Genomic DNA, 72089 nt, shown 5'->3' on the forward strand with positions numbered 1-72089 from the left:
CATCATTTTCAATCACTGTGGACTACACCAAACACCTTTGGCTGTAAAGAGATCATGTGAGAAGTGATGCAAAAGCACAGATGTAGGAGCCAGGAAATGAGTGAAAATGAGACGTGTAAACTAAACTAAGTGCTTATTGTATTTGTGGTTAAATTTTTGTACGTTACGGAAATTTTGTAATATATGATTGTGCATCGCACAGAGGACAAAATTATCATACAAATACAATAATTATCGTACATCTGACAACGCTGAGAAGGTGAAGATTTTCTGGTGGTCTCAGTCCTGTTCCCCTCTGTGTTCTGCCACTTCCTACCTCTTCAGTACATATTGTTTTTAAAAACATGTTTAAATTCATTAAATGTTCCACATGTTTTCAGTTTAACCCCTTCTATGATTCCATTGTGTAAAATAAATCAAAATATCACCTCTAATGAATCATGAATCAATTGTGTATACGCCCAAACAGATTAATATGAATAAACAAACAGCTGTTTGATTAACACTTCCTGGAGTTCACACACGAAAAACATGATTTCAATTTTAGATGCATTCATGAAAACTGTTCATTTGAAAGAAATCAAACTACTAAACACATCTGAGCAATAGTGTTATTATGACTTGTTAATTTGAGTTGGGAAAACCACATTTATTTTTGGCTTGTATTTAAGTGTGTACTTATTCCTACTGTTTTTGGAACATGTGATATTGAAGTTTTAGTAGTTTGAGTATTTGTTTATTGAGACTGGAATATAGGTTTTGTATGGGCCTCTTTTTTTTTTTGTTTTATCTTCATTGCAGTCAGCCGTAAGGCTCATTGCTTTTGTCTGAGTTTGTTTTTTGTTTGTTTGTTTATTTTGCTTGGTTTGGTTTATATGTTTGAAATACAGATTAATTACTATAATTTACAAACCAACAGATAAGTTACTTATTATCATTAAAACCAGAAATCACAATCCAAAAAACTGGAGACCAACTTTGATTGTTTCTGTTTCAGCTTTATTATAGACAATTGATTACTGGTTGATATAGATATAGAGTATAATAACAATCACGTAAAAATGATGTCATGAAAGATAACTCAAACTCCTTCAAATTGAAAAAAAAAACCTCCTCAACTCCTTCGGCCAATAGATGAAGCAAGATTAAGGGTGAACTTTAATTTCATTTCTTCTTAAACTACGTTTTTAAAAGAGACAAACAAATTTACCTTGTACCTTGTATTGTCACCAATATGTAAGAACAATGCCAATGATTGTCACGGTTGTGCTTTTCTTCATAGTTTACAGAGGACATCATTAACGTGTTGATGACGCACATCACGGCGCAGACAAACCACAGGAGGAGAATGCCAGACAGCATCTTGCCCGTGTCTGGAACTGGTTAATATTCGTGGCCGATGGCAGAGTTCCTGCTGTGGCCCTGCCTTTATCACCGTACATTCCGAGTTCCGGAACTTTCATCTGAAATGAAGCAGTTGAAAGTTCCGGAACTCGGAATGTATGGTGATGTCATCTGGCTTTGTTGTGAGTGTGATGTCACGGAGAAAACATTCGGCCACAGTCTCAGAGGTTCTAGCTGACCTAAATATCACAAGATATCGCACACTTCTCACGAAGCCTCGTAACAAATGTTCGATTGTTATTTAAAGTGGATTTTTGATGACATCATGTCATAGCTTAAACTCACTGAACTCATTTGAGGCCGAAAAACTTCGGCTTCCGAAAGGCGTGTGTTTTCAATTCCAGTTTAAGTGTGTTTATGTAAATAGGTGGAGGCCAATTAGTGGGCATCCAGCTGAATAAATGTTTGTCATCACAAATTCATTGACTTCATCAGCTAACCTGCCATCATTTTCAATCACTGTGGACTACACCAAACACGTTTGGCTGTAAGGAGATCATGTGAGAAGTGATGGAAAAGCACAGATGTAGGAGCCAGGAAATGAGTGAAAATGAGACGTGTAAACTAAACTAAGTGCTTATTGTATTTGTGGTTAAATTATTGTACGTTACGGAAATTTTGTACTAATTGATTGTGCATCGCACAGAGGACAAAATTATCATACAAATACAATAATTATCGTACATCTGACAACGCTGAGAAGGTGAAGATTTTCTGGTGGTCTCAGTCCTGTTCCCCTCTGTGTTCTGCCACTTCCTACCTCTTCAGTACATATTGTTTTTAAAAACATGTTTAAATTCATTAAATGTTCCACGTTTTCAGTTTAACCCCTTCTATGATTCCATTGTGTAAAATAAATCAAAATATCACCTCTAATGAATCATGAATCAATTGTGTATACGCCCAAACAGATTAATATGAATAAACAAACAGCTGTTTGATTAACACTTCCTGGAGTTCACACACGAAAAAACATGATTTCAATTTTAGATGCATTCATGAAAACTGTTCATTTGAAAGAAATCAAACTACTAAACACATCTGAGCAATAGTGTTATTATGACTTGTTAATTTGAGTTGGGAAAACCACATTTATTTTTGGCTTGTATTTAAGTGTGTACTTATTCCTACTGTTTTTGGAACATGTGATATTGAAGTTTTAGTAGTTTGAGTATTTGTTTATTGAGACTGGAATATAGGTTTTGTATGGGCCTCTTTTTTTTTTTATTTTCATTGCAGTCAGCCGTAAGGCTCATTTGCTTTTGTCTGAGTTTGTTTTTTGTTTGTTTGTTTATTTTGCTTGCTTTGGTTTATATGTTTGAAATACAGATTAATTACTATAATTTACAAACCAACAGATAAGTTACTTATTATCATTAAAACCAGAAATCACAATCCAAAAAACTGGAGACCAACTTTGATTGTTTCTGTTTCAGCTTTATTATAGACAATTGATTACTGGTTGATATAGATATAGAGTATAATAACAATTACGTAAAAATGATGTCATGAAAGATAACTCAAACTCCTTCAAATTGAAAAAAAAAACCTCCTCAACTCTTTCGACGCCAAAAGATGAAGCAAGATTAAGGGTGAACTTTAATTTCATTTCTTCTTCAACTACGTTTTTAAAAGAGACAAACAAATTTACCTTGTACCTTGTATTGTCACCAATATGTAAGAACAATGCCAATGATTGTCACAGTTGTGCTTTTCTTCATAGTTTACAGAGGACATCATTAACGTGTTGATGACGCACATCACGGCGCGCAGACAAACCACAGGAGGAGAATGCCAGACAGCATCTTGCCCTTGTCTGGAACTGGTTAATATTCGTGGCCGATGGCAGAGTTCCTGCTGTGGCCCTGCCTTTATCATCAGACATTCAGAGTTCCGGAACTTTCATCTGAAATGAAGCAGTTGAAAGTTCCGGAACTCGGAATGTATGGTGATGTCATCTAACTTTGTTGTGAGTGTGATGTCATGGAGAAAACATTCCGCCACAGTCTCAGAGGTTCTAGCTGATCTAAATATCACAAGAATATCGCACACTTCTCACGAAGCCTCGTAACAAATGTTCGATTGTTATTTAAAGTGGATTTTTGATGACATCATGTCATAGCTTAAACTCACTGAACTCATTTGAGGCCGAAAAACTTCGGCTTACGAAAGGCGTGTGTTTTCAATTCCAGTTTAAGTGTGTTTATGTAAATAGGTGGAGGCCAATTAGTGGGCATCCAGCTGAATAAATTCTTGTCATCACAAATTCATTGACTTCATCAGCTAACCTGCCATCATTTTCAATCACTGTGGACTACACCAAACACCTTTGGCTGTAAGGAGATCATGTGAGAAGTGATGCAAAAGCACAGATGTAGGAGCCAGGAAATGAGCGAAAATGAGACGTGTAAACTAAACTAAGTGCTTATTGTATTTGTGGTTAAATTATTGTACGTTCACGGAAATTTTGTACTAATTGATTGTGCATCGCACAGAGGACAAAATTATCATACAAATACAATAATTATCGTACATCTGACAACGCTGAGAAGGTGAAGATTTTCTGGTGGTCTCAGTCCTGTTCCCCTCTGTGTTCTGCCACTTCCTACCTCTTCAGTACATATTGTTTTTAAAAACATGTTTAAATTCATTAAATGTTCCACATGTTTTCAGCTTAACCCTTCTATGATTCCATTGTGTAAAATAAATCAAAATATCACCTCTAATGAATCATGAATCAATTGTGTATACGCCCAAACAGATTAATATGAATAAACAAACAGCTGTTTGATTAACACTTCCTGGAGTTCACACACGAAAAACATGATTTCAATTTTAGATGCATTCATGAAAACTGTTCATTTGAAAGAAATCAAACTACTAAACACATCTGAGCAATAGTGTTGTTATGACTTGTTAATTTGAGTTGGGAAAACCACATTTATTTTTGGCTTGTATTTAAGTGTGTACTTATTCCTACTGTTTTTGGAACATGTGATATTGAAGTTTTAGTAGTTTGAGTATTTGTTTATTGAGACTGGAATATAGGTTTTGTATGGGCCTCTTTTTTTTTTTTTTAATCTTCATTGCAGTCAGCCGTAAGGCTCATTTGCTTTTGTCTGAGTTTGTTTTTTGTTTGTTTGTTTATTTTGCTTGGTTTGGTTTATATGTTTGAAATACAGATTAATTACTATAATTTACAAACCAACAGATAAGTTACTTATTATCATTAAAACCAGAAATCACAATCCAAAAAACTGGAGACCAACTTTGATTGTTTCTGTTTCAGCTTTATTATAGACAATTGATTACTGGTTGATATAGATATAGAGTATAATAACAATCACGTAAAAATGATGTCATGAAAGATAACTCAAACTCCTTCAAATTGAAAAAAAAAAACCTCCTCAACTCCTTCGACGCCAATAGATGAAGCAAGATTAAGGGTGAACTTTAATTTCATTTCTTCTTCAACTACGTTTTTAAAAGAGACAAACAAATTTACCTTGTACCTTGTATTGTCACCAATATGTAAGAACAATGCCAATGATTGTCACGGTTGTGCTTTTCTTCATAGTTTACAGAGGACATCATTAACGTGTTGATGACGCACATCACGGGCGCAGACAAACCACAGGAGGAGAATGCCAGACAGCATCTTGCCCGTGTCTGGAACTGGTTAATATTCGTGGCCGATGGCAGAGTTCCTGCTGTGGCCCTGCCTTTATCACCGTACATTCCGAGTTCCGGAACTTTCATCTGAAATGAAGCAGTTGAAAGTTCCGGAACTCGGAATGTATGGTGATGTCATCTGGCTTTGTTGTGAGTGTGATGTCACGGAGAAAACATTCCGCCACAGTCTCAGAGGTTCTAGCTGACCTAAATATCACAAGATATCGCACACTTCTCACGAAGCCTCGTAACAAATGTTCGATTGTTATTTAAAGTGGATTTTTGATGACATCATGTCATAGCTTAAACTCACTGAACTCATTTGAGGCCGAAAACCTTCGACCACGAAAGGCGTGTGTTTTCAATTCCAGTTTAAGTGTGTTTATGTAAATAGGTGGAGGCCAATTAGTGGGCATCCAGCTGAATAAATGTTTGTCATCACAAATTCATTGACTTCATCAGCTAACCTGCCATCATTTTCAATCACTGTGGACTACACCAAACACCTTTGGCTGTAAAGAGATCATGTGAGAAGTGATGCGAAAGCACAGATGTAGGAGCCAGGAAATGAGTGAAAATGAGACGTGTAAACTAAACTAAGTGCTTATTGTATTTGTGGTTAAATTATTGTACGTTACGGAAATTTTGTAATAATTGATTGTGCATCGCACAGAGGACAAAATTATCATACAAATACAATAATTATCGTACATCTGACAACGCTGAGAAGGTGAAGATTTTCTGGTGGTCTCAGTCCTGTTCCCCTCTGTGTTCTGCCACTTCCTACCTCTTCAGTACATATTGTTTTTAAAAACATGTTTAAATTCATTAAATGTTCCACATGTTTTCAGTTTAACCCCTTCTATGATTCCATTGTGTAAAATAAATCAAAATATCACCTCTAATGAATCATGAATCAATTGTGTATACGCCCAAACAGATTAATATGAATAAACAAACAGCTGTTTGATTAACACTTCCTGGAGTTCACACATGAAAAAACATGATTTAAATTTAAGATGCATTCATGAAAACTGTTCATTTGAAAGAAATCAAACTACTAAACACATCTGAGCAATAGTGTTATTATGACTTGTTAATTTGGTTGGGAAAACCACATTTATTTTTGGCTTGTATTTAAGTGTGTACTTATTCCTACTGTTTTTGGAACATGTGATATTGAAGTTTTAGTAGTTTGAGTATTTGTTTATTGAGATTGGAATATAGGTTTTGTATGGGCCTCTTTCTTTTTTTTTTTTATCTTCATTGCAGTCTGAGTTTGTTTTTTGTTTGTTTGTTTATTTTGCTTGGTTTGGTTTATATGTTTGAAATACAGATTAATTACTATAATTTACAAACCAACAGATAAGTTACTTATTATCGTTAAAACCAGAAATCACAATCCAAAAAACTGGAGACCAACTTTGATTGTTTCTGTTTCAGCTTTATTATAGACAATTGATTACTGGTTGATATAGATATAGACTATAATAACAATCACGTAAAAATGATGTCATGAAAGATAACTCAAACTCCTTCAAATTGAAAAAAAACCCTCCTCAACTCCTTCGACGCCAAAAGATGAAGCAAGATTAAGGGTGAACTTTAATTTAATTTCTTCTTCAACTACGTTTTTAAAAGAGACAAACAAATTTACCTTGTACCTTGTATTGTCACCAATATGTAAGAACAATGCCAATGTTTGTTACGGTTGTGCTTTTCTTCATGGTTTACAGAAGACATCATTAACGTGTTGATGACGCACATCACGGCGCAGACAAACCACAGGAGGAGAATGCCAGACAGCATCTTGCCCGTGTCTGGAACTGGTTAATATTCGTGGCCGATGGCAGAGTTCCTGCTGTGGCCCTGCCTTTATCACCGTACATTCAGAGTTCCGGAACTTTCATCTGAAATGAAGCAGTTGAAAGTTCCGGAACTCGGAATGTATGGTGATGTCATCTGGCTTTGTTGTGAGTGTGATGTCACGGAGAAAACATTCGGCCACAGTCTCAGAGGTTCTAGCTGACCTAAATATCACAAGATATCGCACACTTCTCACGAAGCCTCGTAACAAATGTTCGATTGTTATTTAAAGTGGATTTTTGATGACATCATGTCATAGCTTAAACTCACTGAACTCATTTGAGGCCGAAAAACTTCGGCTTACGAAAGGCGTGTGTTTTCAATTCCAGTTTAAGTGTGTTTATGTAAATAGGTGGAGGCCCATTAGTGGGCATCCAGCTGAATAAATGTTTGTCATCACAAATTCATTGACTTCATCAGCTAACCTGCCATCATTTTCATTCACTGTGGACTACACCAAACACCTTTGGCTGTAAGGAGATCATGTGAGAAGTGATGCAAAAGCACAGATGTAGGAGCCAGGAAATGAGTGAAAATGAGACGTGTAAACTAAACTAAGTGCTTATTGTATTTGTGGTTAAATTATTGTACATTACGGAAATTTTGTAATAATTATTATTAATTATGCATTGCACAGAGGACAAAATTATCATACAAATACAATAATTATCCTACATCTGACAACACTGAGAAGGTGAAGATTTTCTGGTGGTCTCAGTCCTGTTCCCCTCTCTGTTCTACCACTTCCTATCCCCTTCAGTACATATTGTTTTTAAAAACATGTTTAAATTCATTAAATGTTCCACGTTTTCAGCTTAACCCCTTCTATGATTCCATTGTGTAAAATAAATCAAAATATCACCTCTAATGAATCATGAATCAATTGTGTATACGCGGAAACTAATATGAATAAACAAAAAGCTGTTTTATTAAAACTTCCTGGAGTTCACGCACGAAAAAACATGATTTAAATTTAAGATGCATTCATGAAAACTGTTCATTTGAAAGAAATCAAACTACTAAACACATCTGAGCAATAGTGTAATTATGACTTGTTAATTTGAGTTGGGAAAACCACATTTATTTTTGGCTTGTATTTAAGTGTGTACTTATTTCTACTGTTTTTGGAACATGTGATATTGAAGTTTTAGCAGTTTAAGTATTTGTTTACTGAGACTGGAATACAGGTTTTGTATGGGCCTCTTTTTTTTTTAAACTTCATTGCAGTCGGCCGTAAGGCTCGTTTGCTTTTGTCTGTGTTTTTGTTTGTTTGTTTGTTTCATATGTTTGAAATAGAGATTCATTCATTCAATTAACAACAGATTTGTTGCTTATTATCATTAAAACCAGAAATCACAATCCAAACAGTAAAAACTGGAGACCAACTTTGATTGCTTCTGTTTCAGCTTTATTATAGAGACAATTGATTACTGGTTGATATAGAGTATAATAACAATCACGTAAAAATGATATCATGAAAGATAACTCAAACTCCTTCAAAAAAAAAAGAATCACATCATCATGATTTCAAATCAAATATCAGTTCAATACAACAAGATAAAAGTCAGTGACATGATCCAAAAGAAAAGCTGAGGTGAGAGCAGCGTTCACAGGTGAAGAACTGAAATGTTAAAGATGATGAACAACAGTGTGAGAGTGCAGAGCGCCCCCTGCTGTGTGTCAGGCTGCAGCCCAAAACTCTGATCCCTGAAGCCACACGGACCCACAACAGCACAAAGAAAATACACACACAATATGTACAATATATACAGATATATCTGCACGCTGTCAGGTCAAAGGTCGACTTCTGACCTGAGAAACTTTGTCTCTCACTATTCTTATTTTTCTCTCTTTCTAAACATCAAGGTATAACATTTAAAATAAAACAAAAAGTATCATCCAGAAAAATTTCAGACTGAAGCTTCAGCTGATTGTACTACTTAATATATTCTCACGAGGAACTCATTTTCTACTAAACATAACTATTAACAAAACAAAGTGTAAAAACAAACACAAAATTCATAAGTTTTCTGAAATTTCATTCAAATTAAACCATATTCCAGCTCTATATTTATTAACCACATTTTAAATCTTTTTTTTTAAAATAAGTTTTCATTGTTAACCAGACTTTACACATTTTAATTCACTGTCACAACCGTTCCACCTGTGAGCCCTGTGACAGACACACATGTGCTTTGCATGTTTTTTTCCAGCTTTATCCTGACATTTGATTTTCATGAACTCGTTCTATTTCAGCATCTTGAAACATCATTCTTATGTCGTCACTGATTTGCCAGTTTTTAAATATGAAAAACTGTGTTTTAGGTCATTTCAATGATAGCTGGTCCTGGTCCTCCGGTTCACAGCGACCACGATGACACAGAGCGTCAGCAGCAGAAGGCTGAGCACTGACCATCTCACTTTGTAGAAGGTGGAGTGAACCCCAAACGGATCTCTGTACTGTAACACTGTTTTGCTTGATGACCGACATTGAAAAGGTTTACCCCAAACTGCACACCAATACTCTCCTGTGTCTCTCAGTGAGACATTAGAGATAACCAAAGTACCACCATCCCTGTACCTTATTCTTCTCATCCCCCTTAAAGGCCATATATTAACAGCTCTGCCTTCTGTTTGGTTCGACTTAATGAACCAAAAATACCACCGCCCCCTTTCCTGATCTTTGCATCTGAGAGTGACGTTTTCTCCCTCTGAGAAGAGCTCTACATCAGGAGGACCAAAGTTAGGACACACCACCAGATAGTACTTTTTCTCACTGACAGGAGTTTTACAGACGTACTCACCTGAGTGGTTTAACGTCAGTGATGAAACCACCAGAGAGTAGTTTTGGTCCACAGTCTTGTTTGGTTGTTCTATGGTATTTACAGCCCAGCGTGGGGGCTGGTCATCACTGAAATCAGTGAGAGCGCACGGTAACACGGCCGTCTCTCCCACTGAGCGATAGATCGCCTCTGTGTACACCTTTAACACTACAGAGTCACTGCTGACACACTGCTGCTGCTCCATCAGCAGACAGGTGAACTCTGTCTTGGCTGTTGTTGTGAAATTAAACACGTGAAGAGCTGATGTGTTTTTATTCAGTTGGTATCTTCCTCCAACATCATCCATCACTGATGTCTCATTGTCCCCAAAAACTCTGCTCCATATTTCCTGTTTAAATCCAAAGTCACGTCTGAGCCACAGGACGTTCAGATTGTCAGCCGCTCCCTCACATGGCAGAACCTCTGTTGCCCCAGCTGTCACTCCAAAACCTCTTCCATGAACCACTCTCCTGCAGACGATGACAGAGCTGTTCTTGTCATGTGTGACTCTGCCGTCGTTCCAACACTCCTCTCGGTACGGGCCGGAGTCTGAGTGGGTCAGGTTGTGGATCTTGTAAGAAGAGATATTGTTTGTGCTGATGACTGAGAGTCGTTGTTTCAGGTCTTCAGGTGCTGTGGAGTTGTGGGACCAGAGGTCAGAGGTGTTCCACAGGACGAGCTTCTCCTCACCAACAGACCTGGAGATCAGGCAGGAGTCGGCCTCCTCGGGGAGCTCGAAGGTGTAAGAGTCCCGTTCCTTCTTGATGCTGATGAGTTCTTGTGCATGAATGTTGTTGATGAGAGCAAACAGCAGGAACCAGAGCTCTGTGACTGCAGCCATTCTGCTCCGAGGTCTCCGTCTGAGAGTCTGTCAAACACTGACAGCTCATGAACTCTGTGTCAACCCTCTTCATCAGCTTCTCTCTGCGGTCTCAACAACCTGTCACATGTCTTTATCTCTTCATCAGCGGAAACTTCGATGCACCCGGCTCTCTATCCAGTCATCTCTGTCAGTGAGGCTGTCGTGTCTTAAAACACACATTACTGAGGAACTGAAATGATTTTACAGAACTGGGTTGGTTTGGATTTAGTTTGTTCATGCCTCAAACAGACAGGGTCTCGCATGCAACTAAACACCTCTTTTACTAACCAAGGCAGGTGCCTGATTTGCACCTGATTGTCAGCACCTGTGAGGATGGGCCCTGCTACAGTGGTCAGTTGGTGTCGCTCCAAGAATCGTGCCAGAGTGACCAACACAACCACGTTGGCTGACATACGGCAAATGCTGGTTGAAGAAAGGGATGCCATCCCACTGCAGTGTGTGACCAGGCTGGTGACCAGCATGAGGAGGAGGTGCCAGGCTGTTGTGGCTGTGTATGGTTCCTCCACACGCTACTGAGGCTCCTTTTTGTTAAATGAATAAATTAATAAATTGACAATATGTCTTGTTTCTTCAGACGTCAATCATCCAATCCAACAAACAAGAGTCAATAGCAGAATAAGCTGCTTGGCATTGGCAGAGAAGTTTTGCTGTTTTTTTGGATAAATGTATTTTTGGAATACTTGTTGTCTGCTTAATATTGTACAAAGTGAGTAAATTGCCAACTACTGTGTCAAGAGCTCCGAAATCCTTCACCTTTACTATTAACATGGTCGTTTTGGTTATAATTATTAATTTAATTATTAATCAGAGTCCCAAACTGATAGTTTAGTGTAATTTATGAGACAACTGGTTACCCTTGCATGAGGCCTAATCATTAAATGGTTGCCTCATTTTTTAGCCAAATCCCTACACAGTTTATGTTTTTGAGTCACAAATCTGAGTTATGAAATATGTCTACATATTTTGATATTAATTAATTGATGAATATCACTCATTTTCAAATACATGAACTAAGGTATCTAGTCTTTCACAATTTTTTTGCTTCGTTTTTGATTTCCTGTTAATATTACTTTTATTTTATTTTTTTACGTTTGAAATAAATCAAATCAAAGACAAATATACATATATACATCCAGAAGATGCAAACACAATACAACAATGTGTTGAGATTTTTTACGAAGTACTTTGAATATTTAAGTAGTTTTTTTTAAAGCATTACTCCAGTACTTCTTCCTCAAGTTATATTTTGACTCAAGTAATAGAGTACTGTCTGCCCCTTCCCACAATGCAGCTGGACAGTGTCCAGCCCAGAGTTGGATTTGTCCCTCAGACGTCACAGCATGAGATGGATGTGTGGAGCTTCACTGTGTCTGAAAGATATTCCCCGCAGTAACTGTGGGGACAGAGAGGGACAGGTTGTCCTGTCCTCTCTGCACGTCCCCTCTACATGTCCCCTCTATTCGTCCTCTCTGCTGGAGTCGAGCAAACACTGAAACCACTCAGCTTATCAGCTCTCTCTGCGCTCGCCACATCCTCACTGCATCAGGGGAAACTTTGGAGGTGTCCCAACCCACTGAGGATGTGATGTGTTCAGATTACTGAGAGACGCGCAGGAAGCAGCAGTGAGACGTGACAGAGACACATCCTGTGTGTTTGTATCTGCATCTGTGAGGGAGAGAAAGGAGCATATATCAATATAATACATATGTTAAAAAATAAAAAGTGAGGCAGAGAAGACTTCAGTGTGGAGCTTCTTGGATTTTCACCTCTTGTCATTCGAACACCGTGGCACCTGACTACCATCACCATAGCAACGACGCAGCAGGAACTTTTACAATCTCTCAAGAAATGTTCTACATCATCAGTGATTATGATATATGATAACATGATGATCATTTTTAGAGAAAAAATACTTTTGCTCTGGTTAGGCAGCAGTGTTGTGTGATGACTGTCAGGCGGCAGATATTAAGTCAAGTCAAGTCAATTTTATTTATAGAGCCCATTATCACAAAACATGGTTTGCCTCAGAGGGCTTTACAGTGTACAACATCCCTCTACCCTTAGACCCTCACATCACTCAAGGAAAAACTCCTGAAAAAGAACCTCTGTAACGGGGGGAAAAAAAAGGAAGAAAAACAAGGTGCAAAATTATCAAATGCACTCTCTGATGATATTGTGGGTCATTGTGGGTTTATGATGATATTGGTAAGAGTCTCATGCATATATTGATACGTAGGTGTCCAAAGGCATGATCACAGCATCAAGCGCAACCAGGACCAAGAGAACGATCAGGGCGGCGGGGTACAGTAGATACATTTGTGTATCATCAGCATAACAATGAAAATTTATTTCTGAGTGTTTTTCTAATAATGTTGCCTAGAGGAAGCATATATAAAGTAAAAAGGATTGGTCCAAGCACAGAAGCAGACCTTAGTATGAGACCTTAGTATTACTGACGTCACAGTTTATATAATGCAGCACAGTGAGGATACAGACATTTTTAGCAGACCTCCCACTGCTTCTGTAATCGCTTATAATAGGAGCTGCTGTTCCCGCCACATTGACTCTTTGATGTTTTCCTTGTGTCCACCGTGTCACGCTGGAGAACACATTCTACTCATGTTCCTGGATATGAATTATGGATCACAGCATGTAAATATCATCTTAAACTGTCTTACAAGGCTTACTTCTTGTTGCCAGTAGGTGGCGCAGTACTATGACACCTAACTGGCATGTTGATGCTTTCGAAATTATGTTTTTATATTATCCATAAAGTGCGTTACTTGGAATGACCTTCACCACACACTTACCAAACAGAAACATATTGCTATTCATAACTCTAGAATGATTGTGTAGAATGGCTTTATCATTGCAGAATAAGTCACAGCATATCCAAGCCGGACTTAGAAGGAAATGTGTCGTGAGCGAGCAAAAGATGAGCTGCTATCGGTCTTTTTCAGTCATTTGATGCTGATGACACGTGAAAGTCAGATGGTTGTCAGGAAGTGAAGAACAGCAGTTTGGAATCATTGGAAATGGAGGAAAGTGAATACAAGGACCTGCACACAGCAGCAATCTTCAGAACATTTTTAGACGCATTAGATATGATCCCATCATTAAAAGTGATTTTTCCCACCGGTTGACTGATTTTCCTGAGATGGAGGTGATCCATATCACAAAGAATTCACTTCCACATCTGTGTTTCATGTGGTAAATGCTCACTGTATATGCAATGTCTATATTTTACTCAAATTTACTGACAAACATTACAGTACATTTCCATGTACATTTCAGTGGCGCGACAGTGTAGCTCGATTAGGCCATTTAATTGGATGGCTGTCCTTGTCTCAGTATACAGGTGGAGATATGCCCCCTTTCAGCTAAATGCAAAACATGTATATTATTTATAGTCTATGACATAGACCTATATCACAAAAAGTGTGAGAATTTTCAACTGCCTCTGCACAGAAGCAGTTGAAAGTTCCGGAACTCGGAATGTATGATGTGAGTGTGATGTCACGGAGAAAACGTTCGGCCACAGTCTCAGAGGTTCTAGTTTACCTAAATATCACAAGATATTACACACTTCTCACAAAGCCACGCAACAAATGTTCTATTGTTAATCAAAGAGGATTTTTCAGTTATATTTTATGAGGTGTGAAGAAATGTTCAGTTCCAAAGCTGATATTGGTCTTGTTTAGTTTAAGGTCCCTCAAAGTTTAGCATATCTGGCGTTTAATTTTCACTTACATTTGAATGTGAAATCTGCGGTCCGATCTCCGCTCTGTGCTGCCATGATGACAAAAGAGTTTTGAGAATAACCGGTGTGCAAGGAATCTTGGGAAATGGAAGGCCGCGAAGGATAGTAGCGATGTGTCCTCCAAAAAGAGGGAAAATAAGGCCGCATTTGTGGGCTGCTCAAGGAGGGGCCTTCGAATTGTGACCAAATGGGACAGCCTTCGCGCAGCACTAGGACATAATCGGCCTTCAATGCAGCCTCCGAAGAATGCAGACCCTGAACTGGGACACAGCTATAGACTGCAGCACAAACAACAGCTGCAACTTGATGACATCATAGACTGAAGCCCAGTCATCAGCTGATGACGTGATGACATCATAGACTGCAGCCCAAACAACAGCTGATGACTTGATGAAATCATACACTTCAGCCAGTAACACAGCTGATGACTTGATGACATCATAGACTGTAGCCCAAACAACACTTGATGACACTGTACACTGCAGTCCGAATAACAATGGATGAATTGATGACATCACAGACTGCAGCCTGTACATTACTTAATGACTTGATGACATCATAGACTTCAGCACATACAACAGCTGATGACATAATGACATCATAGACTACAGCCCAACCAACAGGTTATGACTTGATGACATCTTAAGCGATAGTAGCAGTTTACTGACCCTAGTTTCGTTAGTGTGTATATTCCTGAAGCACACGTTTCTTGTGCTCAGTTGAAATCGCCGTCCGTGTGACGGGGAGGAGGGAGAGGTGGCAGAGCTTTCTGCCCGATCCGGTGGGGGTGGTTTTGAGTCCGTTCAGACCTGCCACTCTGGCTCTGCTTCCTCTCTCTGGAATTCATATTTAAGTCGTAATTTCTGATCAATGACTCTAGGATCCTCATTGAGTGCTTATCCTTTTTACTGTTCACCACCTTGGTTCTGTTGAACTGCACTACGCCAATCCCGTTGCCTCTTCGGAGCATTCCTGCTCCCTTGTTTCCTAGCTTTCCCGGATCCTGGCCACAACCTTGGCTGTGCCTGATCATTGTGAAATCTGTGCTGATGCTGTGATCCTGCCTTTGGTTGTGCTCGTGCTGTGGCTGCACTGATTCTGTACCCCCCGCTCGCCCTGATCGTGCTCTTAGTCCCGGTTGCTCCGATGCTGCGATCATACCTTTGGACACCTCCGTATCAATATATGCATGAGACTCATGCACTCATCATCCTATGCTGCTCTTCCTGAGGTTTCTTCCCTTTTTTTCCCCGTTACAGGGGTTCTTTTTTCGGGAGTTTTTCCTTGGGTGATGTGAGGGTCTAAGGGCAGAGGGATGTCGTACACTGTAAAGCCCTCTGAGGCAAACCTTGTTTTGTGATAATGGGCTCTACAAATAAAATTGACTTGACTTGACTTTACTTGTACTTTAACTCAAGTAATAACTCAATAACTTTCACTTGGATTAACATTTGGCCAGGAGTATCTATACTCTCACTCAACGAATAGAGTACCTTGTCCACTACTACCCACAATGCAGCTGGACAGTGTGTTTGTGTCCAGCTCAGAGTTGCATTTTTCCCTCAGATGTCACGGCATGAGATGGATGTGTGGAGCTGCACTATGTCTGAAAGATATTCCCAGCAGTAACTGTGGGGACAGAAAAGGACAGTGTGAATGTCGTCCTGTCCACTCTGCATGTCCTCTCTGCTGGAGTCGAGCAAACACTGACACCACTCAGCTTATCAGCTCTCTCCGCGCTCACCACATCCTCATGTCTTTATCTCATCATCAAGGGAAACTTTCAGCAGTGAGACGTGACAGAGACACATCGTGCGTGTTTGTATCTACATCCGTAGAACATCCCCGGCATGGACTCTGCCTTGTCGTGGTGCTGGGGTTTGTGTGCCTCAGTGATCCAGACTTTCAAAGATGTTCCAACAGAGCAGAGCATACTCCTGACTTCACAAACAGGAGTATGCTCTGCTCTATTGGAGTGTCTTTGAATGTCTTCTGTGGAGAGGCCAGACCAAAGAGTCTGACGGAAAAAAAACTTGCCCCTACCACTTTGCGCCCCCTTGATGCTCTTAGCTGAGTGTCCCCTGGGGTCCAAGCATTTACTTTTAGAGTGTTCAAATCAGGCCTGGTCGCCTGAATACCGCAGCTAGGAATAGAATAGGACTCCGGTTCTATTTTGTGGGTTTTCTCTCTGAATTGGGGCTGTGATTAAGAGGGACGGCCAGGGGTATTCGTATTGTTGGCTAGAGGTGAAATTTTTTGACCAGCATCAGACAGACGATCGCGAAAGCATTTGCTAAGAATGTTTTCATTTATCAAAAAAGTTGGAGGTTTGAAGATGATCGGACACCATCGTAGTTCCGAACATAAACGATGCCAACTAGCGATCTGGCAGCGTTATTCCCATGACCCATCAGAACAGCGTCCGGGAAACCAAAGTCTTTGGGTTCCGGGGGGAGTATGGTTGCAAAGCTGAAACTTAAAGGAATTGACGGAAGGGGACCACCAGGAGTGGAGCCTGCGGCTAAATTTGACTCAACACGAGAAACCTCACCTGGTCCGAACGCGGAAAAGATCCACAGATTGATAGCTCTTTCTCGATTCGGAGCGATTTGTCTGGTTATTTCTGATAAAAAATAAGACTGCAGCATGTTAACTAGTTACACGGCCCCATGGACAAGGTCAACAAAGACAAGGCTCTCCCAGTCACAAGGGTTTATGCAACAAAAAGCCCCACATCAGAGCCAGCTGTGAATTCCTCTGATCAGCTAACGCTAAGATGCGGGGTTGACTGGAACACCCCGAAAAAGCTTCTTTTTTTTTTTTAAAAAAAAGTAAATAGTTCATTGTTAATTGTTGCTTTTGCTTTGTTGTTGTTTTTTCCTTCACTCCCTGTAAATAGTTCCCTCTGTGTCATAATTTGACTTTCTTCACAGGGCTGTCTAAATAATTCATTTTTGTAAATAGTTTTCTGAATTGTGTGTAGAAAGTTTAGTTTGTCTGTGTTTGCTTGTATATAATATTTGTGAAAATTTGTGCAATTTATCACTAAAGACTTGTAAAATTCGATTTCTGTTTTGTTTTTTGTTTTGTCTTTATGGTCTCTTAACTATTTGTACATTCAAGTTACGGCACTGCAGCCTAAATATCCCGATAGCCCAGGCTGTGCTGAAAAGAAAAAGGTGAGGATATACGAACCAAAACTTGGAGAAACAGCTCAGTGTTCAGAGGGTTAAAATCTCTTCTTTGCTTTGTTTTACATGTTTAAAAAAAAGATCCATGCATTCAATTTACAACAGATATGTTGCTTATTATCATTAAAACCAGAAATCACGATCCAAACAGTAAAAAGTGGAGACCGACTTTGATTGTTTCTATTTCAGCTTTATTATAGAGACGATTGATTACTGGTTGATATAGATTTAGAGTATAACAATCACATAAAAATGATTTCATGAATGACAACTCACACTCCTTCAAATTAAAAAAAAAATCACATCATCATCTGATTTCAAATCAACCATCAGTTCAATAAAACAAGATAAAAGTCCGTCACACGGACCCACAACAGCACAAAGAAAATACGCACACAAAATGTACAATATATGCAGATATATCTGCACGCTGTCAGGTCAAAGGTCGACTTCTGAGCTGAGAAACGATTACAGCTGATTGTAGCTTCTCTTTTTACTGAATGTATAAACTACATTCAGTACTACTAAACATAACTATTAACACAAAAAAAAATGTAAAAACAAAAACAGAATTCATAAAAGAAAAAGAATAGAATCAAAATTCTGAAACATTTCATTCAAAGTATATATATCCCAGCTGTATATTTAAAAACCACATTTTTTAAACATTTTTATTTTAATTTTCATCGTGAACTCAACAGTTTTAATTTGTAACAACTGTTCCACCTGTGACAGACACACATGCTCTGTATGTTTGTCCGGGTTTGTCCTGATATTTGATTTTCATGCACTCTTTCTATTTCAGCATCGTTAAACATCATTTTTACATAACCACTAATTTGCCAGTTTTTGAAGATTTTAGGTCTTTTCGGTCATTTCAGTGATAGCTGGTCCTGGTCCTCCGGTTCACAGCGACCACGATGACACAGAGCGTCAGCAGCAGAAGGCTGAGCACTGACCATCTCACTTTGTAGAAGGTGGAGTGAACCCCAAACGGATCTCTGTACTGTAACACTGTTTTGCTTGCTGACAGACACTGAAAATGTTCACCCACAACTGCACACCAATACTCTCCTGTGTCTCTCAGTGAGACATTAGCGATAACCAAAGAACCACCTTCACCGTACCTTATTCTACTTATCCCCCTTAAAGGCCATATATTAACAGCTCTGCCTTCTGTTTGGTTCGACTTAATGAACCAAAAATACCACCACCCCCTTTCCTGATCTTTGCATCTGAGAGTGACGTTTTCTCCCTCTGAGAAGAGCTCTACATCAGGAGGACCAAAGTTAAGACACACCACCAGATAGTACTTTTTCTCACTGACAGGAGTTTTACAGACGTACTCACCTGAGTGGTTTAACGTCAGTGATGAAACCACCAGAGAGTAGTTTTGGTCCACAGTCTGGTTTGGTTGTTCTATGGTATTTACAGCCCAGCGTGGGAGCTGGTCATCACTGAAATCAGTGAGAGTGCACGGTAACACGGCCGTCTCTCCCACTGAGCGATAGATCATCTCTGTGTACACCTCTAACTCTACAGAGTCACTGCTGACACACTGCTGCTGCTCCATCAGCAGACAGCTGAACTCTGTCTTGGCTGTTGTTGTGAAATTAAACACGTGAAGAGCTGATGTGTTTTTATTCAGTTGGTATCTTCCTCCAACATCGTCCATCATTGATGTCTCATTGTCCCCAAAAACTCTGCTCCATATTTCCTGTTCATATCCAAAGTCACGTTTGAGCCACAGGACGTTCAGATTGTCAACCACTCTGTTACATGACAGAACCCCTGTTCCTTCAGGTGTGATTTCAAAAACTCTTCCTCGACGCACTCTCCTGCAGACGATGACAGAGCTGTTCTTGTCATGTGTGACTCTGCCGTCGGTCCAACACTCCTCTCGGTACGGGCCAGAGTCTGAGTGGGTCAGGCTGTGGATCTTGTAAGAAGAGATATTGTTTGTGCTGATGACTGAGAGTCGTTGTTTCAGGTCTTCAGGTGCTGTGGAGTTGTGGGACCAGAGGTCAGAGGTGTTCCACAGGACGAGCTTCTCCTCACCAACAGACCTGGAGATCAGGCAGGAGTCGGCCTCCTCGGGGAGCTCGAAGGTGTAAGAGTCCCGTTCCTCCTTGATGCTGATGAGTTCTTGTGCATGAATGTTGTTGATGAGAGCAAACAGCAGGAACCAGAGCTCTGTGACTGCAGCCATTCTGCTCCGAGGTCTCCGTCTGAGAGTCCGTCAAACACTGACACCTCACAAACTCAACCCTCATCACCAGCGTCTCTCTGCGGTCCCAACAACGTGACGTCTTTATCTCTTCATCAGCGGATACTTTGACACATCCGGCTCTTTATCAAGTCATCTCTGCCAGTGAGGCTGTCGTGTCTTCAAACACACATTACTGATGAACTGAAATGATTTTACAGAACCGGGCTGGTTTAAATTTTGTTTGTTTTTGCCTCACACAGACAGGGTTTCGCATGCATCTTAATTCCCCTTTTACTATCCAAAGCACCTTATTTACATATTAGATCCAACACTTATAAATTGACTCTCAGCAGAAGCACAGAGAGGGAACATAAAGCTCCTGCTTTTCTTTGTTCCTTTGACCAACCACATGGTCAGCTAAGGCCTTCCTCGCTCTGCAGCCATCTTTGATCCAGCATCTTGGACCTGGCGTCTTGTTGTAGCCTCTGTTATTGTTCTGTTCTTTTTGTCTCTCTCTCCCACACACAAACACACACATTTACACATCCACACTTGTATATACTTACATAAACTAAACACAAAAAGTAAGGAAATTTGTGTTTGGTTGATTATTTCTTTGTTGTAGTAATGTTCCTTGGCAATAAATCTTTTACTGTTGGAAAGCCTGTTTATTTCCCTTTTAAATACTATACTTGTTTTGGAAGTTATTATCACAAATTCTTAATGTGTACTATACCTATGAACCATTTTTAGATACTTAAATATTTCCATTTCATGCAACCCAAATAAAAAAATATACTTTTTTAACAGATAGAACTTTCTAATGTAAGTCATTTTCCAAGCATACAAAAGAATTATTTCACTGACATTTATATTAATTTATCATTTCTACACGGTCTTGAACTAAATAATTCCACTCCAACACATTTCAAATGTACAGCACACAACCGGATATTTTAATTACATCCTAGGCACTAACTGTCTGGTATCTATAACGGCCATGAGGAATCACGACGATCGTGTTATCTTGTAATCAATCATGTCAAAGACCTATGACAAGAAAATACAGCCAGCTGGTCAGTTAAATAGTCTGTTTATATTTAATACATCCATGACATATATCACAATTCAATGTACACAAATGCTAAAGCGTTTGTGTGGGTTTACAATAATTAACATTCACCCAACCCATAAAGCGTAACATTACATAATAATAGCCCAACTGCAATTCAACTTTGCAATATAAAGCTTTAATATCAATGTTTACTTACCTCCGCTGCACAGACATTAGTAATACATCAGACGTAAAGCTAGTGCTTAATGGCTGATTATCAATTAAATATGAAAACTGACCAGCACCGCTGTCGTTATATTGCTGAGTAGCTGCTGTTGCTAATAATCTAACCCACTACGAGCAGACTACGAGAGGAATACTCATGAACGAGCGCTGCTCACTTCGTGCACTCGTGTGCCATTTCTGTGAGCGAACCTGGAGCGAGCCAGTGAGTCAGCGTTAGTGCTCGGGTACAGTCGGTCGCACTCAGCCGTGTTCGGTTGTCATTCATCACTTCTACGCACACTCTATGGGTCAGTAGATCCGGGTATTATACACTTTTCATGTCATTTCATTCACAACCAACTGAGCAGAAACAATCTCAAGCAGCTGAAAGTTCCGGAACTCGGAATGTATGGTGATGTCATCTGTCTTTGATGTGAGTGTGATGTCACAGAGGAAACATTCGGCCACAGTCTCAGAGGTTCTAGTTTACCGAAATATCACAAGATATTGCACACTTCTCACGAAGCCTCGTGACGAATGTTCGATTGTTATTTAAAGTTGATTTTTCTGTTATATTTTGTGATATATTAGGGGTGTGCGGCAGGAGGTGTGGCTGACCCCCTCTCTCTCCTGAGTTGGTAGCGAGAATGGATGTATTATAGTGAAATCTGGATACAGCCGTTGGGGCGGGGCCTCATTCATTCCTATGAGAGCTGCTCAGAGGCGCATAAGGCAGAGAAAACTCTTTTTCTGGGTTTAGAAAAGTGTAAAATCCGACAGTAAATACAATAACGACATTCGAACGCAGCCGACTGTACCCGAGCACTAACGCCGACTCACTGGCTCGCTCCAGGTTCGCTCACAGAAATGGCGCAAGAGTGCAGGAAGTGAGCAGCGCTCGTTCACGAGTATTCCTCTCGTAGTCTGCTCGTAGTAGGTTAGCTTATTAACAACAGCAGCTAATCAGCAATATAACGACAGCGGTGCTGGTCAGTTTTCATATTTAATTGATAATCAGCCATTAAGCACTAGCTTTACATCTGATGTATTACTAATGTCTGTGCAGCGGAGGTAAGTAAACATTGATATTAAAGCTTTATATTGCAAACTTGAATTGCAGTTGGGCTATTATTATGTAATATTTGGCTTTATTACAAGGTCAGGTTAACGTTAATTATTGTACACATTTGTGTGGGTGTACAATGCTTAACACAAACTAATTCACAAATTAGTGGTGTATGAATGCAGTGTATAATGTCTCAAGCACCATGAGAGGGAAGAAAGGGTGTAGTGAGAGAAAGAGCACAGAATGTAGGTGAATAGAGTGATGAACAAAAGGCATTTAAATAGTAAAATATTCTGTTTATAATTTAACTATATAAAAAAGCTGGAGACTTATCCTTACACAAAGATGTCTGCCCTGTCATATTTACAAGTATGTTTTTCATACAGTAGAAATACAGATCCTGTTGAGAATAAAATCCAAAACGGAGTCAATGGGGTCCAAAATTCGATCAAGAAACTGTTTGTTTAAAGTTTACCCACGTTTGATTGTAGCCTCAAGAGACTGTGTAATGCTACTTAAAAAAATATCATTCCCCACATTGGTGAAATGAACTCCATCTCTTCTAAATATACCAGGGCAGTCAAACTTTATGCAAGGATGTTTTACGCTGTTTCCGCCCAAATCGGTGACAAATGTGCCCATCACTCTGTTCACCCACATTCGGGTCTCGTTGATCTTCTGGATCTGCTTTCCTCCAGTGACCTCTCTCATTGATTGATGACAGGATGATCTTCATCCCTGGAAAGTTGTCACGGAGGTTCAGCAGGTACTGCTTCATTGTGGCGACGAGCTCCACATCTGTGATTTTTCCCAGATCGTTGCCGCCACAGTGGATGAGCAGGACATTACTTGTTAAAAAAAGAGCAGGAGGTCCCTCCACCCCAGCCAAACCACCACGCACGACCATCCATGCCGAGGTTGCTCCCTGTGGTGCGTCTGGTTCGTTCTTCCCCACGTTGGTTGTAGATGTCCCCAATAAGCCAGATTCTTCTTTCTACATAGAGTCAAATATATTAAAAAACATAGTGTTCTTCTTTGAAGATAATGGTACATTTTGTTTAAGTAGTATCAAGTTGTAAGTTAATACGTGACTCATGATAATTCAAGTCATAGTGACTTGAGCAGAGAATTCATGATACATTCTGGATGAGTTACTTTACTACAACATAAGACATGCAACATGTAAACATTACTTATGTAGCTATATGATTTGCTTACATTGTTATAAAGTGTTATATTAACACCAGCCAGACAAACCAGACAAATGTTAATCAGCTGTGCAAGTATTATTATTGGAAGCAAAAATGGACGTGGACAACGTTTAGATGAATAATAATATTTGTGAAGAACATAGGACACCTTGTCCAAGTATGGCTGGGACCTCCCTCTTCTTGTCCAACTCCATGAATGACTTATCCATCTCTAATTAAATAAAGTAAAAACAGTTACGTTCTGCGTGTTTTTTGTTTTCTTTAAGAAGGTGTACTTAAAGAGTTTGTAAGACATACAACAACATGCATTCTCTTTTGCAAAGCAAAGTAACAGATTTAGGAAAGAATGGTGAGTACATTTCATGTTATATTAATTGTGCTTATGTACATTTATTTTAATAAAGAGAAAATGTATGACTGCAGAAAAGTACTGATAGAAGACTGGTGTCAGGCAAGTAAGCAAATGTAGACTCAGCTTCTTATTATGTCTGATAGTGTGTGCAAAAATGTCCCTTCAAAAGTTAAAACAAAACCTACGCCAGTTCATGTTTGCATACATCTGATATTAATTATCAAAGAAACAACTTTGTGTTTGACAGCGGTTAATATTAGCTTAGCCATAACTTTTTTTGCTGATAGCATAGACGAGGTTGAGCTTCAGAGCATCATATACTGTATGTACTGTATGTATACCAGAGGCTGTTTTATTGGCAGTCAGAGATTTATTATGTATTACTGTTTGTAATCTTACCTTCTTGTGGAGCGATGATATGATGTCTTTTGTCTCTTCTCAGATGCAGAGGGCTATGCCTTTTGGTGTGTGTGTTGTTATAGCCTGGATCCTGAAGACAAAGAGATCAGATCGAATTTGTTGCGTCCACACATCGGTGCTCTGTACCGAACTATCTGCATGGGTTGCTGGGGTAACCACGTAGGCATCAATACATGCGATGGTGACGCGGATTACCAACATGGAAGTATGAGCAGCAGAAAAATGGAGAAACAACATTTCCCCATCCAAATACTGGTGTCAATTGAAGTCGCCGTGCTGAATTCCTCCACCGGGAAGCGTCCACGACACATTTGATGATGGCAGGTGGTGTGCCAATTTTCGAATGTGTTGCGGGACGTTTGACAGGATCTCTAATATTCGATTTGAATGACTAGAGCATCCGGACTGAAGACGCATTTGTAGAAATCTGATTTGAATTGTATTTCAAACCACCTCAGCATTTTGAAAAAAACCCTTAGATACAAGCAAATATTTGTATGATTTCTTCACCAAGGCTGACACAATCTAATGTTGGCGAACAGCACCACAGGCCAGCACCTCGTCTTCCGCCGGCAGCTGTAGGTTCTGAGAAGCTGCAAAAAAATAAAAAAACAGGAAGAAAATGAATAAATTTGTCCTATAATTTTTTTTTTACATCATATATCATTCATTCTGTATCCCGTCCCGTGTGTTCACCCCACAGGCTGCGGGTCGATTTACCGTGTGAGCGAAACAAACCAGCCAGGATGAGGAGCCCGATGTAGCCCCTGATTTCGGTGGCATCCATATCCCTCCAGTCACCGTGGACACGCTGCCCCTCCAGGTTGGTCATCGGATGATCTCATCCGTGACAAAAAAATCCAAACTGGTCTCTGCTGGGTCTACATCTCCGTCATTATACTCCCATACTTGTACTTCAATACTGTCCCTGCCAGTACTTTGATGGTCACTGTCGGGTACTTCTGGTAAGGTGTAGCTGACATATCGAGTATTTCAACAGAAAAGCCAGTGCACACCTTCAAAAACTGTGTGGACAGGTGCGTAGGAGAAAAAACACTTGCGGGTAAAAGAAGATGGGACCCGCAAACTGTCCTGTACTTGCAAAAAAACAGTTTTATTAAATACTCAATACAACGTTTTGGTCCAATGGACCTTCATCAGGTAAACAGTCAGATACAGTCAATACAAGCAAATAGACACTTCCTTGTGGGCAGCCAGTCAAAGAGCAGAAAAATCCCGGCCCCAAAGTTTGTTTTCATTTAGATAATCTGAAGGACTGCATGTCCTACCCAGTGTCACATAAGTAATCTGTAAATACATTTTTAAGTGTCAATTTTTTTAAGATACATAATAGAAATAGATACATTTAAACCCCCCCATGGGACATTGGGAGTATTGAAGACCATGTGAACATCATTCAACAAAAAGTAGTAATAATAAAAGTACCAAATAAATCATCCACACAAGGCTTCAAAGACAAGAATCATTAGCAGATAAATAAGTAGATCAACAGATAGTGATCAAACTTTGTAATTTAGCCACAGAGCGGCTCTTACTTAAGTGGGCCTTGGGAAGGCAAAGGATTCTCGTCCAATCCAGAAGCCCGGGTAAACAGGCTCAGTGAATGTGGTGCGAAAGGTGTACAAATGAGTCAGAGTGTCAGATGAGACTTTGTAGAAGGACAGAGTGCCATCATACCAGTCCAGATACACCCCAATTCTGTCACACGTAGCAGCGATGAAAGACTTGTTCCACACGTTGTAAATATGATGGGCCTCAAGAACGTGTTCTCCGGTTGATGAATATTTGCCGAAAGTCCATGACGTGGTATTTTTACCAAACTTGCTGTCTGAATTGTCTCTTGCTCTGTCAATTCTCTTGTACGCAACAGCAACATAAACAATTTCTTTGGAACTGGTACCCCAGTCTACCTCCCAGTAATGGCACCCAGACAAGCCCTCTTTGCACAACACCTGAGGATACTTCATAAACCTCTCTGGGTGATCAGGATATGACTGTGATTGTCCATACTTTGCCTTCTTGTTTCCCTCAGACAGAGAGAGTTTTTTATTTGCAGTGTTTGGGTCCAGGGTGAGATCACAGGCATCTGATGGAGAGACCAAAAAAATGTCTTATTAGTGTTATTCGTGGGGCTGTCAGCGTTAGCATCGTTAACCATAAAGCAGTTGAGGTCCATACATAATACCTTATTTGAAAACAAAAAAAAACAAAAACGTTAGTCACCAGCAATCCCAACTGACATTTCTATCTGTAAGAGGCTGTTAGTATGTATTTTTATGATTATGCATCCTCCATAATTAGTTCGAGACTCGATGTCTACCTCAAGAAAATACCTACCGAAATACGGTGAAGTTTTAGTGCCTATAAGTGGATACCTGAGCTGGACCAGTGCCAGTAAATTTAGCAACACAAATACATGCCTCATTCCTCAAAAGAAGTCTAGTACCTGACATGTTAGTAATTGATACCTACTTACAGCATTGTATAAATACTACTGCCTTTCCATGTGATCGGGGTCAGCCAGCGTTCTATGTTCTGTGTCAGTTAGTCTGCGCTTAGTCTTGTCTCTCGCCTTGTCTTTGTTGTACTTGTCCTCATTTGTAGTCTTCGTTTTAGTTTATCTTTGTACTCATCTTTATTTATGTTGTACTGGTTTGTTGTACTCATGTTTGTTGGAATTGTAATTTTAATTGTATACAACAGAGCAGGGGATACATTTTGGCAAGAAAAGGTAGCATGGCCAGTTCACGGGGGTCCTTGGACTTCTGACCTCGAGATATGTGACTGAAAATGGGTTATTGGGTACCCATGAGTCTCCCTTTTTTTGGACATGCCCACTTTATGCTAGTCACATGCATTTTTGACCAAAACCATGCTGTTTTTTGTTATTTTTTCCTGTTGCATTTGAATATTTCTGCATATTGTGGTGCCTTAACAGTCCTGAAATTGCCCCCACTTACAAGCTGAGTAGCGCACAGATGCTCCTAACCAGACTGGTCAGTGGGCATCTCCAAAGATAATACCAGTTGCCACAAGCCTATGCTGAAACTAAATGGAGGAAGTTTACTGGAAGCGCTGCTAAGTGGGTGGAAACTGTGCAGTCAAAATGGTGGAAGGCTCGGGTCTAGGTGACGTCCTCAGGTTGGCAATTTGTATGTGTATATGTATATTTTATATATATATATATATATATATATATATATATATATCTATTTTCTATAGCTGTAAGTTTTTGCTAGAAAAGCCAAAAAAACTGTTTCCATTGAAGTTTTGCCTAATACAGCTTTTTTGAATGCCTGAAACCTGAAATACCACCTCATGTGAGCGTAAATCTTTTTTCCGATAAATGGGAGTTTTTTCAAAACTGCCATATGTCTTGGGGAACAGTAGTTTCTCAAATCCAAGACCTGTACGAATCAGAAAAAGACATTAAACTGGAGCTGCTGAAAAGTGACATTTGATTTCCGAAAAAGAGAACCTGGTAAGAATTGCTTCGCCTTATCATTTTGGATGTCATGATGGCACCATGGCAGCCCTCCTCTTCCCTTGTGTGGTTATTGTTTGTTCCAAATTAAATCACTTAAACTTCAGATACTTGTGTTGTGTCTTACATTTTGGTCCTGTGTTCCTCGAAGTTCCTTAACATTGGATTTCCTAACTGTTTTCAAATGCAAGGACAAATTTTAATTTCATTTTTTAGACCATGTTTAAGAAATAACTAATAAAACCACCTTGTACCTTGTATCTTACCTGTTTAAATTCAGCCATTAATTAGTTTAACGTTAATCATTTAACAGCCCTGAGGTATTAATTATTGTGATGGTCAAACAGGTTTCTGGAGAACAGGTATTAGTACAACATTTTTCACTTAAACAAACAAAATGCACCATAAAAAATGACTTACAAATGATCAAATCTTTTCTTTTTGTGATGGTCTCGACATCGGGGACTTCAGGCTTTGAATAGTTTTCACAGGCCAGAATGCCGTTATTGTAAAGGTATACAGTCGCTCCTGCGTATTTCTCATTTTCAATGGCTGCTATAAAGAAATGCACCCTGTTGTTGTTCTTCTGGGCTTTGGCATAATGACTTAAAGTTTTGGCTTTTTCTCTCATTTTGGTGAAAACTTCAGCTGAGACGTACCATGGATCTTCTTTGGTTACTTCTAATTCACTGCCTGAGTCCAGGTAGTTAGCTAACTCATCAAGGCCAGGGTCAGCACTCGTCAGGGAGGTGAAAACAAAGCACAGAGCATGCTCTACACCTGGAGTAAGAACCTCTCTGTCTAGCTCAGACTTATTTGGGACGACTTTTATGCCCTCCATGGTATCGACACAGGACTTGATGATGTTGATTTCTCTCTCTTTGTGACTCAGCCACTTGTTCAGGTTTTCATGACTGAATGGTGACTTGTTCCTGTCATTGAAGAGTTCTTCTGCTGCACTTTCATTTTCCTGACCTTCGCGGATGGAGGGAAGTTTCTTCGCAAAGGTCCTCTGGAGTTTAGTTGTGTAATGATCACACAATTTTTGGAAAGTGCCTAACTGTTTTTCAATCTGTGGAAAATTTTCTACCACTCCATCTAACAGAGAATCATTGCATCTCATAACTACTTCCCCTAAATCTTCCAGAGCATCCTCCATCTTCCTCACTAGCCCAATGCTGATCCTCTTCGTCAGCTCAGGAGCTTCAGTATCCATATTTTTCAGGGGCATCAGCCAGACCTTCACTGGAACAGCATTCTCTCCTTTTTCTCCCAGCAGCTTTGGAAGTTTTTCATAGGTTTGCACTGCCTCTTCAAACGTTGTAGGGTTGCTTTCAAGAATGAAGTCTCCGTAGAACTTGCAGGAGAATTCCTTGGTCAGGGCTTTTTCATCATCATTCAGCTTGATTTCAGTTTTCCCCTCACTGTTAACAAACGTGGGGATCTTCTGTATCATAGCTTCCATGCCATACTGGAGGTCCTGAACCTTGCTGGCTTCCAACTTCCTACTGTCAAACACAAAGAAAGCATTTGCCCCGAAAAGGATGGCGGTGACCACATGTGTTGCCGAGCTGTTCTTAATGATGTTGGCCTGTTCTTGGCTCATTTTGAGAAGGTGAAGCATCGACAACTCTCTGAAGTAGGTGGTGGCTTTGTACTGACAAGTCACTCTGCTCTGATTCTTGAATCTCTTCTTATCATTTAAATACTTGGCAGACCCTCCAACTTCAATCATTCCACTCAGGAAACTGGCCTTCAGAGAAGATTCAACCTCCAGCTGAGAGGCCTTGGAATCGATGGAGTCAGATGCAGAAATGTCCAATTTACTGCTGTGCTGAGAGTTTTCAACTGTGTTCTCTTCTAGGGTTTTCTTATCCCACAATGTCAAACCTGTAGAGAACAGAAAACAGTTATCTTGTAAAACAGATGATAAAACAGATTAATCAGTTTGTCAATGTAAAGCCACAGGATGGTAATCCTAGTTATAGGTGCTACGCAGCAATGGGTTTGTGACGGGTAATTTTTAGCAGCAAGCGGCACATGAATTGGGAGACAATTAACAACTCTGCATTAGAATGAGCATTCTTCATCATATGAGGCTTGAGCTCACAACCTCAGACACAAGGACAAGTCACTATCTCAATGAGCTCCATGCCAAGAAAGAAACCAGAGATGGCTTCACACTATGACTGAGCTGACCAGCAGGGGGCATGATATCAGCTGTCTGTGCATGGAAAGACAGATTTCAACTGCTGCCAAAAATTCACTTCAAGACTAAATTCTAAGAAGTTGCAGACTTTATTTAGGAAGCAGAGAGATGTTTATCATTTCTGTTCACAGATTGAATTGCTCCATAAGTGAAAAACTGGTGTTTAAGGATGCCATTTTCCCACATACTGCAGAAGTTTACATGAGGGCAGAATTCATAATGCTGTCAAAATATTAGTTTTTGAGATAATAAACAGCACATTTTTTATCATTTCGTTATGAACCTTGAATATTTATTCAGCAAGAATTTACGGTATATGTTTACAGCAGCGTTTACAGTCAAACATTTCAATGCACTGTAGGCTCAGTTTTTGATGAATCAAAAATCTGTGTAGATTGTTTGTGTCAGACAGTCTGAAGATGTCCTGCAGCAAATTTGGTTTCAACTGAGCAAAAAACGTGGGGGGACATAGGTTTAACTATTTTTAAAATTTTTGATAAAAATATTGTGATCGACCTCATAATTTGTACCACAGTGTAGTGTACAAAAGTTTCTTTACAGTCAGGCCTACATTTTTTTGGTGTAATTAGGGCTTGAGCACCGAATGGTGCGAGGACCCTCTCGGAATGCAAGGATTTTTTTTTTCTCCCAAGAATCGCATTTTTGGAGGTCTGAACATGCTCAGAAACTCATGAAAGTTGGTATGCTAGTCCGGCCTGGCGAAAAATTTCGTATTTTGGTGGTTTCAGAAACAGGCATGGCAAAATGGCTCCACAGCACCTGTGTATCCGCAATGGCTGGTTTTAGCTACAATCACATAATACGGCACACGTATGTATCATGTCCAGACACACAAAAAACTCGTTTGGACCCACGCCCCCAAACCCAAGAGGAAGTCACCATTTTGAATTTTGTGCTGATTTTTGGTGATTTCCAGCCTCGTACTTTTGCTATCTTGTCCTACAGGATTCATCCGATCAACTTCAGAATTGGTGTTTCCATTCTCAACCCCTTGGTGATAAAAAATTATAAATTGTCTGTGGAAAACTTTTACGGTTTTCCTGTTATGTGGCATACAATTTTGATGTCTCACCATAAAACAGGAAATTATTGTAACTTTGGTGTACATTTCCGATCTGCCTAAAACTTCATAGGTTTGATAAGGGTCCCTCTCTGAACACATGTATATAACAGTATTCACTAGTCGTAATTGCGCATTGGATTTACATGATATTTAGATGGTTTGTATAACAAACGATGTACACAAAGATTACATGGAATTTGCCTCTATTTGACTGCCACCTGGAGGCCACTGGAAGCACTACACCAAATAGTTCACTCCAGGTTCCAAACACTGCATATATTATCCAACTTTCACAGAAACGAACGACCTCTTTAGGTGGAGTCCAACCAGTACCCCGACATACATGGGGGTGCGAGGGCCCGTTCATTGCTGCTTCCAGCTTTAATTATTAATGATTTGTTATGGATTTTTGGTGATGGCTTTAGCACCACCATCAGGATTTCTGGCTTAACTAAACTTTTCCTGATATTGATGAGTGCTTCTCTATTGCAGGAAAGTCTTGCTTCAGCAGAAGAGGCCATGGAGTTGAAAACATATAGCAATGTAATCTTATCTTACTTATAAACAATCAAAAGTGGAAACAATTCATTGCTAGTTCCATGGGAAAGTCTTTAAAAACTTATTTTTATTTTAAAGACTTATTTACATTACACAATGAACTCTCATGGACTATGTGTTTGTATGTCCAGATTGTTCTTGTGACCAAATGTATGCAGCAGGTCAAATTATGGAGGGGTTTTCAGTTTGATAAAATGAGCATTCATTTGTGTCTATGAAAATTTTAATAATTTTGTAAATGACTTTTCAAGTCTGTAAATTAAAATTCAATAAACGTATTTTTTTTTTAAATGCCTCCAGCAAAACTCCCGTCACTGTGAGATCATAGTGGAAAGACCTGTTGTTTCAGCAGTTATTCATAAGCAATTAACAGTGGAAACAATTCAAGTTCAGTTCCACAGAAACGCTCTGATCATGGGAACCTGTTTAACCTTACCCAGCATGTTTTTTTTTCTATGCTCTATTTATTTTTTTTGCATATTTTGGTTGTTATTTCTCATAAACTTTATAGCTTTTCATGGCTTTTATTTTTTTGACTACTGTTTTTTTTAATATCTCTTTTATATTTCTTTTATTTGTTTAAAATCTCTGGCTTATCTGCAATTTTTTCCAGTTATGGTGTCCATGTACTGTATAATGAATGTTTTTAAGAAATGTATTATGTTTTTTGTATTTATGAATAAATAAAGAAATAAAGAAACATAGTATAGACTTTAAAATGTATCATATTTTTATATTTATAAATATGTATATTTCAGCACTGTCCTGTCAGATGTCATCTATTACAGAGCATTTGATTCTCAACGTATTCATGTTAAATAGATGAGGTTAAAAAAGTGACTGACCCGGGATCGGTTCATCTTTCCGAGCATTGTAGAGCATTCCCAGGGCGAAGGGCCGACCCAGGGCAGCAACAACCATTCTATCTGAGGCCATTTCTCCAACCTGTTGAGAAATGTCAAGAACATGGCGTTCAACGCTTCATTTACTGTAAATGAAGTACAAATGTTGATAGTTTAAAACTTTGCAAGTCAACTCTCAGACACAGCAACACTGACAGTCTCAATGCAGTATTTCTCAGTAGAAACTATTCTGAGTTGAGTAAAAGTCTAACTGTGGTTTTGTCTCTGTCTCCGTCCCTCCAGTTTGTCCTCACTTGTTACAGTTGCGCAGATCAGCTGAGTTGTGTGCCAGTCTTCTTGACTTCCAGCCGGAGCTTCCAGTCTGATGATCTGTGATTGTGTGAGACAACTTAAATCCTGCCAAAAAATCTCCTCAACTGACTCCTCCCATCGCCTGCCTCAACATGACTGACAACAACCGTCTCCAAATGTACCGGGGCCGAGGTCCAAGGGCCCAGGCCTGGCATCAGAATATTATTTTGCTCCATGAAGAAAAAAATTAATGAGACAAGCAGCAAGTCAAACTTGCTGACGTGCTGACTCCACTCCTTATGCCAACATCCTGCTTTTTAAAGCCAGGCGTGTTATAACAAAACAACATTAAATCAAATAATTCAAGTTACTACCATTGGATGCCTCCGTGCACCAGTAAAGTATCTGTTACAGGTTATCACAATGACTGCGAAAACACGGACGCTTCAAACACAGAAGACGTCCATATTCAGCACAGTTTGCAGATAAGGTCACATTAAGACGAAAACAGCCCGACTAAAAACAATAGCCCTGCCTTTGCTTTTTTTTTTTTTTTAAAAAAACCAGCATTAATATGATAACATTGTTTTATGAGGTGACATGACCTTGACCTATGAGCACCAGTTCATTCTTGAGTCCAAGTGGACGTTTGTGCCAAAGTTGTGGAAATTCCCTCAACACGAGTGAGCATCACCTTTGAACACAAAAAAAATGCCAAATTTGTAAAACTTTCCTCAAGGTTTTCTTGAGGTATTGAGTTCACGAGAATGAGACAGACAAGGTCACGGGTACTTGACTTTAAAACCATGACCACCAAAATTAGTTCACTATTTTGAGTCTAAGTGGACGTTTGTGCCACATTTGAGATTCCGTTACGGCCATTATCAGATATTGTGTTCACAAGAATTAGATGGATTTATAATAATAAACACTTATAATTATAGTTATAAAAAGGTTCCCATGATCAGAGTGTTTCTGTGGAACTGAACTTGAATTGTTCCCACGGTTAATTGCTTATGAATAACTGCTGAAAAAACAGGTCTTTCCACTATGATCTCACAGTGACGGGACAGATTTGCTGGAGGCATTTCACAGAAAGAACTTTACTCGGGCCAGCTACTTAAATTATAGGTGTTGAAGAAGTTCAAATTTCTAAGCTACAGTCGTCACAACACAATATTGTGAGCACACAGCGAAGCAAGCAATAGCGACCGCCTTTTTAAAACAACATTCAGTCAGCAGCTAGTTCGACAGATAAAGATTAAGAAATATGTAAATAAATAAACAATACACAGACAAATTAATTTTTGTACCTTAAAGCTGGACACAATTGTGAGCAAAGGCATTAATTGCTCACATGTAGACTTACTCAGTTTGTGTCTAAACGCCTGGTCCAGGTGGCTTCACGAGGCTAACTGCGCTAGCAGCTAGGCTAGCTCGGACCGCCAGGTTTCGCTTGTACACGAATTGCGTTGATGTTATATTTCAGAGCTTGAAATACTGCGATGGTACAGTATATCCTCACGGCAAAAATGACAGAGAACGATGATCCTATCAACAGTTCCATCTTAGCGTTTTAAATTTACACAGTTCAATATCGATTACGCCTGACGTTTTTACTGCTTATTTCCTTTGTCACATAGAAACACTGTCCTTCTAGCGACCCCTTGCGCTTTTGTATTACTTGACTTTAGCCGTTCTGGTTCAAATGCACCTGTGGTGAAATACAAAAACTGAAAACTAAGTACACCTAATAACAACAGACAAACAGAAATACACACATACCTGCTGTAACATTAATCTATCTAAAGGGCACATGTGAAACCTCTTAGTGCCAAAAATCTTTCTCTTCTTTTTCAACATCATATGAACATTTGTCGGATGAGATAGACCTCACCAGACCTTTTGGTATCTATGAATATTTCTCAGGGATAGGAAACAGTCCATGTATGTCACCAACCATAATGTTTCAGTTCCTGTTGTTGTGTTATGACCTATGTTCTTTCTATGTATTTAGCAGACACATTAAGCAGTGACATATATTGACAAATGAGGAGTTTGCCACAAAAATCTATAATAACTGATGAACTTTCACCAGTTGGCCTATCCCAACATTGATGTAGAAGTAAACAAGAATAAATTGAATTTTACAGATATGGGCAATAAGCCATTATCTGATGCCATACTTTGATAGAACACTACAGACGATCTATTGAGAAAAAAAAGAAATCAAAAAACAATGCGTTCCATGTTTCATCAATACATTAAGGACGTCCCCTGTGAACCATGAAGACAAGCACAACAGTAACTAACATTAACAGTAATTGGATTTATTTGTCTCTTTTAAAAACATAGTTTAAGAAAAAATGAAAATAAAATTAACCCCTTAATCCTGCTTCATCTATTGGTGTCGAAGGAGTTTAGGAGTCTCACTGCAGGCTTAGCATAAGGAGTATCAGGGCGAGTTAACATTAATTTTCTCAGTGCCATCTGAAAAAAAGAAACAAACAAAACAATATATATATATATATATACATATATAAATGTATATATAGAGAGAGATATTACAGATTCGTCGTAATACTATTGATTTGTAGTAATAACTGTACTACCTAATACCCAACCACTAATTTCAAAACATGTTTTTCAACAACTAAACTGTATTTTAAAGACATTATGAAATAGCCATTTTAGTTTAGTTTATGAAACACATTCAGAGTTCCGGAACTTTCATCTCAAGAGAAGCAGCTGAAAGTTCCGGAACTCGGAATGTATGGTGATGTCATCTGGCTTTGTTGTGAGTGTGATGTCACAGAGGAAACATTCGGCCACAGTCTCAGAGGTTCTAGTTTACCGAAATATCACAAGATATTGAACACTTCTCACGAAGCCTCGTAACAAATGTTCGATTGTTAATCAAAGTGGATTCTTTTAGTTATATTTTATGAGATGTGAAGAAATGTTCAGTTCAGTTCAGTTGTTTAGTTTAAGAAAAAATAACCTGCTTATCTTGTGAATACTTATTGTTATCTTAATTGGTCAAAGTCATTGTTTGATATAGGTGGCCAGAGGACTGCCTGTAAATGTACTGAAGTAAAAGTTTTGTCATTCAGTATAACAGAATTTTCTCTGTTACACCACAGTGTCATCCATTTCACTAAATGACAAATTTCACTATTATTACATGAAATAATATTACCTTACCACAAACACATGATCCATAAAGTCAAGAAAAGAAAATCACCTTAATCAAAATAAAGACTTACATTGACGATATAATGTGCACTGTATCCATGAGAACACTGGAAAAGAAAAAAATACAAATATGATTATTTTTGTTCTTTTGAACTTTCACTAGTAGTGCTGAGCAAGTAACTTCCAAAATATAATGCAGTACAATATTACTAGAAACTGTCATTTTAAAGGAAAGTTTTGTCACAATATCACTTCCTGTGCAGAGTAATGCGTAACACTACTTTTGCATTACTTTCACCGAAAAAACTGCATAAGTCAAAAAATGTCAAAGGGTCAAAAAATGCTGCGAACATATCAACGCTTTATATCAGGTGGTAACGTTAGTTTCTCCAACATCAGGTCACTGACATACTCTGATAAATATGTTTATATTGTTACTTTTATTCTTTGTTTTACTGTTGATTTTAGAACGAGACTACAATGTTGAATGACAGAAGTGCAATTCTATTTTTTATAATATTACACTTGTTTTTTCATGTCTTTATACTTGAATATTTATAATAAAAGCTTTGTTAATTGCTTACTGAATGTTGGCTTCGTTTCCACAGGATTTGCAGTGCATTGTCCCTTCTTGTTTTTTGTGAAGCTTTGCAGTTGAAGTCATATGTTGTGATGTACTGAAATTAGAAAAACACAATTACAACAATAATTTTGGTTACAAACATAATACTGTGTATGCTTTAAAAAACACTTTGCTCCACATGAAAATGTTTTTACTGGTAAAGAAAGCTGAACCACATATATGTTAATTTTCTGCTTCATTACCTGCAGTGTATTTTAGCAAGACTTTTCAAATAAAGTAAACGCTGATCTTGTTTTAAATAATTTAATTCCTACCTGAAATATCATTAAGAACACTGGAATATTACAAGTATTACTCTTCATCTTTCCCTGCTCGCTATACTCTATTGTTTTCTGTTTGAAAGTTAGCACAGAAGTAGCACAGATTTATCACTGAATAACATGTAATATGTGTGCAGTCAGGTAATTTTGAGGAATGATCACATAAGCTCAGCAGCTGAGGAAACAATGCTGCACTTTTCAGGAGACATTGTTTAAAAAAAAACAGCTCAATACACGTTATGTGTCTGTATAATAATGTGGAAATTAATCCACATCTGTGTTATCTGAATGGGACTACGGTGTTTGTCAGGGATGTTAGGCATCATCACAGCAGACACAGTAAACTCAATTGTCCACCTTTACAGCTGTTCAGAGTTGCACTCGAACTGGTAGATTTATGTTCATAATATTTCTCAATCGTGTTTTTTACGTGGTTTTACAGTGTTTTCACTCTGCTGGATAAAAGTGAGATCTAATACTACAAAATAGCATTATGAGGCTAAATCCAACAAACGTGTGTTATACTATGAGTGTATGAGTTAAATGTTTCCGATGCCTTGTAACCAAATTACACGGTTAAAGTCTGCTTTGGTCTAATGTCCCAAAGCTCTGGGGCACACTGCCTATGAATATCTGAGAAGCCACCTCGCCAAATATTTTTGAAAGAAAACTAATGTATATATATATATATATATATATATATATATATATATATATATATATATATATATATAACACTTTTATTTGTACATTCATTTTAATGTTTTGCTCATAAATACTGCTTTACAGCGAAGTTAGATATGTTAGTTATATGTTAATTTACAAACTAGACAGATAGGATAAAAAAATCTCTGTGTTTCACATTTTAAAAGTAATCTAACACTGTGTTTGCAAATAAACCCTGATCTTACATGCAGACATTAAAATAGACATATACTAAAATATTCACCCACTAAAAATGAATGAAATTGCCCACAAGACAACTGTGACAAAATACACGACAACGAATCAACTTTAAAAAAACGAAGGGACAAAAAGCTCCATTCTTACAGCAGGCCTAACTTTAGATACACGATAAATGATTTGAAAAAGCACGATTTTATATCAGTCTTAGCAAGAGAGAAATTGAGAACTCCAACTGACAGCTCTTCCACAGTCACATGTGACGGTACATACAGTATATAGCCCAAATTAACATTATGAAAGTTAGCGGTCATTTCGTATTGCCTAGCAAAAACAACCAGAGCCTATTCTTATCAATATTATACAGTTTACACACAAATACATCAAAATTTTAGTACTTAAAAAACAGCTCACTTACATTCGTCGAGTTTGACTTTTCGTTTGATACCACAGTCATGAAAAAAACAATGTCAATGGAAAATCCCCACTGAAATCATTGCTGCTTCAGTCGTCTGTCACTCAAAGGACAAAGATAAACTCACCTCCTTAAAAAAGTGGGGGAAATAGCGCCACCACAATTCCACTTGTGGCCAAAAATATATTGCATCTGTAATGATGATCTATATCCGGCTCCCGCTCGAAAGGTCTGTGGTTCGAAACCAGGCGGAGACCTATGACATGTTTTGGAATGACTCCTTCAAACTGTACAACTTGACCATAGGTCGCTTTCAGCACTTATTAACCAAGCATGGACGACTAATATCTGATTGTGGCTTGACGCAGCACAGAATTTTATATTGAGTTTACGTGGTGTAGTGGTTATCATGTTTGCCTAAGTGAGGTGAGAACTCCGATTGACAGCTCTTCCACAGTGACATGTGACAGTGCATACACTATAAAGCCCGAATTAACATTATAAGCGTTACCTAAAGGTCATTTCGTATTGCCAGGAAACAAAGTGTCAGACGCCTAAACAACACTGCTGAATTGAGGCGAGAGCATAAGAGCATGAGCACTGTAATAGTTGTTTCCTGATGACGAAGCAAAGGACAACTGCATTGGCCGGAAATCGAACCCAGGCCTACCGCGTAGCAGGGGATAATTCTACCACTGAAACACCAGTGCCCATGAACTCCAATACCACTTTGGCGATGGCACGTGCATACATCTGGTGGTTTGATGCGCTGCCTACTGCGCCAAACAGGCACAACATGCAGCTAAATTTAAGATAGCAGCAAGCCTTTTCTGCCCCTAGAAAAGTAGTGGGAAAAGAGTCACAAGTCTCACTTGTGGTGTGGTGTATGACGTGTCACCAATGCCAGCATCTTCTAATGCTCCTCTCCGGGGTATTAACTGCAAGAGGACAAAGAAGTTGTGCAACCACTGAGTCCTAACAACAGTAAAGACACAGTGCATTGGCTGGGAATCAGACCCAGGTCTCCCACGTGGCAGGCGAGAATTCTACCACTGAACCACCAATGCTCACATGGCAGTGACAGCCACAGCCACCACTGCTTTTTTGACGCAATCTTGTCTTCATATTCTTCCTAGGCCGAATCAGGCGGCACACAACCGATCCATTTTGTGCACATCAAGACTGTAACGGTGCGCCAAATGTCTTTCTTTCATGGGGACCTGCACAGAGCCTGAGGGAGAGAAAGCCTGGGTAAACAAAGCTAGTTGATCGCCACCGTCGTGGTGCCAAGTTATTATGATCATATGACTACTGTAACTCACATTCATATGGTCAAATAGTTATGAAAATTAATAATAATATGGCAACTAAACTAACAGAAATATAAAGCAGGACTATTTAAAATCCAAAGCCAAACTAAGGAACTTATATAATGAATAAAATAAGTCGAATAAAACAAACGATATAAGCGCCGATTGGCCAGTTCTCGGCAGGATTCTTGGTACCAGACTGCAAGGTGATTGGCCGTCACTACAAAAAGGGAGCTGGACTTACGGGTGGCAGGAGCGCCAAATAGGTAAGCAGAAGCACTCTCTGTTGGCGAAAAGCCAGAACTTACAGCACCAGGTATTTCCAGGTCGTCTCCAATCTCCCATCGTCTCCCAATTTCCAATTTGTGAGCTCTGTGGCCAAAGTTTTTTAATATATGTTTTGAACTGTAAACAAATACTACAAAATAGCATTAGAAGTCTAAATCCAACCAACGCGTGTTATGGACTGGAACCTGACAAGGCTTTTTTTAAACGATTACGATGACTACTAGCCAAACTACGCAGTCAAAGTCCACTCTGGTCTAAGGTCCCAAAGCTCTGGGACATATTGCCTATGAATATCCGAGAAGCCACTTCGCCAAATATTTTCGAAAGCAAACTAAAAACGTATTTCCTCTGATGATGAGACTTTTTTTCAGGTTTCCAAGGGTTAAATAAAACTTTATTTGAGCATAATTTTAATATTTTGCTTATAGAGCTGCTTTACAGCAAACTTAGATGTTAGTTATATGTTAATTTACAAACATGCATTCATTTATTCGCCTGAATGCATGACTTACATTTTCAATTTTATTTATTTATTTTATTTTTAACATTTTTGAATTCACTACTGTATATCAGAATTCATTGATTGATTGAGTTTTTCAGTGGTCATTTTGTAGCCCCCTCACCACATTGTTTGCTCTCTGCTCTGTGTCCATTAGGTAAACAGCAGCACCCTCTGCTGGTGAAAATTGAAAACTAAACACTTACAGCACCAGGTATTCCCAGGCGGTCTCCCATTCAAGTATTCAAGTATCATGGAATGACCAAGGAGAGATTATTAACAAACGACCAATCAGAGGCTGGCATGTGTACGATTTGATAAAAAGCGTCACAGCGATGCTCACTGTTTGTGATGGTCCTGTTTGTGAGGTCAGGATACAATTAGTGAACTGAGTTTTGTCACATCTTAAATCTGCAGGTGAGAGGAGGACCCAGGTCAAAGGTCAGAAAAACCAGACGCTGATAATGACTGCTTAGATTATTGATTTGTCTGTGACAAAGGGACTGTTTTATTCAGTTTTCTTTTTTAATCTAATGTTGTATATATCAGGTCTGGTGAACAAATGTATATTTCTTTACTTAAGTCAAATATTGTAACAGTGACAGAATGAATGTATTTGGGGTTTTTTTTGTTGTTTTTTTTTTTACTCCAGATAAATAATAGAAATAGAAATATGTAATGTAGTCCAATAAAATGTAAATAAATGTCTTTGAATCAATGTCATGTTCTTGAAACATGTCTTTATTGGGAATTATTACTGTTACAGAACATTTATCACACTGTACACATGTAAAATTAGCAGAACACACAGTAGTAGGTTTTTATTTGGTTAACAAATGGACAAATCAGAGCATCATTACAAATCAGACTGGTCTCGTACATGTTTATCAGTTGTGTATAAGTTATCACTTTTTGTACATAATACAGAAAAAACACACAATGCTGACCACACGTCATAGCATCGTCACTTTGAACCTGTCCTATTGAATAAGATCCATCCGAACAGTCAGCAGAGTTGCCAAAACTGTCAAAGAAATATCTTCTTTTTTTTTTCCACCCAGTGCTCACCAGGCATCGCAGAGGGATGGGTGTCAGCAATGAACATGCAGGAAAGGTACTGACATGGTGTTTTGGGAGCTGGTCACATGCTAGTGCTACTACAACAATGCTAGTTAACACTATAGTATTCATATGGCACTTAGTAGTCCAGAAGTACTTGTCTTGTGTTTGAGATTTCGGTAACTTTATCAAAAACAGAATCGAGTATCAGATTAACGGTGGATTAATGCTGCATTATACACCTGGTTGGCATGGCAGGCAGTGCATCACTGTCGCAATTGGCAGGTGTTGAACAAACTAGAACTACTTTGTAAGTTAGAGAGCGCAGGACTTTGTTTGCCCTAGCTGGCTCCACAAAGACTGCAACTCAACATGGGTACCACGACAGTGGCGATCAACTAGCTTTGTTTCCCCAGGCTTTCTCTCCCTCAGGCTCTGCGCAGGTCCCCATGAAAGAAGACGTTTGGCATGCTGTTGCACTCTTGATGTGCACAAAATGGATCGGTTGTGAAGAAAAGATTGCATCAAAAAACCAGTGGTGGTGGCTGTGGGTAACACAACCGTGTGAGCATTGGTGGTTCACTGGTAGAATTCTCACCTGCCATGCATTTACATTTGATTCCCATCCAATGCAGTTGTCAGTTGCTTCACTGACACTGTGAGCTCAGACATGTTTGTCAGTGGGCCATGACTGTAGTGCTCTTGCTATTGATGGCACTTTTCCAGCCATTCAGTAACATTGTTTCACCATTTGACACAGACAAGGTGAGGTGATGCAGTGGGTTCAAATAGGAAACTACCCGCCCCGTCGGGGAATTGAACCCCGGTCTCCCGCGTGACAGGCGGGGATACTCACCACTATACTAACGAGGAGATGATGTTGGGAATAGCCCTCCACGGAGTGGAGGCAGGTTCGATCCCCGGTCAGTGCAACACCTTTTGGCAAGACTGAAACTGCAGTGTCAGGTTTGTTATGTAGCAAATAATTGCTTTCAAAATATCAGTAGGAGAAAACAGCCCAAATTTCCTTGCAGTTCCCATGTCTAGGCTGCTCATTTTGACAGGTAAGACACACTTTGGGCCCTGACACACCGAGCCCACGGTCGTCCGACGCTCAATGTCGGACCATTGGTGAGCATTTGACGACCTAGGTTTGGCTATGTGTCTTGCACCGTTGGCGCCAGTCAGCCATTGATGGACCTTGTCCTTGTACAGGGAAAATGAATAAAATCATGGTCAGGCTGAGTCTTGCACACACATATAACTCTTACCTGGGAGGGAATAAATCTCGCAGAGTGGTGCGCAGAGAAGTACCTCCTGCTCAACATCAGCTGAACCACTGAGGCGACTGTTGATTGTAGAAAGAAGGAGTCAAATACACGACCCTGTCTACATCAGTTGAGCTGAGGTGCAGCAGGTGAACAGCTGTTGGTTTCTTGCGATCACAATCACTGAGAGCATATGTTGGTCATCACACATCACCATCCAGGCTAAAAGAAAAGGACAGAATAGGCTCTACATCCTACAGAAACTTGGCAAGGCTACATTCTGGAGCAAGATCCTGGTTAACTTCTACAGAGGAGCAATAGAGATTATTCTGTCTTAAACCCCATCACGAGTTGACATCGTTTGTGCGCTGCCCACGACAGGAAGGATCTGCAGCGGGTGATTGAAACTGCCCAGAACATCACTTATTCCCATTGACAGAGCTTCAGTGACGTGGTTGACGTGAGATGGCTGCACGGGGCCCAAAGGATGCTGAGAGACAACACCCACCCCAGCCACCTTGCTGTTCACCCTGCTGCCATCTGGCAAAAGACTCAGAAGTATCCGCTGTCGTACCGCCAGACTTGGGAGGAGCTTCATTCCCGAGGATGCGGAACTCCTCTTTAATCTTCAAAAGACGTAGACGGATTAGGGACAACTTTCAGCACTGTCACATGAGCATTGGTGACAACCATTCATTTCTGTCTTTGTTCATGTATGAACAAGCATGGGTTTCACTCTTTCCTGTTTTCCTGTGTTTTGTGGCTCGTTGGCGCTCCCTGCCATCCATAAGTCGAGCTCATTCTTGGTAGTGATGGCCAAATCACCTTGCTGTCTGCTACCAAGAATCCTGAAAGAAATGGCCAATTGGCGCTCGTATCGCTACCAAGAACTGAATGTGAGAGCCCTCCTCCTCCAGCGGTGCAGAACACCAGTAAATGGAGACAGGGGAGACCGACCACCATACTTTTAACCATCATTTGGAAAGTAGGTCAAACTTTTACAGCCTGGCTGTTGTCATTACCAAATAGCAATAGTTTTTACGTATGTATATTTGTTTTTTTAATGAATGAATCAGTGAATCAATGAATGAATCAGCGATGTTGTTGACAACTTGTTTGCTAATGTTATCCCTCCCGTTAACTTACTTCACTACCCAGAATGTTTATTTGTTTGTCCTGCTTTTTAATTTATTATTTTTTTTATTTAGCTCTTGTACGGAGACAGACATTTTTCTAAGTGTATTTTAAAAAAAATAAAACAGGTTGCAACGTTTCTGTTTTGATTACTGCTTTGTCTTTTTTCCATTTATTGTGACTTAATCAAATTATTAAAACCACATAAAAATCTACAACTTTTATTATCTCACAAGACAGAATTATCTGAACTATTTTTTTTTTTAAATAAATGACAGTAATCCTAATATTTATCAGAATTGTTTTATTCATTATATAAGTTCGTTAGTTTGGCTCTGGATTTTAAATAGTTCTACTTTATATTTCTGTTATTTTAGTTGCCAAATTATTATTAATTTTCATAACTGTATATTTTTTGTGACCATATGAATGTGAGTTACAGTAGTCATATGATCATAATAACTTGACTCCATGATGGTGGTGATCAACTAGCTTTGTTTACCCAGGCTTTCTCTCCCTCAGGCTCTGTGCAGATCCCCATGAAAGAAGACGTTTGGCGCACCGTTACAGTCTTGATGTGCACAAAATGGATCGGTTGTGTGCCGCCTGATTCGGCCTAGGAAGAATATGAAGACAAGATTGCGTCAAAAAAGCAGTGGTGGCTGTGGCTGTCACTGCCATGTGAGCATTGGTGGTTCAGTGGTAGAATTCTCGCCTGCCACGTGGGAGACCTGGGTCTGATTCCCAGCCAATGCACTGTGTCTTTACTGTTGTTAGGACTCAGTGGTTGCACAACTTCTTTGTCCTCTTGCAGTTAATACCCCGGAGAGGAGCATTAGAAGATGCTGGCATTGGTGACACGTCATACACCACACCACAAGCAACACTTGTGACTCTTTTCCCCCTGTTTTTCTTGGGTAAAAAAAGGCTTGCTGCTATCTTAAATTTAGCTGCATTTTGTACCTGTTTGGCACAGAAGGCGGAGAGTCAAAGTTCCAGGTGTATGCACGTGCCATCACCAAAGTGGTATTGGAGTCAGTGAGCATTGGTGGTTCAGTGGGAGAATTCTCACCTGCTATGCGGGAGGCCTGGGTTTGATTTCCAGCCAATTGTCCTTTATAGTATTTAGCAGAGACGGGCTACACAGGAGCACATGTGTACTCTGGCAAAGTTTTGTGTAGTCGTAGCAATGCATGTCATTGTCTGACTTTTTTTCGAAAAAGAAATATGCCTCGGACTTTGTAATTATTTTGGTAAAGTCACAAAGCTTCTCCATCACAGAGTATGTCAGCAACACAGATCTAACTTTTCCTTCCCTTCCAGTGAACCGACATTGGGAATGAGCCTGTGCCTTTCAAATACCTTACCTTGTGGTGGATGAGACTCCCTGTCCCTGCAGAGGACGTCCATGTGCTTCTTTTGTCCTTCAGAGAAGCTGAAGACGTCATCTCCTGTTACTGTGTCACTGCGACATCTTCTCAGTCTGTCAGAAAACACAATATATGGACTTAGAGTTGGTTAACAGCAGTTTCTAACCTTAAATCCTTTCAATATCAAAGCTGTGGGACCACCTGACCAGATTTATACCAGCAGCACATTTCCATGTTCTGCAATATGCTGCAAACAGCACACCACCACACTTGTCCTCCCCCTGAGGGCCACGTTTACAGACCTCTTGATCATCGCCAGCGGCAGCAGCTAGTCATTCAGTGTCAGGAAACGTGTGATGTTTGAGACATGATAATGAAAATCTCTTATTGTTTCCGCCCGGTTTCGAACCGGGGACCTTTCGCGTGTTAGGCGAACGTGATAACCACTACACTACAGAAACTTGATATCAAGCCTTGTGCCGTGTCAAGCCACACTCATATATTAGTCTTCCATGCTTGGTTGTGCTGAAAGTGACCTACGTTGTACAGTTTAAACAACGAGTTGTTCCAAAACGTGTCATATGTTTCCGCCCGGTTTCAAAACCGGGGACCTTTCGTGCAGGAGCCGGATCCTATTTATTGTCTATGGTAGCAATTATCACCATCCATCCATCCATTTTCTTCCGCTTATCCAGGGTCGGGTTGCGGGGGCAGCAGCCTAAGCAGGGAAACCCAGACTTCCCTCTCCCCGGCCACTTCGTCCAGCTCTTCCCGGGGGACCCCGAGGCGTTCCCAGGCCAGCTGTGAGACGTAGTCTCTCCAGCATGTCCTGGGTCTTCCCCGGGGCCTCCTACCGGTGGGACGTGCCCTGAACACCTCACCAGGGAGGCGTCCTGGAGGCATCCTAATTAGATGCCCAAGCCATCTCATCTGGCTCTTCTCAACGCTGTGCAGTCACACAGGCAAAATTAAAACAGATATACAAATATTCACCTCCCGTTTACTGGGGGGCAAATACAATATTCACTTTCAACGGTAAAGCCAAATCCCATCTTCACTTCGTTTGGTTTTTAACTTTCAGGAACTTTGATCGGCAAAGTTGTCGCGTCAACCAGAGGAAAGAAGTATTCATGAAGGATACACTGATTTGCTGTGGTTAACCAGCTTATTATATATGTTATTAGCTACGAAAAATAGAAACTGCCCCACAGGAGAGATGTTGCCTGACTGTAATGAGTCTGGAGACAGACATGGAATACAAGAAAATGTAAAATGCACCAATAAAATCAGATTACAATCTATTTATTACCAAGCTAGCTCACAGTAGCTAGGTGTCTGTGTCCACCACATCAGGCACTGCTCACATTCATCGCCTACCTTGGCAGTGTGCTTACTCACCTCATGTGTGACCATTCCCTAAAACTGGTGTATAGGGAGGTAAGAATATTACTCCAGAATTATTGTAAGCTGATTTTCTTTTTATTGCAAGTCAGTGCCTTTCTCTTCTCCTTGCTAGCATCTCCTCCCTAGCTATTGGATCTGCATTTATTTTTGCCCTGTGCCTTGCAACCCCGCCTTTATTAAAGAACATCTTCAAGGAAACAAATGACAAAAAAGCATTAATATTATTCATATTTATTATAGTTTAGACAAATGTTAGCAATGAATGTGTGTCATGTCTGTCGAATTATTTTATTATATTTGCTCTATAGCGAAATTTGTCATTCAGTGCAAATTTGACTGACAACAATGACAGGGGACCTTTCAATGACACAGATGACAATGTGTTGTAACAGAAAAGTTGTATTATACTGAATGACGAAACTTTTACTTCAGTAGATTTACAGGCAGTCCTCTGGCCACCTATATCAAACAATGATTTTGACCACTTAAGATAACAATAGGTATTCACAAGATAAAGATGTTATTTTTTCTTAAACTAAACAAGACCAATATCAGTTTTGGAACTGAACATTTCTTCACATCTCATAAAATATAACTGAAAAATCCTCTTTGATTAACAATAGAACATTTGTTGCGTGGCTTTGTGAGAAGTGTGTAATATCTTGTGATATTTAGGTAAACTAGAACCTCTGAGACTGTGGCGGAATTTTTTCTCCGTGAAATCACGCTCACATCATACATTCCGAGTTCCGGAACTTTCAACTGCTTCTGTGCAGAGGCAGTTGGAAATTCTCACACTTTTTGTGATATAGGTCTATGTCATAGATTATAAATAATATCGATGTTTTACATTTAGCTGAAAGGGGGCATATCTCCACCTGAAAGGGGGCATTTCTCCACCTGTATGTTGAGACAAGGACAGCCATCCAATTAAATGGCGAGCTACACTGTCGCACCACTGAAATGTAATGTTTGTCAGTAAATTTGAGTAAAATATAGACATTTCGTATACAGTGAGCATGTACCACATGAAACACAGATGTGGAAGTGAATTCTTTGTGATATGGATCGCCTCCACCTCAGGAAAATCAGTCAACCGGTGGGAAAAATCACTTTTAGTGTGGGGATCATATCTAATGCGTCTAAAATGTTCTGAGGATAGCTGCTGTGTGCAGGTCCTTGTATTCACTTTCCTCCATTTCCAATGATTCCAAACCGCTGTTCTTCACTTCCTGACAACCATCTGACTTTCACGTGTCATCAGCATCAAATGACTGAAAAAGACCGATAGCTGCTCATCTTTTGCTCGCTCACGACACATTTCCTACTAAGTCCGGCTTGGATATGCTGTGACTTATTCTGCAATGATAAAGCCACTCTACACAATCATTCTAGAGTTATGAATAGCAATATGTTTCTGTTTGGTAAGTGTGTGGCGAAGGTCATTCCAAGTAACGCACTTTATGGATAATATAAAAACATAAGGTCGAAAGCATTAACATGCCAGTTAGGTGTCATAGTACTGCGCCACCTACTGGCAACAAGAAGTAAGCCTCGTAAGACAGTTTAAGATGATATTTACATGTTGTGATCCATAATTCATATCCAGGAACATGAGTAGAATGTGTTCTCCAGCGCGACACGGTGGACACAAGGTAAGAAAGAAAAGAGAAAGTAGTCAGGTGACATGGTGTTCGAATGACAAGAGGTGAAAATCCAAGAAGCTCCACACTGAAGTCTTCTCTGCCTCACTTTTTATTTTTTGACATATGTATTATATTGATATATGCTCCTTTCTCTCCCTCACAGATGCAGATCCGCTTGATTTTGGCCTGCATTTCCACCGCAGACAGAGAACGCTGCCCGGAGACAAAGGCCGCAAGCGCAGAACCAAGAGGCCTTTACCAAGAAAAAAAGGACACACAAAACCATCTACAGTGAGGAGACAATATGATAAAAACACACCTATTTATAATGTTTTTATATATTTATATATCATATATTCATATTTATATATATATTTCTAAACAGAAGTCATCCAGGTACATCAAGCTCAGACAACTTTATAGTAAAATAATACATACTGTCGTGCACTCCTGGCTCTCTGGCTTGCGGCGGAGACAGAGGCTGAGCTGCTGCTGCTGCTGCTGCTGCTGCTGCTGGCGGTGGCGGTGGCCGCAGCCTTGCTGGTCGTGGCAGTGGCGGTGGCTGCAGCTTTGCTGGTGGTGGCGGTGGTGGTGGCGGTGGCTGCAGCAGCCCTCGCTCTCTGTCTGTCTCTCTGCCGGACATAGCGGACGGCGTTCTCCATCTGCGAGCCAGGAGCTGGCACCATCCTCCGGAGGTAGTTGACAAATCTATACAAATCAGACAATTGGTCACATGATTATTGTCATCAATAGTCAGTTGAGCAAATAAATGAAAAAATAGAATTCAAACGTTGCAATAATGTACCGGATCTTTTTGGAGTCCTCAGACTTATACAGGGCCTGCAGGGTCTCGAACTTAAAGTCCCCAAAGCCAACAAGTGCCTGTCCCTCCTGTCCGGGCTGGAGGGACCTCACCCGCGCCTCCTCGAACGCACGGTGGAACCTGACCGCCTCCACAAAGTCAGGATACGCCAAGGAGGCGCGGGTGAAGGCGTCCTGTAGGTTCACAGAGGGAGGTTAAAACTGGACACTCCTCTAATTGTATGATGCGTATCAGATCAAAGGACGTCACCTTGTTGGCCGTCAGTGGGGACTGAGACCCTGTCCTCTCTCGCTCCTTCTGGTGGGAGGCGACCAGGTTCACAGCGTAGACCACGTCATTCTCCAGGAGCCAGTGGAAGGTCTTGCCCTGGTATCTCCCGAACTGGACCTTCCACCGGCTCAGGACGAGGGTGGCGTTGGCGGTGTTGCCACCCTCGGAGGTGACGTGGGCCTGTGCCTCTGCATCCACCTCCTCCGGCTTCTTTGCCCGGTATGGGGCCTGGCCCCCGGCAACCCGCAGCGGGCCTACAGCCTGGGCCTCTGAAGAGGCCCTTAACAGGAGGGTCCCGTTAGGGGCCCTCCTAAAAGTAGGATGTTCCATCTAAACAGAGAAAATGAACGTTAGCAGAATACTGGCAGGAAATACTTTATGATCATCATAAAGAAGACAAGATGACGATAAATGACGCGTAGCCTCGGACTTACAGTTAAAGTTCTCCTTAAATCTTCAAAATCTGTAATAACAGTGAGGAAACAGCACATCTCTGGACTCAGGTCTCTTTTATGTACAAAAGAATACAAAAGAAACCTCTTCATTACATTATCACAGATGTTCTAACGTTATTATCTGTATGAAATAAACATCTGGATGTGTCTGATTAAGCAGCTGTGTAACACTCCTCCGGACTGCTGAAATACACACGTGAATGAATGAGTGAGTGAATGAATGAATGAATGAATGAATGATGAAACATGATGCAATATTAAACCGGCGCTGACGGCACGGCAAGTTGTGTCAGACTGCGGGTCACCGTTAGCTCGTGTCTCATTAAGAGACTGTGCTCAGCTCTGCTAATTGTCGGTTTACGCGCTGCGGCGATAAATAATGTACACGATTGATTCCGTCGCGGTGATAAAACTCCGGTCAAAACGCGAGTCCCCGCCAACGTTAATGCCTCCGAAATCACGAACGGGGGCTGCGAAGGACCGGGAAAAAAACACCGCCCTTGACACGGCGCGATTGGCAACGTTTTGCTGCTCACAATTCGTAAAAATATGACAAATGCTGTACTCACGAACTTGACTCCGTGGGGTCCGATCTTGAACTGAGCGCCGGTGCAGGGAGAATCCAAGATGGCGATCGCGAGGTGGCTTGTTGAGTCAAATCGAGCCTTCTGATTGGATGCCCAAAAGTTGGGATCGTGTGATTGGCCGATGCTGTTGGAACATGAGTGACCCAACAAGCCCTTGTTGGCACAGAGAAGATGGCATTTCCAGGGGCGCAAGGATGACACGCAAATTCGTGAAGCGTTCCTTATTTTTAACCCTAAATAAGTTTTTTAAAAATTGGAACGTGCATGCTAAAATTGAAATATAATTCAAATTGGACCAAAATTTACTTAAATTGGAAAATAATTACTAAAATTGGAACAACAAATAAGTTCAAATTGGAACATCATTACTTAATTTCGAACATCATTGCTAAATTTGGAACAGCATTACTTAATTTGGAACAAAATATTTTTAAATTGTAATGTCATTACTAAAATTGGAACAACAAATATACTAAATGTGGACATCATTACTAAATTTGGAACATCATTACTTAATTTCGAACATCATTACTAAATTTGGAACATCATTACTTAATTTCGAACATCATTACTAAATTTGGAACATCATTACTTAATTTCGAACACCATTACTAAATTTGGAACAGCATTACTTAATTTGGAACAAAATATTTTTAAATCGTAACATCATTACTAAAATTGGAACAACAAATATACTAAATTTGGAACGTCATTATTAAATTTGGAACATCATTACTTAATTTCGAACATCATTACTAAATTTGGAACAAAAATATTTTTAAATCGTAACATCATTACTAAAACTGGAACAACAAATATACTAACTTTGGAACATCATTACTAAATTTGGAACATCATTACTTAATTTCGAACATCATTACTAAATTTGGAACATCATTACTAAATTTGGAACAAAAGCACTGAAACTGAAGTAAAAATGTACTTTAGTTGTGTAATTGGTTCCACTGCTGAAACAAATAAAGTCAGGCTCCTCAGATGATGGAGATGAGCAGTGGATAATGGAGGTAGCTGCTGCTGAGCAGGAGGTAGCTGCTGCTGCTGCTGAATGGGAGGTTGCTGCTGCTGCTGCTGAATGGGAGTTAACTGCTACTGCTGTGTAACGGGAGGTAGCTGCTACTGCTGCTGAGTGGGAGATGGCTGCTACTGCTGCAAAATGGGAGGTAGCTGTCATACTGTCGTAGCAGGCGGATCTTCTCTGTTTGGTTCCAGGTTTAGTATCTGTATCTGGAAATTCAGAAGGCTCTGAGTGAGAGGAACCCTCTGAGAGGAACTGTGTCCTTAAAATCTGTCCTAAAATGTCAAAGTTAGGACTCAAACACAACCTTATCTGTGTTCCAGTTTTATTTCGTGTCCCCCTCTCCAAACAGAAAAGCAACATGTGCACTAAAACTGGAACAACACCGAGAAGATTGTGTTGTGTGAATTTATGAATGGATACATGTTTGTGTGTGTGTTTGTGCTGTCAAATATAATACTTATATGTAAAAAATGTATATTTTTCCAGAATTATTATGATTTTTAAGATCATTTTTTTTCAGGTCAGTTGCTTTTTTGGTAATACTTTCCTGTTGGTGTGTGTGTGTGTGTGTGTGTTTTTGTTTTTGTGATATAATTATTATAGTTATTGTAATGTGGGAGGTAGCTGCTGCTGCTGAAATGGAAGTAGCTGCTGCTGCTGCTGAAAGGGAGGTAGCTGCTACTGCTGCTGAGTGGGAGGTAGCTGCTGCTGAGCAGAAGGTAGCTGCTGCCACTGCTGAGCAGAAGGTAGCTGCTGCTGCTGCTGAATGGGAGGTAGCTGCTGCTGCTGCTGCTGAGCGGGAGGTAGCTGCTACTGCTGCTGAGCGGGAGGTAGCTGCTACCGCTGCTGAGGTGTATCAGAGGTTGACCAGCAGCTTCTGACTCTTCCCACAGTGAATGAATAATGTTCTATTTTGAACTTAATCTTATGCTTCGCAATGTTCATAAAGTCTTTGTAATGTGGTTTCAGTCTCAGACTGTTCGATGATCATGTGTCAAAAACAGCTCCAACAAGTTGTCGTTTTTATGCCAATTTTTTTATTTTTGTTTTTTAAATTTGTGACACAGTTTCAAATATACATACTTATTTTTCTAATACTTAGAATTGTACTGCAGATATAGTAAATTTTACAGGATAATTACATGTATTTTATATTGTGTCTTTGACACAAATTTAAAGAAATTTTCTCCATTTGTTTGTGAAATATTGCGTTTAGGAGAACAGGACGAATGAACAACCTGAAAGTCTGATGTCAAAGGCATAAAAACAAGCCATGCAGTTTCCTTCTTCAACTGAACTGAATCCTCCAAAACCTGCATCAACAGCAGTTCACTGCGTTCAGATGCCTTTCACAGGTATTTCAACCATAAAAACTTGAGCAGTTTGTTTTCTTTCAAAAACATGGCAATTAGCATTTGTACCACAATGTACCACAAAAGAGAAAAAGAGGGAGAGACAATTATTAGAATTTAAAAACAAAAATTAATTTAAAATTAGATCTAGGGGAAAAGGTTTACTTTTGTTGTTGCAAATTTGCAAAAAAAAAGAGTCTTTCTCTGAGTTTATAAAGTTGGACATTTGTGAAAAAAATCACTAATTTCTGAGAAAAATTTGAATTTCTTGGATTAAAATGGAAAATTTGTAAAAAAAAAAAAAAGGTTATACTCTGAGTTTGTAAGGTCGCAAATTTCTTTCACAAATTTTGAGAAAAAAAGTCAGCTTTTCTCTGAGTTGATCCCCAAAAAACAGAAAAAAATCAATTTTTCTGACTTTTTTTCCTCACTAATTTGCGACTTTATAAACTCAGAAAAATTGACTTTTTGCTCAAAAAGTTGTGACATTCATCTCAGGAGCTGCTCGACAGAACAATGATCAATGATCAGTGATCCTCAGGGGTTAAATTTTGGTTTGTTACAGTCACTCAATCACTGATAGAGAATTATCACAAGCAGAAATAAGTACCAGCACAAATGTATGTAAATATAAATATTAAAGTAAAAGTAATAGTAAGTACAAAAATGTAAATAATTCATTAATGTATAGTAAGTTGAGTATGTACATTTGTAAAATTAAAGATGTAAAGAAATACAGTAATAGACAATAAGCACTAATATGCTATTATTTAAATTATTTACAACTTTAGAATTTAGAATGAATGAATTCGTGTTTGTGTATGTGTGCTGAAAATATAATAATTATATGTGAAAAAAATTACACTTTTTTAAAACTAATTTTTACTTTACTAAGTTTTACAGAATTATTATAATTTTTAAGAGATTTTTTCTTTTGGTGTGTGTGTGTTTTGTCTTTTTTTTGTGATATAAATACTATAATTTTATGTTAATTATAAATATTTTTTTTTGATTTTCAAGCAGTAAGTTCCTTTTTTTTAAACTTTAACATTTGTGTGTGTGTGTCTTGTTTTTTGTGCTATAATTATCATAACCGTATTTTTAAAATCAAGTCTACAGATTGATATTTTCAAGCATTTTTTCAGGTTGAGTTTTCTTTTTCCCTTGTGTGTGTGCGTGCATTTGTGAATCCATATAACAGGGAACCTCCATGTTGTTACACATTCACCAACAGGGGACGTTTTTTAAGGTCCCCACTTGGTCATGCAGTAAATCATCCTAAAATGATGTGTTAAGGCCTCTGGTTAAATTTTTCAATATTTGCCAAGAGGGGACCTAAATGTGTGTGTGAATATCCATATTCAGCTCTGTCCCTGCTGGTTGGAGCAGGTATTTGAACGACCTCTTCACACACATCACTTTTAACACTCCTCTCCTGGGTGAACGGCTTGCAGTCCCCAGCAGCCTTTCAGACTGTAGATGGGCCGTTAAACAGGCTTCAGTAATGTTAATGTGGATTACATGGAGGTCATAGAATGTATCAAATATGATACAAATGGCTTCATAGGGTTAATGATGAATGATAATAAAACCTCTCCTGAAACATGATTTTTTTAAATCATTTTTTGTTTTAAAATACAAAGGTTAGCTTTAGGTGATATCTTAACTTTTAAGCTCCATACAGTTTTAAAATAAGGGGTTATCCAGAAGGCAGGAGAGAAATTAGTATTTTAGAGTCTAAAACAAAAAAAGAAGACTATGAACCAAGCAGAATAAAATCCTAAATAAAATGGTCAGCAGTAAGACTGTTTCTTTTTAGGTTTAATTATATAAAATGATGTAACATCAGACTTTTAAACCTTTAAAGACCTTTAAAGTTGTTCAGTCCCTGACCATACTTACCTCACAAGCACTCATTAGTTTTTCTATATATACAGTCGTCCTCAAAATTACTCATACCCTTGCTAATTCTTGTGATTTTTTCATCTAGTGATGAAATGAATGCATGTTTTCAAATTTGTGTATCAGTTATATGTGACCAACAATTGAAAGAATGACAACAATACAAAATTCAAAAAAATATTTATTTCTGGGGTATTTTATTAATGGAGTCCCAAAAAATGCCATGTTCAAAATTATTCATACCCCTGACAATATTTGATTTTTTGATTTTCAAAAATCAACTTTAAATAACAATTGAACATTCGTTACGAGGCTTCGTGAGAAGTGTGCAATATCTCGTGATATTTCGGTAAACTAGAACCTCTGAGACTGTGGCCGAATGTTTCCTCTGTGACATCACACTCACATCAAAGACAGATGACATCACCATACATTCCGAGTTCCGGAACTTTCAGCTGCTTGTGATTGTTTCTGCTCAGTTGGTTGTGAATAGAATGACATGAAAAGTGTATAATACATGGATCTACTGACCCATAGAGTGTGCGTAGAAGTGATGAACGACAGCCGAACACGGCTGAGCGCGACCGACTGTACCCGAGCACTAACGCTGACTCACTGGCTCGCTCCAGGTTCGCTCACAGAAATGGCACACGAGTGCACGAAGTGAGCAGCGCTCGTTCACGAGTATTCCTCTCGTAGTGTGCTCGTAGTGGGTTAGATTATTAGCAACAGCAGCTAATCAGCGATATAACGACAGCGGTGCTGGTCAGTTTTTATATTTAATTGATAATCAGCCATTAAGCACTAGCTTTACGTCTGATGTATTACTAATGTCTGTGCAGCGGAGGTAAGTAAACATTGATATTAAAGCTTTATATTGCAAAGTTGAACTGCAGTTGGGCTATTATTATGTAATATTACGCTTTATGGGTTGGGTGAATGTTAATTATTGTAAACCCACACAAATGCTTTAGCATTTGTGTACATTGAATTGTGATATATGTCATGGATGTATTAAATATAAACAGACTCTTTAACCGACCAGCTGGCTGTATTTTCTTGTCATAGGTCTTTGACATGATTGATTACAAGATAACACGATCGCCGTGATTCCTCATGGCCGTTATAGATACCAGACAGTTAGTGCCTAGGATGTAATTAAAATATCCGGTTGTGTGCTGTACATTTGAAATGTTTTGGAGTGGAATTATTTAGTTCAAGACTGTGTAGTGATGATAAATTAATATAAATGTCAGTGAAATAATTCTTTTGTATGCTTGGAAAATGACTTACATTAGAAAGTTCTACCTGTTAAAAAAGTATATTTTTTTATTTGGGTTGCATGAAATGGAAATATTTAAGTATCTAAAAATGGTTCATAGGTATAGTACACATTAAGAATTTGTGATAATAACTTCCAAAACAAGTATAGTATTTAAAAGGGAAATAAACAGGCTTTCCAACAGTAAAAGATTTATTGCCAAGGAACATTACTACAACAAAGAAATAATCAACCAAACACAAATTTCCTTACTTTTTGTGTTTGTGTGTGGGAGAGAGAGACAAAAAGAACAGAACAATAACAGAGGCTACAACAAGACGCCAGGTCCAAGATGCTGGATCAAAGATGGTCACAGAGCAAAGAAGGCCTTAGCTGACCATGTGGTTGGTCAAAGGAACAAAGAAAAGCAGGAGCTTTATGTTCCCTCTCTGTGCTTCTGCTGAGAGTCAATTTATAAGTGTTGGATCTAATATGTAAATAAGGTGCTTTGGATAGTAAAAGGGGAATTAAGATGCATGCGAAACCCTGTCTGTGTGAGGCAAAAACAAACTAAATTTAAACCAGCCCGGTTCTGTAAAATCATTTCAGTTCATCAGTAATGTGTGTTTGAAGACACGACAGCCTCACTGACAAAGATGACTTGATAAAGAGCCGGATGTGTCAAAGTTTCCGCTGATGAAGAGATAAAGAAGTCACGTTGTTGGGACCGCAGAGAGACGCTGGTGATGAGGGTTGAGTTTGTGAGGTGTCAGTGTTTGACGGACTCTCAGACGGAGACCTCGGAGCAGAATGGCTGCAGTCACAGAGCTCTGGTTCCTGCTGTTTGCTCTCATCAACAACATTCATGCACAAGAACTCATCAGCATCAAGGAGGAACGGGACTCTTACACCTTCGAGCTTCCCGAGGAGGCCGACTCCTGCCTGATCTCCAGGTCTGTTGGTGAGGAGAAGCTCGTCCTGTGGAACACCTCTGACCTCTGGTCCCACAACTCCACAGCACCTGAAGACCTGAAACAACGACTCTCAGTCATCAGCACAAACAATATCTCTTCTTACAAGATCCACAACCTGACCCACTCAGACTCCGGCCCGTACCGAGAGGAGTGTTGGACCGACGGCAGAGTCACACATGACAAGAACAGATCTGTCATCGTCTGCAGGAGAGTGCGTCGAGGAAGAGGTTTTGAAATGACACCTGAAGGAACAGGGGTTCTGTCATGTAACAGAGTGGCTGACAATCTGAACGTCCTGTGGCTCAAACGTGACTTTGGATATGAACAGGAAATATGGAGCAGAGTTTTTGGGGACAATGAGACATCAATGATGGACGATGTTGGAGGAAGATACCAACTGAATAAAGACACATCAGCTCTTCATGTGTTTAATTTCACAACAACAGCCAAGACAGAGTTCACCTGTCTGCTGATGGAGCAGCAGCAGTGTGTCAGCAGTGACTCTGTAGAGTTAGAGGTGTTCACAGAGATGATCTATCGCTCAGTGGGAGAGACGGCCGTGTTACCGTGCGCTCTCACTGATTTCAGTGATGACCAGCTCCCACGCTGGGCTGTAAATAGCATTGAACAACCAAACCAGACTGTAGACCAAAACTACTCTCTGGTGGTTTCATCACTGACGTTAAACCACTCAGGTGTGTACGTCTGTAAAACTCCTGTCAGTGAGAAACAGTATCATCTCCTGGTGTGTCCTAACTTTGGTCCTCCTGATGTAGAGCTCTTCTCAGAGGGAGAAAACGTCAATCTCGGATGTAAAGATCGGGAAAGGGGTCGGTGGGTTGAATTGTTCATCAAGTCGAACCGAACAGAAGGCAGAGTTGTTAATATAATGTCTTTAAGGGAGATAAGTAGAATAAGAAACGGTGAAGGTGGTTCTTTGGTTATCTCTAATGTCTCACTGAGAGACACAGGAGAGTATTGGTGTGCAGTTGTGGGTGAACCTTTTCAGTGTCTGTCAACAAGCAAAACAGTGTTACAGTACAGAGATCCGTTTGGGGTTCACTCCACCTTCTACAAAGTGAGATGGTCAGCGCTCAGCCTTCTGCTGCTGACGCTCTGTGTCATCGTGGTCGCTGTGAACCGGAGGACCAGGACCAGCTATCACTGAAATGACCTAAAAACACCTAAAATCTTCAAAAACTGGCAAATTAGTGGTTATGTAAAAATGATGTTTAACGATGCTGAAATAGAAAGAGTGCATGAAAATCAAATATCAGGACAAAACCAGACAAACATACAGAGCATGTGTGTCTGTCACAGGTGGAACAGTTGTTACAAATTAAAACTGTTAAGTTCACGATGAAAATTAAAATAAAAATGTTTAAAAAATGTGGTTTTTAAATATACAGCTGGGATATGGTTTACTTTGAATGAAATGTTTCAGAATTTTGATTCTATTCTTTTTCTTTTATGAATTCTGTTTTTGTTTTTACATTTTTTTTGTGTTAATAGTTATGTTTAGTAGAAAATGAGTTCTTCATGTGAATACATTCAGTAAAAAGGGAAGCTACAATCAGCTGTAATCGTTTCTCAGCTCAGAAGTCGACCTTTGACCTGACAGCGTGCAGATATATCTGTATATATTGTACATTTTGTGTGCGTATTTTCTTTGTGCTGTTGTGGGTCCGTGTGACGGACTTTTATCTTGTTTTATTGAACTGATGTTTGATTTGAAATCAGATGATGATGTGATTTTTTTTTATTTCATTTGAACTCTTGAACTCTTACTCTAAATCTATATCAACCAGTAATCAATCGTCTCTATAATAAAGCTGAAATAGAAACAATCAAAATCGGTCTCCACTTTTTACTGTTTGGATTGTGGTTTCTGGTTTTAATGATAATAAGCAACATATCTGTTGTAAATTGAATGAATGGATCTTTACTTTAAACATGTAAAACAAAGCAAAGGGGAGATTTTAACCCTCTGAACACTGAGCTGTTTCTCCAAGTTTTGGTTCGTATATCCTCACCTTTTTCTTTTCAGCACAGCCTGGGCTATCGGGATATTTAGGCTGCAGTGACATAACTTGAATGTACAAATAGTTAAGAGACCATAAAGACAAAACAAAAAACAAAACGGAAATCGAATTTTACAAGTCTTTAGTGATAAATTGCACAAATTTTCACAAATATTATATACAAGCAAACACAGACAAACTAAACTTTCTACACACAATTCAGAAAACTATTTACAAAAATGAATTATTTAGACAGCCCTGTGAAGAAAGTCAAATTATGACACAGAGGGAACTATTTACAGGGAGTGAAGGGAAAAAAACAACAAAGCAAAAGCAACAATTAACAATGAACTATTTACTTTTTTTTTTTTTTTAAAAAAAAAGAAGCTTTTTCGGGGTGTTCCAGTCAACCCCGCATCTTAGCGTTAGCTGATCAGAGGAATTCACAGCTGGCTCTGATGTGGGGCTTTTTGTTGCATAAACCCTTGTGACTGGGAGAGCCTTGTCTTTGTTGACCTTGTCCAAGGGGCCGTGTAACTAGTTAACATGCCGCAGTCTTATTTGTTATGAGAAATAACCAGACAAATCGCTTCAAATCGAGAAAGAGCTATCATTCTGTGGATCTTTTCCGGGTTCCGGGTGAGGTTTCCCGTGTTGAGTCAAATTTAGCCGCAGGCTCCACTCCTGGTGGTCCCCTTCCGTCAATTCCTTTAAGTTTCAGCTTTGCAACCATACTCCCCCCGGAACCCAAAGACTTTGGTTTCCCGGACGCTGTTCCGATGGGTCATGGGAATAACGCTGCCAGATCGCTAGTTGGCATCGTTTATGTTCGGAACTACGAGGGTGTCCGATCATCTTCAAACCTCCAACTTTTTTGATAAATGAAAACATTCTTAGCAAATGCTTTCGCTATCAAAAAATTTCACCTCTAGCCAACAATACGAATACCCCTGGCCGTCCCTCTTAATCACAGCCCCAATTCAGAGAGAAAACCCACAAAATAGATCCGGAGTCCTATTCTATTCCTAGCTGCGGTATTCAGGCGACCAGGCCTGATTTGAACACTCTAAAAGTAAATGCTTGGACCCGAGGGGACACTCAGCTAAGAGCATCAAGGGGGCGCAAAGTGGTAGGGGCAAGTTTTTTTTTTCCGTCAGACTCTTTGGTCTGGCCTCTCCACAGAAGACATTCAAAGACACTCCAATAGAGCAGAGCATACTCCTGTTTGTGAAGTCAGGAGTATGCTCTGTTCTGTTGGAACATCTTTGAAAGTCTGGATCACTGAGGCACACAAGCCCCAGCACCACGACAAGGCAGAGTCCATGCCGGGGATGTTCTACGGATGTAGATATAAACACGCACGATGTGTCTCAGTCACGTCTCACTGCTGAAAGTTTCCCTTGATGATGAGATAAAGACATGAGGATGTGGTGAGCGCAGAGAGAGCTGATAAGCTGAGTGGTGTCAGTGTTTGCTCGACTCCAGCAGAGAGGACATGCAGAGTGGACAGGACGACATTCACACTGTCCTTTTCTGTCCCCACAGTTACTGCGGGGAATATCTTTCAGACATAGTGCAGCTCCACACATCCATCTCATGCCGTGACATCTGAGGGAAAAATGCAACTCTGAGCTGGACACAAACACACTGTCCAGCTGCATTGTGAGTAGTAGTGGACAAGGTACTCTATTCGTTGAGTGAGAGTATAGATACTCCTGGCCAAATGTTAATCCAAGTGAAAGTTATTGAGTTATTACTTGAGTTAAAGTACAAGTAAAGTCAAGTCAAGTCAATTTTATTTGTAGAGCCCATTATCACAAAACAAGGTTTGCCTCAGAGGGCTTTACAGTGTACGACATCCCTCTGCCCTTAGACCCTCACATCACCCAAGGAAAAACTCCTGAAAAAAGAACCCCTGTAACGGGGAAAAAAAGGGAAGAAACCTCAGGAAGAGCAGCATAGGATGATGAGTGCATGAGTCACATGCATATATTGATACGGAGGTGTCCAAAGGTATGATCGCAGCATCGGAGCAACCGGGACTAAGAGCACGATCAGGGCGAGCGGGGGGTACAGAATCAGTGCAGCCACAGCACGAGCACAACCAAAGGCAGGATCACAGCATCAGCACAGATTTCACAATGATCAGGCACAGCCAAGGTTGTGGCCAGGATCCGGGAAAGCTAGGAAACAAGGGAGCAGGAATGCTCCGTAGAGGCAACGGGATTGGCGTAGTGCAGTTCAACAGAACCAAGGTGGTGAACAGTAAAAAGGATAAGCACTCAATGAGGATCCTAGAGTCATTGATCAGAAATTACGACTTAAATATGAATTCCAGAGAGAGGAAGCAGAGCCAGAGTGGCAGGTCTGAACGGACTCAAAACCACCGCCGCCGGATCGGGCAGAAAGCTCTGCCACCTCTCCCTCCTCCCCGTCACACGGACGGGGATTTCAACTGAGCACAAGAAACGTGTGCTCCAGGAATATACACACTAACGAAACTAGGGTCACTAAACTGCTGTTATGGCTTAAGATGTCATCAAGTCATAACCTGTTGGTTGGGCTGTAGTCTGTGATGTCATTATGTCATCAGCTGTTGTATGTGCTGAAGTCTATGATGTCATCAAGTCATTACGTAATGTACAGGCTGCAGTCTGTGATGTCATCAATTCATCCATTGTTATTCGGACTGCAGTGTACAGTGTCATCAAGTGTTGTTTGGGCTACAGTCTATGATGTTATCAAGTCACCAGCTGATGTTTGGGGTTCAGTCTATGATGTTATCAAGTCATCAGCTGATGTTTGGGGTGCAGTCTATGATTTCATCAAGTCATCAGCTGTTGTTTGGGCTGCAGTCTGTGATGTCATCACGTCATCAGCTGTCGATTGCGCTGCAGTCTGTGATGTCATGAGTCATCAGCTGATGACTGGGCTTCAGTCTATGATGTCATCAAGTTGCAGCTGTTTTTTGTGCTGCAGTCTATAGCTGTGTCCCAGTTCAGGGTCTGCATTCTTCGGAGGCTGCATTCGAAGGCCGATTATGTCCTAGTGCTGCGCGAAGGCTGTCCCATTTGGTCACAATTCGAAGGCCCCTCCTTGAGCAGCCCACAAATGCGGCCTTATTTTCCCTCTTTTTGGAGGACACATCGCTACTATCCTTCGCGGCCTTCCATTTCCCAAGATTCCTTGCACACCGGTTATTCTCAAAACTCTTTTGTCATCATGGCAGCACAGAGCGGAGATCGGACCGCAGATTTCACATTCAAATGTAAGTGAAAATTAAACGCCAGATATGTTAAACTTTGAGGGACCTTAAACTAAACAAGACCAATATCAGCTTAGGAACTGAACATTTCTTCACATCTCATAAAATATAACTGAAAAATCCTCTTTGATTAACAATAGAACATTTGTTGCGTGGCTTTGTGAGAAGTGTGTAATATCTTGTGATATTTAGGTAAACTAGAACCTCTGAGACTGTGGCCGAACGTTTTCTCCGTGACATCACACTCACATCATACATTCCGAGTTCCGGAACTTTCAACTGCTTCTGTGCAGAGGCAGTTGGAAATTCTCACACTTTTTGTGATATAGGTCTATGTCATAGATTATAAATAATATCGATGTTTTGCATTTAGCTGAAAGGGGGCATATCTCCACCTGTATACTGAGACAAGGACAGCCATCCAATTAAATGGCGAGCTACACTGTCGCACCACTGAAATGTAATGTTTGTCAGTAAATTTGAGTAAAATATAGACATTGCGTATACAGTGAGCATTTACCACATGAAACACAGATGTGGAAGTGAATTCTTTGTGATATGGATCGCCTCCATCTCAGGAAAATCAGTCAACCGGTGGGAAAAATCACTTTTAATGAGGGGATCATATCTAATGCGTCTAAAAATGTTCTGAGGATAGCTGCTGTGTGCAGGTCCTTGTATTCACTTTCCTCCATTTCCAATGATTCCAAACCGCTGTTCTTCACTTCCTGACAACCATCTGACTTTCACGTGTCATCAGCATTAAATGACTGAAAAAGACTGATAGCAGCTCATCTTTTGCTCGCTCACGACACATTTCCTACTAAGTCCGGCTTGGATATGCTGTGACTTATTCTGCAATGATAAAGCCACTCTACACAATCATTCTAGAGTTATGAATAGCAATATGTTTCTGTTTGGTAAGTGTGTGGCGAAGGTCATTCCAAGTAACGCACTTTATGGATAATATAAAAACATAAGGTCGAAAGCATTAACATGCCAGTTAGGTGTCATAGTACTGCGCCACCTACTGGCAACAAGAAGTAAGCCTTGTAAGACAGTTTAAGATGATATTTACATGCTGTGATCCATAATTCATATCCAGGAACATGAGTAGAATGTGTTCTCCAGCGCGACACGGTGGACACAAGGAAAACATCAAAGAGTCAATGTGGCGGGAACAGCAGCTCCTATTATAAGCGATTACAGAAGCAGTGGGAGGTCTGCTAAAAATTTCTGTATCCTCACTGTGCTGCATTATATAAACTGTGACGTCAGTAATACTAAGGTCTCATACTAAGGTCTGCTTCTGTGCTTGGACCAATCCTTTTTACTTTATATATGCTTCCTCTAGACAACATCATTAGAAAAACACTCATAAATAAATTTTCATTGTTATGCTGATGATACACAAATGTATCTACTGTACCCCCGCTCGCCCTGATCGTTCTCTTGGTCCTGGTTGCGCTGATGCTGTGATCATGCCTTTGGACACCTACGTATCAATATATGCATGAGACTCTGACCAATATCATCATAGACCCACAATGACCCACAATATCATCATAGAGTGCATTTGATAATTTCGCACCTTGTTATTCTTCCTTTTTTTTCCCCCCGTTACAGAGGTTCTTTTTCAGGAGTTTTTCCTTGAGTGATGTGAGGGTCTAAGGGTAGAGGGATGTTGTACACTGTAAAGCCCTCTGAGGCAAACCATGTTTTGTGATAATGGGCTCTATAAATAAAATTGACTTGACTTGACTTAATATCTGCCGCCTGACAGTCATCACACAACACTGCTGCCTAACCAGAGCAAAAGTATTTTTTCTCTAAAAATGATCATCATATTATCATATATCATAATCACTGATGATGTAGAACATTTCTTGAGAGATTGTAAAAGTGCCTGCTGCGTGGTTGCTATGGTGATGGTAGTCAGGTGCCACGGTGTTCGAATGACAAGAGGTGAAAATCCAAGAAGCTCCACACTGAAGTCTTCTCTGCCTCACTTTTTATTTTTTGACATATGTATTATATTGATATGTGCTCCTTTCTCTCCCTCACAGATGCAGATACAAACACACAGGATGTGTCTCTGTCACGTCTCACTGCTGCTTCCTGCGCGTCTCTCAGTAATCTGAACACATCACAACCTCAGTGGGTTGGGACACCTCCAAAGTTTCCCCTGATGCAGTGAGGATGTGGCGAGCGCAGAGAGAGCTGATAAGCTGAGTGGTTTCAGTGTTTGCTCGACTCCAGCAGAGAGGACGAATAGAGGGGACATGTAGAGGGGACGTGCAGAGAGGACAGGACGACCTGTCCCTCTCTGTCCCCACAGTTACTGCGGGGAATATCTTTCAGACACAGTGAAGCTCCACACATCCATCTCATGCTGTGACGTCTGAGGGACAAATCCAACTCTGAGCTGGACACTGTCCAGCTGCATTGTGGGAAGGGGCAGACAGTACTCTATTACTTGAGTCAAAATATAACTTGAGGTAAAGTACTGGAGTAATGTTTTTAAAAAAAAAACTACTTAAATATTCAAAGTACTTTGTAAAACATCTCAACACATTGTTGTATTGTGTTTGCATCTTCTGGATGTATATAGGTATATTTGTTTTTGATTTGATTTATTTCAAACGTAAAAAAATAAAATAAAAGTAATATTAACAGGAAATCAAAAACGAAGCAAAAAAATGGTGAAAGACTAGATAACTTTATGTATTTGAAAATGAGTGATATTCATCAATTAATTTATATCAAAATATGTCAACATATTTCATAACTCAAATTTGTGACTCAAACATAAATTGTGTAGGTATTTGGCTAGAAAACAGGGCAACCATTTAATGATTAGGCCTCATGCAAGGGTCACCAGTTGTCTCATAAATTACATTAAACTATCAGTTTGGGACTCTGATTAATAATTAAATTAATAATTATAACCAAAACGACCATGTTAATAGTAAAGGTGAAGGATTTCGGAGCTCTTGACACAGTAGTTGGCAATTTACTCACTTTGTACAATATTAAGCAGACAGCAAGTATTCCAAAAATACATTTATTCAAAAAAAAAGCAAAACTTCTCTGCCAATGCCAAGCAGCTTATTCTGCTATTGACTCTTGTTTGTTGGATTGGATGATTGAAGTCTCAAGAAACAAGACATATTGTCAATTTATTAATTTATTCATTTAACAAAAAGGAGCCTCAGTAGCGTGTGGAGGAACCATACACAGCCACAACAGCCTGGCACCTCCTCCTCATGCTGGTCACCAGCCTGGTCACACACTGCAGTGGGATGGCATCCCTTTCTTCAGCCAGCATTTGCCGTATGTCAGCCAACGTGGTTGTGCTGGTCACTCTGGCACGATTCTTGGAGCGACAGCAACTGACCACTGTAGCAGGGCCCATCCTCACAGGTGCTGACAATCAGGTGCAAATCAGGCACCTGCCTTGGTTAGTAAAAGAGGTGTTTAGTTGCATGCGAGACCCTGTCTGTTTGAGGCATGAACAAACTAAATCCAAACCAACCCAGTTCTGTAAAATCATTTCAGTTCCTCAGTAATGTGTGTTTTAAGACACGACAGCCTCACTGACAGAGATGACTGGATAGAGAGCCGGGTGCATCGAAGTTTCCGCTGATGAAGAGATAAAGACATGTGACAGGTTGTTGAGACCGCAGAGAGAAGCTGATGAAGAGGGTTGACACAGAGTTCATGAGGTGTCAGTGTTTGACAGACTCTCAGACGGAGACCTCGGAGCAGAATGGCTGCAGTCACAGAGCTCTGGTTCCTGCTGTTTGCTCTCATCAACAACATTCATGCACAAGAACTCATCAGCATCAAGAAGGAACGGGACTCTTACACCTTCGAGCTCCCCGAGGAGGCCGACTCCTGCCTGATCTCCAGGTCTGTTGGTGAGGAGAAGCTCGTCCTGTGGAACACCTCTGACCTCTGGTCCCACAACTCCACAGCACCTGAAGACCTGAGACGACGACTCGGCGCTGTCAGCACACACAATATCTTTTCTTACAAGATCCACAACCTGACCCACTCAGACTCCGGCCCGTACCGAGAGGAGTGTTGGACTGACGGCAGAGTCACACATGACAAGAACAGATCTGTCATCGTCTGCAGGAGAGTGGGTCAAGGAAGAGGTTTTGGAGTGACAGCTGGGGGAACAGAGGTTCTGCCATGTGAGGGAGCGGCTGACAATCTGAACGTCCTGTGGCTCAGACGTGACTTTGGATTTAAACAGGAAATATGGAGCAGAGTTTTTGGGGACAATGAGACATCAGTGATGGACGATGTTGGAGGAAGATACCAACTGAATAAAAACACATCAGCTCTTCACGTGTTTAATTTCACAACAACAGCCAAGACAGAGTTCACCTGTCTGCTGATGGAGCAGCAGCAGTGTGTCAGCAGTGACTCTGTAGTGTTAAAGGTGTACACAGAGATGATCTATCGCTCAGTGGGAGAGACGGCCGTGCTGCCGTGCGCTCTCACTGATTTCAGTGATGACCAGCCCCCACGCTGGGCTGTAAGTACAGTAAAACAACCAAACCAGACTGTGGACCAAAACTACTCTCTGGTGGTTTCATCACTGACGTTAAACCACTCAGGTGAGTACGTCTGTAAAACTCCTGTCAGTGAGAAACAGTACTATCTCCTGGTGTGTCCTAACTTTGGTCCTCCTGATGTAGAGCTCTTCTCAGAGGGAGAAAATGTCACTCTCAGGTGCAAAGATCAGGAAAGGGATCGGTGGTATTTTTGGTTCATTAAGTCGAACCAAACAGAAGGCAGAGTTGTTGTTGTATGGCCTTTATGGGGGACGAGCGGAGGACGCAACAGTGATGGTGGTACTTTGGTTATCTCTAATGTCTCACTGAGAGACACAGGAGAGTATTGGTGTGCAGTTTGGGGTAAACCTTTTCAATGTCGGTCATCAAGCAAAACAGTGTTACAGTACAAAGATCCGTTTGGGGTTCACTCCACCTTCTACAAAGTGAGATGGTCAGTGCTCAGCCTTCTGCTGCTGACGCTCTGTGTCATCGTGGTCGCTGTGAACCGGAGGACCAGGACCAACTATCATTGAAATGACCTAAAACACAGTTTTTCATATTTAAAAACTGGCAAATCAGTGACGACATAAGAATGATGTTTCAAGATGCTGAAATAGAACGAGTTCATGAAAATCAAATGTCAGGATAAAGCTGGAAAAAAACATGCAAAGCACATGTGTGTCTGTCACAGGGCTCACAGGTGGAACGGTTGTGACAGTGAATTAAAATGTGTAAAGTCTGGTTAACAATGAAAACTTATTTAAAAAAAAAAAGATTTAAAATGTGGTTAATAAATATAGAGCTGGAATATGGTTTAATTTGAATGAAATTTCAGAAAACTTCTGAATTTTGTGTTTGTTTACACTTTGTTTTGTTAATAGTTATGTTTAGTTGAAAATGAGTTCCTCATGAGAATATATTAAGTAGTACAATCAGCTGAAGCTTCAGCCTGAAATTTTTCTGGATGATACTTTTTGTTTTATTTTAAATGTTATACCTTGATGTTTAGAGACAGAGAGAAAAATAAGAATAGTGAGAGACAAAGTTTCTCAGGTCAGAAGTCGACCTTTGACCTGACAGTGTGCAGATATATTTGTATATATTGTACATTTGTGTGTGTATTTTCTTTCTGCCGTTGTGGGTCCGTGTGGCTTCAGGGATCAGAGTTTTGGGCTGCAGCCTGACACACAGCAGGGGGCGCTCTGCACTCTCACACTGTTGTTCATCATCTTTAACATTTCAGTTCTTCACCTGTGAACGCTGCTCTCACCTCAGCTTTTCTTTTGGATCATGTCACTGACTTTATCTTGTTGTATTGAACTGATCTATTTGATTTGAAATCTGATGATGATGTGATTTTTTTTTTAAATTTGAAGGAGTTTGCGTTATCTTTCATGACATCATTTTTATGTGATTGTTATTATAGTCTATATCTATATCAACCAGTAATCAATTGTCTCTATAATAAAGCTGGAACAGAAACAATCAAAGTTGATCTCTAGTTTTTACTGTTTGGATTGTGATTTCTGGTTTTAATGATAATAAGCAACAAATCTGTTGTAAATTGAATGAATGAATCTTTATTTCAAACATGTGAAACAAACAAACAAAAAAAACACAGAAAAAAGCAAACGAGCCTTACGGCCGACTGCAATGAAGTTAAAAAAAAAAAAAAAGAGGCCCATACAAAACTTATATTCCAGTTTTAATAAACAAATACTCAAACCACTAAAACTTTAATATCACATGTTCCAAAAACAATAGGACAAAGTACACACTTAAATACAAGCCAAAACTAAATGTGGTTTTCCAACTCAAATTAACAAGTCATAATAACACTACTGCTTTAAGTCAGCTGTGTTTAGTAGTTTGATTTCTTTCAAATTAACAGTTTTCATGAATGCATCTTAAATTTAAATCATGTTTTTTGAGACTCCGAGACTGTGGCGGAATGTTTTCTCCGTGACATCACACTCACAACAAAGCCAGATGACATCACCATACATTCCGAGTTCCGGAACTTTCAACTGCTTCATTTCAGATGAAAGTTCCGGAACTCGGAATGTACGGTGATAAAGGCAGGGCCACAGCAGGAACTCTGCCATCGGCCACGAATATTAACCAGTTCCAGACACGGGCAAGATGCTGTCTGGCATTCTCCTCCTGTGGTTTGTCTGCGCCGTGATGTGCGTCATCAACACGTTAATGATGTCCTCTGTAAACTATGAAGAAAAGCACAACTGTGACAATCATTGGCATTGTTCTTACATATTGGTGACAATACAAGGTACAAGGTAAATTTGTTTGTCTCTTTTAAAAACGTAGTTGAAGAAGAAATGAAATTAAAGTTCACCCTTAATCTTGCTTCATCTTTTGGCGTCGAAGGAGTTGAGGAGGTTTTTTTTTTCAATTTGAAGGAGTTTGAGTTATCTTTCATGACATCATTTTTACGTGATTGTTATTATACTCTATATCTATATCAACCAGTAATCAATTGTCTATAATAAAGCTGAAACAGAAACAATCAAAGTTGGTCTCCAGTTTTTTGGATTGTGATTTCTGGTTTTAATGATAATAAGTAACTTATCTGTTGGTTTGTAAATTATAGTAATTAATCTGTATTTCAAACATATAAACCAAACAAAGCAAAATAAACAAACAAACAAAAAACAAACTCAGACAAAAGCAAATGAGCCTTACGGCTGACTGCAATGAAGATAAAAAAAAAAAAGAGGCCCATACAAAACCTATATTCCAGTCTCAATAAACAAATACTCAAACTACTAAAACTTCAATATCACATGTTCCAAAAACAGTAGGAATAAGTACACACTTAAATACAAGCCAAAAATAAATGTGGTTTTCCCAACTCAAATTAACAAGTCATAATAACACTATTGCTCAGATGTGTTTAGTAGTTTGATTTCTTTCAGATTAACAGTTTTCATGAATGCATCTTAAATTTAAATCATGTTTTTTCGTGTGTGAACTCCAGGAAGTTTTAATCAAACAGCTGTTTGTTTATTCATATTAATCTGTTTGGGCGTATACACAATTGATTCATGATTCATTAGAGGTGATATTTTGATTTATTTTACACAATGGAATCATAGAAGGGGTTAAACTGAAAACATGTGGAACATTTAATGAATTTAAACATGTTTTTAAAAACAATATGTACTGAAGAGGTAGGAAGTGGCAGAACACAGAGAGGAACAGGACTGAGACCACCTCTGCTGGTGAAAAGCGAGAACTAAAAAGCTTACAGCACCAGGTATTCCCAGGCGGTCTCCCATCCAAGTACTGACCTGGCCCGACTCTGCTTAGCTTCTGAGATCAGATGAGATCGGGCGTGATCAGGGTGGTATGGCCGTAAGCAACATCACAAGTGACAGACAGGCTATTTATAGTTGGATGAGACAACCAACTTGCAAATTGTGAGCTCTGTGGCCAAAGTTTGCTATATATGTTTCGAATTGTTAACAAATACTACAAAATAGCATTGTAAGTGTAGCAGTTATTAAAGTAATACCATGTTATGATTTAAAATTTTTCTCCTAAATGGAGAATGGTGCCTCTTTTACTTTAAAGAGTGCAAAATCCAAATTCTAATGTAGGTATTAATCATTCTCACAATCTGTACCGTTTATCCTGTAAACATTGATCTTGTTTCTTTCGTGAAATATTATCAACAGACAACGACTTGGCGATAAATGATTTATTTTGTTTAGGCAAAAAAAATGACGAGTAAAAAATAAAGGAAGGAATACGGCATATAAATGAAATAAAACAAATGAAAGGTAACCAAAGTAATGTATATTGAGATGATGTGAATGATTCATGATGGAAATTAAATTAAATATGTGACCGTCTAAAGCGTGGATGCACAAATTTAAAAATTTGGCATTGTAGCGGTTTAAATAGGGGATTTAATAATTAATTAGCAATTTAAAAAGAATATTAATTCATTAATAAATCAATACCAAAATACATAACTAACTAGAGTCTTTGCTGGAGCTCAGTTGACAGCTGCTTGCCCCAAATGAGTCGTAAGTTAACTCAAACTGTCGGTTGGGCTACAAGAGTCGTAAGTTCAACGTGGCAGTTAGGTCCATTAGCTGACCCCGAGGGTCATCTACGGAATCTCGAAAAGAAGCTTCAGTTTTTTCAGGGTAGACATTTGAATATCATCTTATCAAGAGTTGTCTTCATCATCCACTACATTTAGATAAAGATGATAATTTAGATAATTTAGATGTTTTTCTCTGATATTTGGAATTTTTTAGATTTTTTCGTAACGGAATAAAACCGGGACGCTCTACACGCAGCATCCCAGTACGAGACGGTGTCTCCTCTTTTGGACATGTTGGGGACATTTCAGCTTCAACTGAGAGAAACTTTTGAGTTTATTCAGTTTCAGTCACATCTGAACAATGTGCAGTGGACAAAACACAGTTTCCATTTACAAAAGGACATTTTAATCAACAAATAATCAATGAAAACAATCAATAAGATATCAGGGTTGTTCCAAAGAAGCAACAGATTCTCAAAAATGGACACTTTAAACTCTCAACATCTGTAAAAGCTGCACAGTTTACACGTCACTATCACGTATTAAAACCACTATCAACGCTTACAACATATTAACAAATAAACATCATAAATTAGCAAAGATATCTACACTTAAAAAAGACGATTTATGCATTTGGAAAAATACTTTAAATAGATTTACAATTTTTAAAAAGAATACTTTACAAAAATATTTAATGCAAATTAAAACATAATTCACACATTTGCAAAGATATTTATATATAAAGACTACAAATAAAAATGACTTTTTACAAATGAAAAAAAATGCTTTATACTAATAAAAAAATGCTTTTTACATTACCAAAGGTACATACAAATAAAGAATTTTAACAAATAAAAATATTAATAGAAATAAAAAACACTTTTATTAAAAGAAAAGTCTTTTTAGTTAAAAAAACATATTAATGAGAAAGACCTTATAACAATCATAAAAGATTATATACAAATATTTTAAAAAGTCTTAATTCAAATAAACAAGACTTTATCCAAGTAAAAAAGACCAAAAATAAACAAGCCTTCACAAAAATAAAAAAGGTCTTATTACAAATACAAAAAACTTTATTCAAATAAAAAAAATAATAAGTCTTTATAAAAATAAAACAAAGACTTTATATTAAAGCTCGTCACAAAGCGACACTTTCTGATGAGTTTGGATCTGTTTACTTATTGATCTTAATTTGTCTTTATGTATTTTAAACTAAATTCCAACTTTTTTTACCTGATATAATAATTATAGCTGAAGTGCTAGACTGAAATGTTGTTTTTCACTCAGGAAATATGTCAGCAGTAAGCAGGAAAGTGCGCAGGAGTTTCTCACTTTGTCTTAAGATTGCTCCTTTGTCTTCTTGTAAAATTATTTTCAACTTTTTATAATTTAATTATTTAAAAAAAACAATAACTTCCAATAATCTCTGTCTCCCACTTTAAAACATTTTTTTAAAAA

At 39.5% G+C, this 72089-nt stretch overlaps 5 protein-coding genes, 3 non-coding genes and 1 pseudogene across 9 annotated transcripts; 2 read left to right on the top strand and 7 right to left on the bottom strand.

Moving 5' to 3' along the window:
* Nucleotides 1-8392: 8392 nt before the first annotated feature.
* LOC148185552 (uncharacterized) lies at nt 8393-10665 on the bottom strand. Its single transcript, XM_088074464.1, has one exon. The coding sequence runs from the start codon at nt 10603-10605 to the stop codon at nt 9274-9276; it is 1332 nt and encodes a 443-aa protein (XP_087930590.1). The 5' UTR covers nt 10606-10665; the 3' UTR covers nt 8393-9273.
* A 7154-nt stretch (nt 10666-17819) lies between these two features.
* On the bottom strand, nt 17820-19868 carry LOC148185553 (uncharacterized). Its single transcript, XM_088074496.1, has one exon. It carries the CDS (start codon nt 19805-19807, stop codon nt 18476-18478), a length of 1332 nt encoding a protein of 443 aa, XP_087930622.1. The 5' UTR covers nt 19808-19868; the 3' UTR covers nt 17820-18475.
* A 5823-nt stretch (nt 19869-25691) lies between these two features.
* LOC121964913 (neoverrucotoxin subunit beta pseudogene) lies at nt 25692-32750 on the bottom strand (annotated as a pseudogene). Its single transcript, XR_015775807.1, has 4 exons — nt 32648-32750; nt 32337-32436; nt 28061-29530; nt 25692-26242 (listed from the first exon to the last, which is right to left on the bottom strand). The product of XR_015775807.1 is annotated as a neoverrucotoxin subunit beta pseudogene (transcript).
* Nucleotides 32751-38727: 5977 nt separating this feature from the next.
* On the bottom strand, nt 38728-49465 carry LOC148185554 (uncharacterized). Its single transcript, XM_088074123.1, has 7 exons — nt 49112-49465; nt 48845-49035; nt 48478-48747; nt 44982-45102; nt 44122-44235; nt 42994-43111; nt 38728-38837 (listed from the first exon to the last, which is right to left on the bottom strand). The coding sequence occupies exons 1-7, from the start codon at nt 49460-49462 to the stop codon at nt 38728-38730; spliced, it is 1275 nt and encodes a 424-aa protein (XP_087930249.1). The 5' UTR covers nt 49463-49465.
* trnad-guc (transfer RNA aspartic acid (anticodon GUC)) lies at nt 42019-42090 on the bottom strand. The gene has a single exon. It is a non-coding gene; the product is annotated as a tRNA-Asp (tRNA).
* trnav-aac (transfer RNA valine (anticodon AAC)) lies at nt 45378-45450 on the bottom strand. The gene has a single exon. It is a non-coding gene; the product is annotated as a tRNA-Val (tRNA).
* A 6934-nt stretch (nt 49466-56399) lies between the features above and the next one.
* LOC148185557 (uncharacterized) lies at nt 56400-58545 on the top strand. The gene has a single exon (XM_088074502.1). The coding sequence runs from the start codon at nt 56539-56541 to the stop codon at nt 57868-57870; it is 1332 nt and encodes a 443-aa protein (XP_087930628.1). The 5' UTR covers nt 56400-56538; the 3' UTR covers nt 57871-58545.
* Nucleotides 58546-64973: 6428 nt separating this feature from the next.
* Nucleotides 64974-68024, top strand: LOC148185558 (uncharacterized). Its single transcript, XM_088074466.1, has one exon. The coding sequence runs from the start codon at nt 65758-65760 to the stop codon at nt 67087-67089; it is 1332 nt and encodes a 443-aa protein (XP_087930592.1). The 5' UTR covers nt 64974-65757; the 3' UTR covers nt 67090-68024.
* Nucleotides 68025-69815: 1791 nt separating this feature from the next.
* LOC121963315 (5S ribosomal RNA) lies at nt 69816-69934 on the bottom strand. Its single transcript, XR_006107225.2, has one exon. It is a non-coding gene; the product is annotated as a 5S ribosomal RNA (ribosomal RNA).
* Nucleotides 69935-72089: the final 2155 nt, after the last annotated feature.

This window comes from Plectropomus leopardus, chromosome 24 (assembly GCF_026936395.1).
Source record: "Plectropomus leopardus strain MGB_pleo_1.0 chromosome 24, ASM2693639v1, whole genome shotgun sequence".
Taxonomy (NCBI): Eukaryota; Metazoa; Chordata; class Actinopteri; order Perciformes; family Serranidae; genus Plectropomus; species Plectropomus leopardus.

Bases quoted from the DNA above. Each gene is read 5' to 3' on its own strand.
- LOC148185558 (XM_088074466.1), top strand. From the start codon at position 65,758: ATGGCTGCAGTCACAGAGCTCTGGTTCCTGCTGTTTGCTCTCATCAAC.
- LOC148185557 (XM_088074502.1), top strand. From the start codon at position 56,539: ATGGCTGCAGTCACAGAGCTCTGGTTCCTGCTGTTTGCTCTCATCAAC.
- LOC148185552 (XM_088074464.1), bottom strand. From the start codon at position 10,605: ATGGCTGCAGTCACAGAGCTCTGGTTCCTGCTGTTTGCTCTCATCAAC.
- LOC148185553 (XM_088074496.1), bottom strand. From the start codon at position 19,807: ATGGCTGCAGTCACAGAGCTCTGGTTCCTGCTGTTTGCTCTCATCAAC.
- LOC148185554 (XM_088074123.1), bottom strand. From the start codon at position 49,462: ATGGAACATCCTACTTTTAGGAGGGCCCCTAACGGGACCCTCCTGTTA. The intron at 49,036-49,111 runs GTGACGTCCTTT...GTGAACCTACAG, and splicing joins CCCCACTGACGGCCAACAAG to GACGCCTTCACCCGCGCCTC. The intron at 45,103-48,477 runs GTATGTATTATT...GTTTTCTGACAG, and splicing joins AGAGCCAGGAGTGCACGACA to ACTGAGAAGATGTCGCAGTG.